The 72,089-nt window shown below is 38.7% G+C and overlaps 3 protein-coding genes across 7 annotated transcripts; 1 reads left to right on the forward strand and 2 right to left on the reverse strand.

Annotated features, from left to right (window-relative positions):
- Window positions 1–3,438: 3,438 nt before the first annotated feature.
- LOC131950062 (uncharacterized) lies at window positions 3,439–34,794 on the forward strand. The gene is made up of 5 exons (XM_059312099.1): window positions 3,439–11,930; window positions 27,655–27,774; window positions 28,483–28,616; window positions 29,087–29,240; window positions 30,969–34,794. The coding sequence occupies exons 1-5, from the start codon at window positions 3,506–3,508 to the stop codon at window positions 31,178–31,180; spliced, it is 9,045 nt and encodes a 3,014-aa protein (XP_059168082.1). The 5' UTR covers window positions 3,439–3,505; the 3' UTR covers window positions 31,181–34,794.
- Window positions 21,562–24,416, reverse strand: LOC131950063 (serine/threonine-protein phosphatase 2A catalytic subunit beta isoform-like). Its single transcript, XM_059312100.1, has 2 exons — window positions 23,253–24,416; window positions 21,562–22,204 (listed from the first exon to the last, which is right to left on the reverse strand). The coding sequence occupies exons 1-2, from the start codon at window positions 23,559–23,561 to the stop codon at window positions 21,587–21,589; spliced, it is 927 nt and encodes a 308-aa protein (XP_059168083.1). The 5' UTR covers window positions 23,562–24,416; the 3' UTR covers window positions 21,562–21,586.
- Window positions 34,795–36,530: 1,736 nt separating the features above from the next.
- LOC131950061 (motile sperm domain-containing protein 2) lies at window positions 36,531–52,385 on the reverse strand. 5 transcript variants are annotated; one of them, XM_059312093.1, is made up of 18 exons: window positions 52,331–52,385; window positions 52,179–52,230; window positions 51,448–51,606; window positions 50,977–51,063; window positions 50,692–50,852; window positions 50,268–50,328; window positions 50,073–50,111; window positions 49,756–49,880; window positions 49,524–49,607; window positions 48,020–48,163; window positions 47,277–47,350; window positions 46,331–46,427; window positions 45,854–45,950; window positions 45,353–45,470; window positions 43,691–43,781; window positions 41,578–41,733; window positions 40,860–41,076; window positions 36,531–40,310 (listed from the first exon to the last, which is right to left on the reverse strand). In XM_059312093.1, the coding sequence occupies exons 1-17, from the start codon at window positions 52,340–52,342 to the stop codon at window positions 40,885–40,887; spliced, it is 1,749 nt and encodes a 582-aa protein (XP_059168076.1). In that variant the 5' UTR covers window positions 52,343–52,385; the 3' UTR covers window positions 36,531–40,310; window positions 40,860–40,884. The 5 variants fall into 5 exon arrangements, with proteins under 5 accessions (XP_059168076.1, XP_059168078.1, XP_059168080.1 ...); XM_059312095.1 differs by lacking the exon at window positions 47,277–47,350 and adding an exon at window positions 47,719–47,765; XM_059312094.1 differs by lacking the exon at window positions 36,531–40,310 and adding an exon at window positions 40,557–40,601.
- Window positions 52,386–72,089: the final 19,704 nt, after the last annotated feature.

Raw genomic sequence — 72,089 nt, forward strand, 5'->3', positions numbered from 1 at the left:
TGAGTTTTGTGGACGACAGTTGAAAAAACGTGTGGGCGTTTGAAATATTTTTAATATGCTTTAAGAAATACGAGATGGCGCTTTTGTTATTATAATAATGATATAACTTGAATAGGGCATAGTTAACAACGTTTTCAAATGTAAACGTGCCTTGAATGTTTCGTTAAACTTGGCTGAATGGTGTGCTTGTGTTGTTCTGCTGTTGCCTAGGACTAGAGTTTTTATTGGTTGTCGCCCTTTACTTAATAGGCCGGTCTACATCAGAGATGATATAGAAAATAAATTATTTGACGTAAACAAAATAAAACAATATTTAAATTATGGAAAGTTAACGTATAAACTAAAATTAGAAAAAAATTTATTTGTATTGTAGAGTCCAACTGAATTTAGTTGAAAGCCCCTTGTTTATGTAATGCGACAGAAACTAAGCGTGTTATTCAATATCAGTTATAAGAAAAAAAATTTAGGCGTTGAACGGTCAAGAACGACAACCGTGCTATACTTTAGACCAGGGGTTCCCAACCCCGTGCCCGCGTGCGCCATGGCGCCCGCCGAACGATTCGTATGTACCCGTCTCCCACTATTCGACAGAGACAGAATTTTTTTCATAAACATTATTGAAAGGTTGAAGGGGATGGAAATCGATAGTTTGAGGGGGGGGGGATGCAAATCGAAAATTTGAGGGGGGGGGGGGGTAGTGCAAAATTTTGTGACAAAATTTAGTGCAAATTTGAGGGGGGTGCAAATCGAAAGTTTGAGAGGGGGTGCAAATCGAAAGTTTTGTCCCCGGGTGACGGGAAGGGTCGCTACGCCTCTGGAAGGAGTTTGTCGATTTAAAATAGGTGGTGCCCGCCACCCTACCGATATTTTAGAATGTGCTCTAGAGTAAAAAAAAGGTTGGGAACCCCTGCTTTAGACATTGCGTTCAAACTTCTGATAACTGATTGTTATTGTTGATAACAGCTGTACAGCATGCATTGTGAACTACAACAATTCCTTCACCACGGCTGGTTTAGTTTTCTGATCCCTGACACACCTGACGTCAACCTGTTGAACCAGACAAAGTTCATCTCATGCATGGTTACTGCCACAACATCATTTGTCACATCAACATCATTTGTCACATCAACATCATTTGGCACATCAACATCATCTATCACATCAACATCATTTGTCACATCAACATCGTTTGTCGCATCAACATCATCTGTCACATCAACAACATTATCTGTTACAACAACAACATTATCTGTTACAACAACATCATGTGAAAAATTAACATTTTCTGTCCCGACAACAACATCATCAACAACAACTGTTACAACAACATCAGTTGCTAGATCAACAAATACTCTGTCAAATCACAATCACCCAGTATTTAATAATAACAGCGTTTTTAGTCATATTAAAAATAGAATTGCTTTGCTACAACATCGATAATCACACCACCACTTGGCACAATATACTTAAAACAAAACTTGTCTTAACATCTTTATTCATAACAGTATTCGCAAAGTCATAAATCACAACAGTATGTGCGACAACTTTAATCACAAATTCATTTGGCACAACATTATCAACCACACATCACTGGCCACAACACCATTAGCCACACCACATCTCCCACCACAGGCACCAAACTCTGTTACCCCCCCCCTTTTTTTTTCACTTCACCCCTCCCCCGCCTCCTCACCAGGCTATTTCAATACGCCGTGTGCTGAAACATTTGTCCTCTGTCAAAAGCAAACTGACACCTATCTAAAATGTCAGGCCGACCTGACAGAGAGAAGTACCACAGTTGCCTATTTGTCTTTACCCCCTGCACAGAATAATAATTAAAAGGGAAGAAACCTTAGAGGGAGGGGGCGAGAAATGTGGGGGTGTAGGGAGATGTAGGTCTGTGTTTACCAATTCATTGAAGCAGAAGATGAGAAAAAAAATGAATTCAGAGATAGGAAATAAACAAGTTATTTTTTAAGGATATTAATTTATGTTTTCTTTTGAAAGATTTACAAAGGATTTCTTTTTTTTGTTTCGCTAATTTTAAATATTTAAAAATACTTTTTAAAAAATTTCTACAGGTGTAAAGAAAGGGATAATTGCCGAGAATGGATTGTATCAAGGTACACAAGGAGGATCAGAGAAAGACAAATTTAGAATGATTTAACTATGGGCTAACGTGAAAAAAAAAATTGGGACTGGTTAACCCGGTTTTAGTGAAAGACTTTGGGCACGTCAAGATTGTTAGTGACGTCATTGTGAGCTAAGATGTTGGATTGGAAAACATGGATTGGATTTATATTTCTTGATCAGAAGAATTAAAGTGGTCATTAAAAAAAATATGCAGTGAAGTTTATGAATATTGAATGAACTTTAATAAAAGTAGCCAGAAAAGTTTACGGGATTAAAAAATTGAAAAAAACAAAACAAACAAAACAACAACAAGCAAACAACAAGACAAATTAATTTGATAAATTGAACCCTTACAAGAAGTTAAGGTTTTTATTTTACCGTAGGATTTGATCAAAGAACGGTAACCATGCAGACCCAGACAGACGCTAGGGACGTGGTTCTCATCGAACTCAGGAAAAGACATTTCAAAACCATGGCAACCAGCGACATCCACGGCTTCGATCAGGGGCGGCGACCCAAGATGATCTACGCCTCGGGGGCGGAGGTCAAGCGCAACAGCAGCGGCAGCGCCCGGCCCGCCAGCGTGTACGACCACCGCATCAGTCTCGGCAACGACTCTCATCACGAGGTCCTCAACGGCAACCTCAGGAACAATTCCTCGCTCAGGCGGAAGAGCAGCGGCGGATCCACGTACAGCTTCTCCCTCCCCGAGCACCCCATGACCCCCAGGTCGTCCTCCTCCCACCTCCCCAGCCCGAACTTATCGACATCGTCGTTCCGGCTAGACAGGGAGAAACGTCTATCATTATCGTCGTCACTGTCGTCGTCTACATCATCGTTGAATCGCTTGAAATCCCCAGAATCCCCCGCCGCCCCGCCTCTCATACCTCCGCCTAAATCTTTCCTTGAGCGACAGAGCTCCCTATCCTCTTCTACCTCCTCCCTCGCGCCAGTTAAACGAGTCCCCTCCATCACTCGTCACGTGACTCCCGCCGCCAACAACCAGAACGCATCCTCTTCTTTTTCATCCTCCTCCTCGTCAGACTCACAGAACTCCTCAATAATCCACGCCACAATCCAAAAAGAGTTTCATTTTCCCCCTCCCCCATCTTCCCCACCCCCTCCTCCAACACCCCCTCCTTTATTCTCGCTCCCACCTCCTCCTCCTTTCTCTTTACCCCCATCACCCCCTTCCTCCTCACCACCATCTCCCCCACCTACCCCACCCCCAACACCTCCCTCAGACTCTATCTATGTAAACATCCCCCACTTCTCCCCTCCTCCGCCCCCTACACAAACCTCCCCTACCCTCCACTCCTCACCCCCCTCAAATCTCCTGTCCCCAGCCAACGCCCCCAGCAGAAACAACTCCATGTCCCCGAGTGAAGTCTTGGGCCTGTTCGACGCCGCCCTCGCCGACCAGACCCTCTCCATCAGCACGTACACCGAGTCTCACAGCGAGCTGCCTTCTCCGGCATTCAGGTTCTCCAGCATGACGGATGACGCTCTTCCTGAACCTTTCGAGAGCGTGTCGGAGCCGCCTATGGAGAAACACGCAGAAGCTGTGAGCGAGGCTAGCCACGACCCACTGAGGCAGCTCAACTCTTCTTCTTCATCGTCCTCGTCGTCCGAATCGAGCATCTTTGAGGAAAAACAACAAGAAGATAATTTGCCTCCTATAGAGAAAATAGACAATCATCATGACCTACATACGGATAACCTTGACCTTCAACTATCGAGGCACACCTCAGCACCGGAACTATCAGCGCACGTAGAGCAACCCAAGACACCGGACCGAAATTTTTATCGCGACGAAAACGAAAACCTGGACGTCCAGCTCCTCGAGAGGTCATTGACCTCCAGGAGTGGCCGGAAGAAGAGACTCAACCCCGCGGCTCTCAACGTCACCAAACTCCGGGCAGACGTGAAAACGGTCCGGCAGCAGATCAAGCCTGGGCTGGTCGAGGACCTGGCCACGCTGTTCACCAACATGAAGACCCAGTACCTGACCTCTCCCACCAAAGAGAGAGAAGAGGTCAGCTTCAACCTGCAGGAGAAGGTCAAAGATCTGGAAGAGAAAGCGGCGTCTTCCTCGCCCCTGTCCAGCCCACGTGACCAAAAAGTTGAAACCAGCGTCGTGAATGTTGAAAGCACACCTACAAGAAGTCGATCATCATCCGAAAGTTCTGATGGGAAATCTCCAACTCTAAAAGATCAAAAAATTGAAACCACTTCTACAAGAAGCCGATCATCATCCGAAAGTTCTGATGGGAAATCTCCAATTCTTAAAGATCAAACAATTGAAACAACTTTTACAAGAAGCCGATCATCCTCCGAAAGTTCTGATGGGAAATCTCCAACTCTAAAAGATCAAAAAGTTGAAAGCAGTGTCGTGGAGGTTGAAAAAACTTCAACTAAAAGTCGATCTTCATCTGAGAGTAGTGAAAGAAAACTTTCATTGCAATCAGTACATGACGCAGAAGACTCGTCTGAAAGTAGCTCCGATGAGAATGAAGACAAAAACTTACCCAAAACCGAACTACATTCAGAAGCCTACAACAGTCACGAGACGGAAGCAACACATTTAGATTTTCTACAAGAAATTTCGGAGCAGTTTGATAAATCCGTGTCTGTTCCGCCAGTGTCAATCCAGCCCCAGTCCACGCCCAGAAGCAGATCTTCTTCTGATCATTCACACCGCAGATCTTCTGTACCAGCTGTGGAATCAGCCTCCTCTCAGAGCAGCTCAGACAGTTCTGATGATGAAAACCACCAACCAAAATCTGAACAAGTTTTAGCGCATGCTCTTGCTGTCACAGAAGTAGAGAAGTTAAATTTAGAATTTCACCCCAGCGCTGATAATGTGGAATCTAAATCTCACATTACAATCTCCGATGAAACGAATGTTACGAATATTCACCAAGAAGCCACGAGAAGCAGATCATCTTCAGAAAGTTCTGGAAAATCACTAGAACCAAAAGCAGAAGCTTCTTCTGACAGTAGTTCAGAGAGCTCTGATGAGAATGATGAAGATCGAGATCTGAAAACTGAAGCTCATGTGTCCACACAACACGCTACAGCAGAGCAGGAAGACGAAGCAATGCAGCTGATAATCAAAGAACGCGAGATCAGAGATAATTTCTCGTCCCCGACTTTAGAGCACGCCAATGGTCAAGACGAAATAGAAATCCACAAACCGTCGACGTTAAGTAGATCTTCATCTCAAAGTAGCAAGAGCTCTGATGGGAAATCTCCCATAGTCAAAGAATCAGACAGTAGTTCGGACGAAGAACAAGATATTTCTTCTGAGAAACAAGTTACAACAACAGTTGAACATCCAGAGACCTCTGAGCTTAATTTAGATCTACATGTATTTTCACATATTATTTTAGACCAGGCTGGGGCTAATGTAGATAAAAATGACACGGAGATTAAAGATCGGAAAATGTCATCTTCGTCGTCTGAAAGTAGTCTAAGCGTCAGTCGGAAATCGTCAGTAGCAGAAGCCAAATCGTCCGACAGTAGCGCGGATGAGAAGGAACAGACCGAGACAGAAAACTCTGAACACGTCTTTACATCGGCAGTAGCCCAGCCCACCAAGGAAATGGACGAATTTAGTTTAGATCTGCAGCAGAAGCTTGTAGCCCTAGAGATGGGATCCGCAGAAATCGCAACCCATCCCAAACCGCTTGATCGGGTTGTGGGTCCGGATATCAACATCCGGAAACCTTCAACCAGAAGTAGGTCATCGTCAGACAGCAGCAAGCATTCCGATCGGAAATCCCCGGTACCAAAAGTAGCAGACAGTTCCTCAGACAGCGATTCGGACAACTCCCATAAGCTGAAAACACAAAGAGCCCTACGTTCTGAGCAGAGCCCCAGCCTCGTTTCGGTAATTCCCGATCCCAAATTAAGCCCAAGCTTTGATTTCCTGACGGCCAGCCGGGCAATCATTCAACAAATCAACAGCCGAAACGTCAGCCGGACCAACTCGCTGAGAAAACAAACAAACATAGACCATGACATTATTGTCAAGTCGGAGTCCGCGCCTCACCCCAGGGTAACAGAACCCCCCGCCCCGCCTCCCGCCCCGGCTCACCAGCCTCTGAAGCAAACCTCATCCTCGAGTTCCAGTGAGTCAGACCAAGCAGACGAAGAGCATCTTCCCGCGTCTTCAGTCGCCGCAGACGAGCAATATTTACACACATATGTCAACACAGCACAGAACAAACACGCTGAGGATTACACAGGTACGTCGCGCGCTGGGCTAACTGCGCAGGTAGACGACACACACGTTTCTTTACCTACCTTCACCCCCAGTGTAAATATCCCTCCGCCAGAAAACGAGGAAAAAGAGTTACACATTGAGTTTTTGAAAATGTTACACGAAAATAAAACTGCTAACGAGTATGCAAACATTACCACCGGGGGCGGTTCGCTGACCCCCGCCCCACCCCTTGCAGAAACCAGTGAAGCCGAACGATCTATCATTGCCAGCGGGCAGATTACGACCCGCCATACTTACACGCATATTCATAACGGCTACAACGTTATTGATGACGAAAGCGGTCACGAGAACGGCGGGCGGCGACAGCCAGACGATCAAAGCCAAGTGTTCGAGCTGGATCAAGCCCGATCCGATATCCACCACACGATCGAACACAAATCAGATTTAATCCCCGCTTACAAATCAAGTGACACCGCCCACTCTACCAGACGATCGAGCAGTTCCAGCGATTCTTCCGGACATGAGCCAGCAGACGCGAGAAAAATGGATTCAGACAGCGAAGGCGAAACGGAACTTAAAAAGTCATCGGAATTTATTTTGACATCCAGCGAAACAAACATTACCACGGCAGATGACAGCTTGCTGGATATTCACGAAATAACGACAAATCTTGTGCAGAAATCCAAAAGTAGTAAATCATCATCGAGTTCAAGCAGTCGAAGTAGTTCAGACAATGAAGATGAGTCGGTTAAAGATTTTACTCAAGTACAAAACAATGTGACAACTCATCTTACGGAATATCATATTCATGAGCATACAGTACAGGAGAAGAGAACCCACTATGAGGAAAAAATACCTCACACGGAAGAAAAAGAAGAAAAGGTACATGACTCTGTTCAAAAACAAGAACAGACAACCACAGACGACTACGTAGAAAAAAGGGCTCGACCGGAGTTATTTGCTCACGTCGCTACAAGCCCACACGGAGGAAGGGGAGAGAACGGAGGCGGTAGTTTCGAGGCTAGGTTCGACCACGGTATCGAAGAGACCTCGACTTCCTTCAGTCGTCTGTCATCGTTAGATGGGAGTTATGTCCCTTCTGTGTTGCCGCAGGAGAATAAATCTCCAGAAGTCGATTCTGATTTCTTATCGATTCTGAACGATATCAAAGTCGATACTGAAGACACTTCGAATTTCACTGGAGGAATTTCATCACACAAGTTGGACAGTGAGAGCGACCACAGTGATTCGAGTAGTGATTCTGAAATTCCAATCGGCGATAAAAGAAGATCGAGTAGTGATTCGTCGAATAGTGACAATTCAAACGTGATTAACCAATCAGGGAGCTTGTTACAGAAAGAGAATAACCACGAAACAGTTCATGCGGATTTAAGTTTATCAAAACAAAATTCTCAAACCGGGATTTTGGTCGAAGAGAAATTTTCATCTTCGGAGGCGGTTCACGTGAGCACCAAACCCAGTGAGATACCTCACCAGCACTCCTCCATCGATGAGGTCATACGTCAGCAGCACAAGATCCTCTCCCCCAAGGCCAGCTCCTACATCGAGTTCGAGAAAGATCTGAGTTTCGGCAGCGACCTCAAGAGCACGCGTGCGAGCGTGAGTAGTTCTCACAGCGAACACCAACTCACCCCAAAAGAAACGGCTTTCGACAGTTTGTTTTTCGGCGTCACGGAACATAAGACGGTTCCAGAAGATTCCAGTTCCTCGTCTTCATCTGAGCGCGGGGTACCGGAACATCCCGGTCCGGTCACGTGGTCATCGTACGATGACGTTACGGCTATAAAAAACAGTTCGGTTGCATCTTCCAAATCTTCTAAGAAATCCAAGTCCAGTTCTTCCAAATCTTCGTCTTCTGAATCTAACCAAGACAAGCCAGAAACTGATCTAGAAAAACCTTTTAAAGAGCTTTTAAATTTTGAACACGAAATAAAAGAAAAACAGCCTGAAACTGGAAATAAATTCAATTTTGAGCATAGCACTCTAGGGAAGCAATTATCGCATACCAGTGATTCATCATTACCGAAATCAATCGACGAAAGTGAACTACTTACTCCGGCCAAGTTCAAAGAATTAAAAAAAGTATTTGAACAGGCCGGACCAGACGAGGTGGTTGTGAAGAGAACGAGTTTTAAGGCTGTCAAGAGTAATTTGAAATCGCCGGTGTGGTCGCAGTACGAGACACGCCCCCAGCAAGGCGGGAGCAGTTTAACCGGACCGGTGAGTGTCGAACCACCGCGCAGTGATCTTCTGACGCATCAGGTGCACACTCCGCGAGTCCTCGACACGATCAGCACGGCGGAACGCAAACATTCGTCTGGTTCTTCGTCGTCAGACGACAGCGATGATACGAACGTCAAAGAAAACAAGACCTCGTACAACTTAGTGTTGAACCAACTCAATTTGAATTTCGGCAGGAGAACGCCGAATTTCCTGCACACGCAGTCTCCGACCCAAGATCCGTCGGTGTCAGCACACCATGGGTTTCATCACGACACCGTAACACACCATGACAAAGACACCAGCAGTTCGGACAGCGAGGGCAGCATGGTCAGGCTGACTCGGAAATCGAACAGCGTGAAATCCGAGGGCAGTTCGAGCAGCGAGGACAGCGACAAGATGGCGGCGGTCGTGGGTCAAGTTTCGTCTTTCGGAATTCACAAACAGACCACGCACGAGGAGAGCTTTCACGCGGCGTCGGAGAACTCTACTTCACATACGCCGGCGGTGAACCTAGACACGAGCGGATGTTCGGATATATTTCTTCTCCAAGATTCAAAAGGCGATGTTTACGCTTTGCAAGAAGTCGGGGATAGTGACGTCAAAGCGGTGGAACAAAACGTGACGACACACCTACTTCCGACGTCACACAACGAACACGCGACCGTAAACTTTAACGGCTTGAGCTATGGGCGGCATCAAGGCGAGGAGATAAAATCCGAACTTCATGTCAGCAGTTCCGCTGTCGACGAGGATAAAGCGAGTGAAATTATTACAGCATTCCTCGAGTCGCAGGAGGCTAGTAAACATCGGAAAGCGCGCCCCGACACGGAGTCAGCCGAGCGAAACACAACAACCGAACAGCGAGGGTGGGGCACGGGGCGAACGTCTCCGCCGAATTCATCCGTACGGGACACAGGTACATATTCCCAGCTCGCTACCACTGAAACAACCCAGTCAAGCGGCTCTACCGGCGTGTACAACAATGTTTATGATTCCTACCTACCTACCTACGAGCTTAGCTCAAGAACTGAACACAGCCAGACTTGGACTAGTGTGAAAAACGACAACAACCATTCGCACGCATCCGATTCTTTTGTTGTAAACGATCACCAAATCTATAGAGAACGATCGGATTCGAGTTCGGATTCAAGCTCTGATGATATAAAAAGGTACGTTGTTCGAAACCAAATTAACCCTTTATATGGCGTTGACCTTAACCAAAGCCAAGATCGGTCGGTAGTTCACCAACAGCAGACGGTAGTTCACGGGCAGCAGGCGATAGCTCACCAGCAGCAGGCGCAACACGTGCCCTACCAGACGACACCGATAACGGTGACGACGACAACCCAGGCGGTCGTAGGTGAGCAGGTGGATATGAAAATCGACTTCTCCCCACCCGTGAGATCACCTGACGTGTTCACCATGCGCTCCCCCCACACCGACACCTCATCCTCTGATGACGAAACGCACCGTTACGTCATTAACGGAAAACCGAAAAAAAGCTCGATGAAACACACGTCGAAATACGACAACGAATTCAACACGAGTTCAGATGGGTATCGTTCTAACACCGAAACTTTCACATACGACCAGAGACCAGTTCAAAACACGGTTTATAAAACGTACACTAGCCTGCCACCCACCTCGACGGACGAGTCCATGTACAGGGTGTATTCCCGCAACAGGAGTCACTCCCCTCCCTTGTACTCCCCTCCCGAGTCCCGAAGTTATGCCTCCCATGACACGTCCACGAGAGCCTCACATTCATCACGTCAACAAGACAGCAACAATTTATACCGGCTGCGTAACTTATCCTCCAGCGTGCCGGAGAGCTTACACGTTGCCGGATTACAACGGACTCGACCCCACAGCAAAACTGGCGACACGCCCTACAGGATAGTTCGTGGGGGCTCCAAACAGCACCATAGCCCGGAAAGATTTTTCAAAAACCCAACATTATCCCTTAGCAAAAACTACAGCAGAGAGAGCTCATCTGATGAAGACCGCGATGCGAAACAATACCGTACGGTGACGAAAGTTTACCTGAATGGAGACCAGCCGACACAGCCGGAGAAACAAACCCTCTACAAGGTCTCGTCACTTCAGAGTCAACAAAGTTTTGACAGGAAGAGAGACTCGGGTCGCTCAGAAGACAGGAGCTACTACAAGATTAGAAACTCGAGCGCGGACGAGGACTTTGCCGAGAGCAACAAGAGATACAGGGTCGTCTCATCTTCAGATAATGAAACTCGTAACCGTGTGCTGTCTGCATACTCGGTGCCAGACCTACGCCAAACTAAATCCCTACAGGAGGCGACGATAACCCGGACTGAAAAAGTGATACCGTCTCGAGTTCAAAACCAGCCCTCGTCTTCCAAAACTCACAGAACAGTCATCCAACTCGAGGTGGAAGGGAATAAAATCAAAGAGAAGCAAAAATCGGAAGAGGATTTTGTTGATCCAAGGTACATGGTCAAACAAGCGAAATCTGTCGACGATTTAAGCACCAGCACCCGAGTGGTGGTGAATAACTCAGCGCCCAGCGACCCCAAAATGTGGAGGACTGGGAAAGCTAAGAGCATGGACTCGTACAGGATCGGATCCGACTCCGACGACGATAACAACCGCCGGCGGAGTTCCAGAAAACCCGTCAACCCGATTAAACAGACGGACGGGAAGAAAATGTACGTCATCAACAGCTCGGTCAGTAACCCGAGCTCCTACCCGGGGAATTTCGTCTCGACCATAGACATCAACGAGAACCGCGAACCTCGCTTCTCCCACGCGCAGAATCTCAACAGATCTGACTCACAGTTATACAAAACTGAAAAAACTGTTTATTTCGTTCGAGAAAAATCCAACCCAACCTTCAACAGCATGCCTCAGCGAACCTACTCCTCGGAATTCGTCTCGCCGGATTCCGGTCAAGGTACGGAAATCGCCAGCTCCGATGGCGAAAACGAGTCTCGGCATAAATACGAACGGGTTGAGAGAATCTACGAGATCAGCCGAGAACCTCAGGTTCCAGAACATTTCCTGTCGTCTGAAGACCTCAGCAACGACCTGCGCGTGCTGAGGGGGAAGATTTTGATCCAGAACCGTCTAGACGGGTCTCACGATGAGGACGATTTCGATGAAAACGCCAACCTGTTCGACACGAGCTTCCACCTGGGCAAGGACAACCCGCTGTACTCGAGCGACCCCGACATCATGGCCAGCCTACAGAGGGAGGAGCAGGAGGAGTTGGCGAGGCGCGTGCATCAGGATATAACCTTCGAAACGGTGGATAAAATAGCGCACAAGTTCAAAGGTCAAGGAGGTCAAGGTAAGCTTTTTAAATTAACTTTTTATCTATGTATTTACCGTATATCAAACATGTTTCATATTGATGCAGATTTCTAACGTTTCTAACACTATTACACGACAATGTTTTTAGACTTAAGATATTCGGCTAAAACCAAACTATTTGACTGAAAACGGTTAGCGTGTAGCCCTATTTATGTACACTATCCCTTCATATGCTCAAGGTTTCTGAATCAACGAACTCTACTTCCTCTGCCCCATTTGTTTTGGGCACGAACGGGAAAAGAAAATGATTTATATGTACTTTTATCGAGACATATTATTAATGGCCAGAAATTATTATATTTTCAAGTACAGCCAAAACAATATGTTATGATCACGGTCTATTTGTAGCAAATTCTGGTGAAACCCATTCATTAGACCGTAACTATAAAACACAAGCAAGCCAAGCATAACCTCCCCCATCTCCACCATCCCATAACTACGTTGTGAACTAGCTTGTTATATCTATTTTTGGATGTTCTTTTCATAAAAAAGAAAACGGTGGTATAAATACATATATCTCCGCCATCTTGGATCTGATGTTGAAAACACGTGACAGGAATAACTGCAGTGCTTAAAAATCTACTTAATGGCGTCATAGTTTTTTTTTTAAACATAATGTTTGATATAATCTCTAACCCTCATACATTGTCTACCTAATGCGCCTCTTGTCTTGTTTTACAACTAAACAGATATTCACAGATTTGTTTACATTTTTTGTGACAGTCGCTTTGTTGTTGTTGTGCATTATATTTGAGAAGTGTTCACTTGTTTCAGCTTCAGTGAGTGGTTACTTAGCTCCACAGAATTAACACGTGGCGACCTCTCCCTAATTAGCACGTGACCTTATATCTATAAAGCAAGTTTTCTTCTTCTTCGTTCTTAAATCTAGTGTTTGAGAAGGATTCCTTCCAACACAATTAAGTATTACGTGTCAATTTGTTATGTGCAATATAGGCCATTCACTCCGATTTCAGCCTGCTTTTCTTTTTGGAATTCCTTCCTTCCATAGGCTTTGTCCAACCAAGAACAAACTACAAGGCAACAGTTGTTTGATTTTGAAGTTTTCTCTGCTAGATTGGTTGCTATCCCCAACTAACGAACCTCACCTGTCCGGGTTTCGAACTCTAGTACGTGAACGAAATGGTAGAAAGTAATGGCGACTCTACTCAACTATCACTCTGATAAACTAGCTTGTCATAGTTCAACAATTATACCAGGAGATCGAAGCATAAACTGTTGTGTTTCTTCTATCACAAAAATACTCCAAATCTCTATTTTCGACACATTTTTGTAGTAATATCATCTTCAGAAAACAGTGTTACTTTGAGGAAAACACACTAGTGTGAGTAAATTGAAAACCCGTATTGACTTATCTGAATAATGTTTAGGACAACTAGTTTGTGAGCTACGTTGAGGGTCATCAGTCCAATTAAAGTTTAGGTTCCCTATCGACTAAACTTTAGGTTCCTTATTTCCTAAAGCCTATGTTCCCTAACGTCTAAAGTTTAGGTTCCCTATCGACTAAACTTTAGGTTCCCTATTGACTTAAGTTTAGGTTCCCTAACGTCTAAAGTTTATGTTCCCTAACGACTAAAGTTTAGGTTCCCTATCGACTAAATTTTAGGTTCCCTATCGACTAAAGTGAGAAATATATACTGTCTCCTCTCTAACAGCAGCTGGTTTAGCAAAGTAGTTTAGTCTATCGTGTTGATGTCTCCACACTATTTCATGCTTTCATAAATTGTACTTTACATCTAGTCTATTCTATGCGCATTTTTAACACGCCCCCCCCCCCCACGGTAATCCAAGGTTTAAAAAAACATCTCGAGTTGATTCAAGGAATGTCGTTTGTCTACCTGGTTTAAGTAAGACCCTGTAGGTTGGCTGGGGAGGGTGGGGTGGGGTGGGGGACAGGTAGAGGGGTGGGGCATTTAGGGCTTGAAGTAAAATGGTTTTTAAAAAAAAATGCAACAAAAAAAAATCGTTCTTAAATATAAAATCACCGAAGCTTATAAAAATCTTATCTACTGCCTTTGTTGAATGCTTGTCGATTTACGGGCGAAAATAAATGACGGGGGGGGGGGGGGGGGTATCGTGAATGACTGTACTTACAAAGAGTGGGTTGTGGGTGGGGGGAAAGTAGAGGGGTGGGGCAGGTGGGGTGAGCTCTTAAAACTAAAAAAAGTAGCTATTTATAGCTATAAAGGATTCAACTCCAGTATAATCAAACGCATCGTTTTACAGGGACCACTTGAAGATATACACCCCTGCCCTCTCCACCCCTCCTGCTACAGCTGGGCTCTTTAGTATTATATCAGTTCACGTTTGCTTAAAAGATTAATACGATTTTTTGGGGGCTGTATTACGTATTGTATGGGTTGAATTGTAAGAGATAGTGTTACGGGCACACAAAAAAACGGCGCCTACATAAATATGTACAAGTCAAGCATGAAGCTTTAGAAAAAAAAATATATATCTTACTTCCTTTGCGCTTTTCATATGTATATGAATATGAAATCTTGGTTTATTTTTAACATAGCCATGTGGTGCTGAATACCATCAATTTGATTTTGTTTACAACTACGTTTTAATTTATTTTTTTATAATAAAAGTGTTTATTTTTTTGTCGTGGTGTTTGGGAAAGTTTCGAAATGTTTTGATCCTGAGATGGGACACTTCGGGTTAAGAACTGCAACACAGCTGCGGTAGGCTACATACTGCGCTTGGCTGTACACATTTTTAATTTAAACACTGCCATCTTGTGCTGTCAATAGCGCGGATATTTTGACATGACAGCGTGACTTAATCACAGGAGTTTAAAAACACGCCTGAAAAAAAAAGGGGTAATTTATATTTCAAAAATGGTGTGAAAATAAGGCCAAAATCGTTGAAGGAAAGTTACTTCCCTTTTTAAAAAAAACCCACCTGTTCGTTTACCTTCTGTAAAAGTTTTGTTTTTATTTTGTTTTAAATACATAAGTTACTTAAAACACTGAATATTTAAATTCAATATTTAAAAAATAGAGTTGAGTTTGCTTTAAAATTAGAACATGACCTTGACATTTATATTTTTTTATAAACATTGTTTTCCCCCAATCAGTACGTCTATCGCGATCTAACACAATTACGTTAATCGTAAACTGCGTTTTAGAAAGTAATTAACAATTGTTGTACGTTAACCCTATCTAAAAATAGAGGGTTAAATTTTAAAATGTATCTCCGAGTTGTCAGAATGGTCCATTCCTTTAATGTAGGGTGGGGGTGTTAGCTTGAACCACTCCATTCCTTCAAGTAGGGGGTAATAGGCTAACTAAATATATAGAGCAAATAAGGGCGCAGTTCTCGATAAGTTAGCTGGCGACTGTCTAAGGCTCCAAAATACTGCCTGATGTATGAGTTAGGCGGCAGGACCGTCGATATCAAATTTAAATAACTGTCAAGTTACAAGGACAAGTTGTATGCGAATGATGAAAACAACGATATAAGGAAATATAGCACTAGACCCCCGTAGATTGTCAAAAACATGTACAAATATTATTATACGCGACAAGTCATAGTTGTATGAAAATGTGTCAAGAACGGAGTGTAGAATATGTGCGTGTGTTTGTATGTGTTTGTATATGTATGAATAAATGCATGTATGTTTATGTACGGTTATGTTTTTATGTGCGTAATAGCCGCAACAGAAAGGTTAAAGTTCATACGGTCAAAGGTTGCCAGTGTACGACGTTTAGCCTCTATTCACCCAGTCAAGTGTTTGGGCTGGTTAAGTCACCTAAATAACAAGTGTCCTCTGGTCAGCGTTATCTGTACTGCTGGCTTCATAGACCCTTATCTACGACATCTATAAAGTAGATATACACATAGGATTTGTTGGACTTAAACCCGCCCCCCCCCCCCACATTGGATATTACGACACCTAAAAGGAAAGACACACACACATATATATATATATATATATATATATATATATATATATATATATATATATATATATATATATATATATATATATATATATATATATATATATATATATATATATGTATATATGATACATGTATGATATATGCATTGATAAATGTCGTATATACATTGATATATATATATATATATATATATATATATATATATATATATATATATATATATATATATATATATATATATAGTTGTGATTCCATATGTAACGAATGTAAATTAAACGTGAAAAAAATATGCAAATGAATGAGAAATATAATATTATCTTAAAGCTTGAACGATAAAAGGATGTGGACATCTTCTATAGAGAAGACAGAAAGTCCCACTTGTGAATGGGGGGAATCCCTTGAGTTGATGGCAAACAGAAAAAATACGAGCAGGCTTCAGTTGCCTACACGGATGGCTCGACTTCGTGATTTAAAAAAAAATGCAAATGACTGCGGCTCCTTTCAAATTCGTACAGCTTTAAAAAAAATTCATTACTTTGTGTGACTGTAAACTCAGGGAGTGTAAAGAGATAGGGTTAGTGGTGGTGGTTTCTGGGTATAGTTGTCTATATCGTGGGGGATGATCTAAGGTCAGATTTATACATAAATCCTACACGTATTCGTCGTGGTACACTGCCGTACTTTTGCTGTATAAAAGACATGTGACACCTTGGCGTGCTAGCAAATAATTCTTCAAAACTAGCTACACGTGTCAGAATTTTATGCGTAGGCCAATGTAATTGACGTCACGAAATACATTTTTAAAAAATATTCGTCTTAAAATATCTTTTGAAGGTGTAGGTATTTCGTCTTTTTATAGAATTAAAAAAAATTGCGCAATATTTTTGACACTGCTGTCACTACTCTCTCAGAGTAAACACGAAACAAAGTCTGTTTCTTGTAGTAAAGGTGTTTCGCCTCCTTGTGTTTACCTGTAGGGGCATGGTACCTTGTACGTCTTATTTTTCAGCATGTCGCCAGTGGGCAAAGACCCAGCTTTTAATTAATTAACTGTTAATTGAAAATAACCTGAAGACATGAGAATATTTGAAGCTTTACCTTAAGTATAATTTTCTGATTGCTTGGTTTTAATTTACATATATTGTAATTTGATTTAGTTCACTATGTTTGGGGCTCCGCAAATCTTAGAAGACTAGTTAAATGCCCCGTCGAGGAAGAAATACAACGGGCGCTAGGTTGATAGTGTTGTCTTTTTGTCTAAACCGAAACCAAAACCCAACACCCACCCTCAAATTTATATGGAAACAAAAAATATAATTGAAAACGTATTTTTAACCTGATCCGGAAATTTAGCCGGATATGCAAATTCAGAAACCGGAGAAATTTAACTGGAAACGAAATTTAATTGAAAATGGAAATACAGAACGGGTATTTTAACAGGATCCGGAAATTTTACCGGAGGGATACGGAAATTTTGGCAGAAACGGAAATTTAACAGGATATCAAATTTAACTGAAAACGGAACTTTATCTGGAATCCGCAAGAGACCGACTCACCAAACCCCATAGGTTCGATCGAACCCAGGTTAAAAGTACCACTGTCTTGGGCTCATTAATCACAGATTTTGGCGACACAACCAAATATAAAGGTTAATTTTTAGGCCTAGCACACTGAACTCGCCGAGTTTGATATATACACACACATATATATATATATATATATATATATATATATATATATATATATATATATATATATATATATATATATATATATATATATATATATGTGTGTGTGTGTGTGTGTGTGTGTGTGTGTATCTGTGTGTGTTTGTCTGCACGTGTGTGTGTGTGTATGTAACAGCTGAGCAAAAATGTCAAGAGGTCACACGACTGCTCTTAGCCTCTATAAGACTTCTAGCTGCACTCTAAAACCCAAGTGTCCCTTGGATCTCATTATTTATGCAACGTGGGGTGGGGTGGGCGGTGGAAGAACAGAGGCGATTGTGTCATATACCACGTGACAAGTTACTTTGAGGATTTGATAGCTGAAATACTAGACCGACATTGCGATACTAGATTTAAAACCGGATCTTCAAGTAAAATGCTGATCTAAGGGATTTGAACCCAACCCGTTAGCTACAACCCGCTGTTCATCTAGATTATAGGTCATAATGCGACATTTCAGCAGTTTGTTTTGTGGCAGTGGGGAAAAAAATATGCGTCTAGATGTAATGGCGGCCATCTTTACACGACACGCGTCTCGTGTAACTAAAAATCCTTTGACAAGTTTACCCCGTGTCTATCTATAGACTGGTGTACCTGTCTATAAGCCGCTGCACCTGTCCTCTCCCCCCCACCCCTTACTCAGACATCTCAGGTGTGTTTCAGGTAAACATTACGCCAAATTAGCCTCGCGATCTCGCAACCAAGGTTTGTTCTGTGCCTTCGGGTTACGTAAGGCCTTGTGTATGATCCTAGTTTTTAAAGTGTTAATGAACTATTACATTACCAGGAATGCGATATCCACCCCCTCATCCCGCCCCCTTAACATTTTTTTTCACAGCGTTGCAAATAAAACATTGATAGAAAGTTACCCCCATCAAATTTCTATAGGCTTGAACTCTCAAGTTCAAATAAATATTTACTGCTTTCTATCTTTCTGTGGTTTTTTTAGAACCTCTGTACCCTTTGATGTGAATAGTCTCGTAATGTTTGCCTTTTATGCTTTATTCGTTTACCTTTCTCTCTCCTTATTCGAAGGTCTTCTTTTGGATATGACATTCAGTAACAAAAAAACAATTCATAGTTTATGTGGTATGAGAGTATATACAACTAATGCAATACCGAAATGCCTTTATTTTCCCTGAATGATGCCAGGTACTCATTAGGGCTGGGTGGGATCAAATACGTTATAGTCTGGTACCCATTAAAGCTGGGCGGAATTACGGACGTCAATATCAGGTACCCATCAGAGCTCTATGAATATGGCGTATCCAGGTACCCGCTAGGTGCATATGTCGTTTTCAGGTAGCCGCTAGATGAATATGTCGTTTCCAGGTACCCATCAGAAATAGGTGGATTAGTACTGTTCGTATAATATTTTGATCCAGGCACCGAACACCCTATCCTTAAGGTGAGCTATTGCTGTCTCTACCACTCGACCACATCTTTCCATCACAGCCTAGGTACACGGCCTCACCCACACCCATGTCGTGATATGCTGAATACATTACAATACCAAGCTCTTTCAAATACAACACCATCTACAATGCTTGCAAATACATTACAATACCCAGCTCTTTCAAGTACATCACCGTCTACAATGCTTTCAAATACTACACCATCTCCAAAGACAAAACAATTAAACCGAGTTTTTCTTTTATTTACATGAGTCGTTGTTTTTTTTTATCAAAAGTAAATTAACGAATTACAAAATATAACTGTTATGCATGACGAAATATATCACGACAACCAAGCCAATAAATAAAAACATAAGAAAAGAAAAAAAACTTTTCCGTTTGCAAGCAACGACTACACCTAAATGTTGTTTTTCGTGTTGATGAAAACAGCCATTGTTCGGCAAATGCAGCTATTATTTCAACTCAGTGATGGATTATCTCTTGGTGTTTTTTTAAATCACCAATATAATCCATAGGACAGAGGCCCTAAGCCTCGAACCTATACCCTTACAAAAAATCATTTGGCTTGCAATTGTTTTGAAAGTTATACAAAGCATGATAACGTCAAATCTAGACGTTATATACAACATAATAAAGCCAAAATTAGACTTTACATACAACATAATTATGAAAACCTAATCTATTCGTCACATACAGCATAAATAAAGTCAAAGTTTAACGTCATATACAACATTATAAAACCAAATCAAAACGTTACACAAAATTAAAAAAAAAGCCAAAACTAAGCCTTCATGTTATATACCACTGAACAAAATCATATTTAGACATTACATTGAAAATAGCAGAGCCAAAATTAGAAGTGCGATCCTCGCGCATGAATGACTACTGCATTCAAGTATACTAACGACACGCCGAATTTCTTAGGGACAAAAAAATCCCATTATGAATTATATGAATGCAGTGTTATTGTACCAGAAAATATTGGTCGTTAATACAAGCTAAGGAAGGAAGGGGGATAACTCATGAAGTGGAATAACATAAGGACAATACACCACTTCCCCAATTAAAGAAACAGGGACTACCTGTTCGGTCAGGGGCTTGGAGTAGATCTATAAACCAGGCTAGCTGCTAGTGTGACTAACTGGCTTAAGATTTGACGTCACAGATACCAAACTAGCTCGCCAAACAATGTCCAACACTTGATCTTAACGGTTTAACGTCCCCGTGTCCTACTAAAGTCCTACAATATATCTCGACGTCGGCATTTCATACTAAAGTCCTACAGTATATCTCGAAGTCCTACAATATATCTCGACGTCTCCGTGTCCTAATAAAGCCCTACAGTATATCTCGACGTCTGCATGTCCTACCAAAGTCCTACAATATATCTCGACGTCTCCGTGTCCTACTAAAGTCCTACAATATATCTCGGCGTCTCCGTGTCCTACTAAAGTCCTACAATATATCTCGACGTCTCCGTGTCCTACTAAAGTCCTACAATATATCTCGACGTCTCCGTGTCCTACTAAAGTCCTACAATATATCTCGACGTCTCCGTGTCCTACTAAAGTCCTACAATATATCTCGACGTCTCCGTGTCCTAATAAAGCCCTACAGTATATCTCGAAGTCCTACAATTGATCTTAACGCCCCCGTGACCTACTAAAGTCCTTCAGTATATCGACATCATTATGTCCTTCTAAATTCCTACAATATAATTCATCAAAGTCCTACACTTCATCTTAACGTTGCCCACCTACACAGCTCAAATAATACAGTTCACCCTGCATAAACTTACTTATAATGTTTTATGGTGTTTTAAAAAGTACAATACAGCTATTGAATTTATTGCTCATTGTATTTTTATTATAAAACATCAATATAATTTTAATGACTGTTCAAACACACAATAAAATTCCGTTAACATTCAACAGACAAGATATTTTTTTCCGTTAGCTGGTCCCCCATCTTACACAATCTTTTTGACCTAACACACAACACACATTCAACACAGGACGATAATGTTAATACTGTAACACATCTGACATTTAGCTTATCATGGATCGATAAATAATTCGGTTATTGATACCTAACATGTGTGTGTGTGTGTGAGAGAGGTGTTAATATTGATGCAGATACACACACATACACAATTGTACATATACATATATGTATTTGCGTGTGTGTTTATAATATATGCATATATATATACACATGTACTACACACACATATAAGTAAATAAAAAATAAATACATAAATAAACAAATATGGCCTATATATATTCAAAATATATTCAAAATTTAGCAACGAACACATCGCTGGCGATCGAGATTATACTACGAACCTTCCGGCTTAGAGATTATTCAGATTATAACCTTAGACTAAGATGAAAATATTAGAGCACAGAGATTTAAAAAACTATTATATATATATATATATATATATATATATATATATATATATATATATATATATATATATATATATATATATATATATATATATATATATATATATATATAAACTTCTAAAAGTGGAAAAAACCAACAGAGCAGTCAGAGTCAAAGAAAATAGTCTGGCAGGACCTTGGACTTCGTGTTCCGGTTCTGGCTCGGCGCATGCTCAAACTGGGTGAGCCGGGTGTTTCCAAGGTCATCGACCTCCATCAGCCCCGCCTGGTTGCCGCACCGGTAGCAGTAGTTGGGGGCGCTGAACACGGTGATCACGTGACCGCCGTGGCACAGGTTGTAGCCCTCCATGACCATCTGGTGGGCCCGGGAGATTAGGGAGAGGCTGTTGCAGTGGTTGAACGCCTCCGACACGTCCTCCCCGAAGTTGAAGCCCGCCCCCCTCGGGGACATGGACCACCCGTTCCGGTCCTCCGGGTCTGACCACAGCAGGTCGCTGATCGGCCCGTCGTGGGGGACTTCCTGGAACCTGTCCAGAACCCGGATGTGGTCAAGCGTGTCGATAGAGGGCGATAACCCGCCGTGCAGGCAGAATATCGTCCCGTTGACTAGAGCTGTTAGAGGGAAGTAATCGAACAGATCGGTGAAGTATTTCCAAACATTGGAGTTGCCGTACTTGAGGAGACACTCGTCGTAAAACCCGTAGACCTGTGTGCTCATTCTGCACTCGTGGTTGCCCCTGAGGATGGTGATTCTGTTTGGGTATCGAACCTGCAACAAAAAGGGGAGGTAGAATTAATCAAAAAGTAAAGTAGGCACACAAAAAATATTAAAATAAAAAAATCGAAAGTTTCTGCCTTATGTCTCCGTCAGAATACAGTTTAAGTTAGTTTATCACTATAGAAGGTTTATTGAACAGTCTCCTTAACGTAAGATCCAGATTGGCACTTGTCTATGGGACCCCAACATTAATCTTAAGGCGATTATTCAGATTAACTGAGCCTTTTAAAAATATGTTTCAAGTAATTAAAACACAAGATATAATTGCCAGAGTTGCTTTCACTTTCGGCATCTCATTAGAGGGTGCCGCCCCCGCCCCCGCCCCTCCCCCCCCCCCCCCCCCCACGAAGACAAAAAGACAGAAACTCTGCAAAAAGTATTACTTTGAAATTTTAACGAACATTTAGTATAAAAAAGTCACGAAATAGCAGACACGGTGTTCTGGAAATAAATTACTGTTTACAACTGGTTACAGCTTAAATATACTATACAGTTTGAGTCGACTCAGCCTTAATGGGTATCTAACATTTGTCAGAAAAATGCTGGAGGGGACGAAGGGACCGAAATGAAAACGTCCATACTGCTAAATCGAAAAATCTCGAGTTCGAATCATCGGACAGATGAAACTCTACAGTTGGGGACAGCAACTCATCTAGGAGAGACAACGCCAAAATCGAACAACTGCTGCCTTGTAGCTAGTTCTCGCTTGGACAAAGACTAAGGAAGCAAATACAAAAAGAAAAGCAGGCTGAAATAACAGCCAATGGCCCTTTATGACGCATAACAAGTTAACGCGTAATACTTGATTGTGTTAAAAGGAATCCCATCCAAACATCCAAATGACCAAACGCGAATTTATAATTTCACTTATGTTAACATAAATTTGACATCAATTGTTAACCGCTGTTTATAAAAAGACGTGAACCTGTTATTGAACTAAAAGTTAACAGTGTTTCTTCCAGATTTTATCTCCCCCCCCCCCCCCCCCCCCGAAGAGATGCCTGGAAGAAACTCTGAACGTTAACATTAATGTACTTACCTTGAGCGCCACTAAAAGTGAGACCGTCTCTACCGAGTGGTACCCCCTGTCCACGTAGTCCCCCATGAACAGGTAATTCGTGTTGGGCAGACGACCGCCGACCTTGAAGAGTTCCAGCAGGTCGTAGAACTGGCCGTGGATGTCCCCGCAGACGGTGACCGGACACGTGACCGCCTGGACATTAGACTCGCGGGTCAAGATCTCCCGGGCTTTGTCGCAAAGGGACTTAACCTGAGCCTCGCTCAGGGGCCTGCACTCGTATAGTTCATTTATCCACTCGTCCACGTCTGTTGATATCTTTACATCCATTTTGTGTGGAAGTGGTTTATTAATTAAAATGTGTGGATAACAATTCACAATCTTAATAAATAGTTTCAAACCGTTTATTAAAAAGTAAATTCTTTTTTAAATAAATGTGAAGTATGAAAACTATGAAAAAATATAGTTCTTTGTTGCTTATTAAAATAATATATAGCGTGTTCTAATAATCAAATTTATTTTTGTTCCAACGTAAATAATGATTCATCAAAACTAATTGAGACAATTAACAAAGCAACGTACAAATAATAGTTTAAATCTTGAAGATAACGTAACTGGTGTCAGTAGGCCGAAGTTTGAATCATATCTCTGGGAGGTGAGATAACGACACGAGCCGTGGATTATCTCATAATTACCGGATTATCTCATCATCGTCACCAAAACATTTCATCAACAAATTGATCTTTTAAATTGTTTCTTGTTAAACGTGTATGCTCCGTCTTTTAAGAAAAGATTTTTTTTTCGTTTTCCTTTTTGAGAGTTAACTCATACACAAAGATATATAGTTCAAGTACTCAAAGCTTTTTGGTAGTACTTTTTTTTTTAGAAACGTCAACAAATACGGAAATTCATAATCCTGGATTCAAATGAGGTGTTATGGAGCTTTTGTGTTGAGTTCTTAGTCAGGCTTATGTCATCACACCGGAAATACAACAGAAACCCCTCTATGCGAGCAGTAAACGACGTATTGAAGATGTAGACTATGTCAAGTCTCCGAGTTTTGTTAGCGTAGTATTGTCATCTAGCAGTGTGTTCAAAACTACGCTGATGAATATCTCTTGTTCTTCTACACTTTGTAATCTGACCATAAAATGCTTCATATGTTTTGGTTTGCACCTTATTATATCTACAATCGTCCGGTCCCTAGCGTGTGATCATTGGTTGGAATATATCACGTGACCCACGTTTCGAATGACGCATATCTCATAGTCATATGTTAGCAGTTAACACATGACTAATGATAACATTTATCAGAATCGGATTTTCCCTGTGATAAATGTTAACGCTCCTTACTTCGATAAAAGATTAAAGTATCGTGTCGTAAATATCGAGCGAAGTATTGTTTAGAAGAAAAAAATGGAGCTATATTTACATGTTATAAATTATGAGACTGTCGTGACGAACTTTGGTGATAGAAGAACTGGATGATTGAGATATGGCGGTGTAGACACAAAGGTGTGATGCAATATTTTTTTGTTTAGTTTAACATGAAGAACAGGACAATATTAATTTTTTTAAAATGCCCACACATACAACACACACACACATGATCATGCACACATCTCCGCACATGTACGCACATACAGAACATACGCACACACAATTGCATTGACAGATACAAGCAAATACATGTACGTGCGTGCTTACAGAAAACATAAACACGTAGTTATATTTACAGACACACAACCGCATGTACGTGCACACACATGCATGCAAGTGCACACACACACTAAAACACACACACACACACACACACACATATATATATATATATATATATATATATATATATATATATATATATATATATATATATATATATATATATATATATACATATATATATATATATATATATATATATATATATATATATATATACATATATATATATATATATATATATATATATATATATATATATATATATATATATATATATATATTACACACAAACATATGCATACCTTATATACACACATCCAATGAAATACAGACATAAAACGATTCTACAGAAACTAGGCTTCACGATGTGGAATTCAGACCCTGACGAATTACTAATTTAAAAAAATAAAATAATAAAATAATTGCCGTTAGTGTTATTTACATACTCGTGAAAACGTGAAGTAGAGCATATGATTGCTAACTCGCTAAAGTCCCGAGTTCGAACCCCTTGGCAGATAAGGATCGCCAGTTGGGAGACAGAAACCCATCTAGGAGAGAAAACGTATACACCAAACAACAACTGCATTTCAGATTTAAAAATAAAATAAAAGCAGAATGATATGCGGAGTCAAGAGGTTTTGTGGTGCATAAATTGTTAACACGTACTATCTAATTGTATTGGAAGAAATAACTTTACAATTAAGAACAAAGAAGATGAATTTTGATTTCTTGTCTGTGTCAAAATTGGATAACATAAGGGTTCTAAAAAAATTGATACACTGAAATCAGAGAAATCCTGAAAATCCTGAAAAATCATTATGTGTGCATGGATTTTTGTGTGTTTCGAACTTGAGAACTTAGGGTTAGCGAACCTGCGGTTTGCCGCTAGACCACACCTTCCCCTATTGCAATAACTGTAGGAATAAACTTAACAAGAGAACACTTTCAACTTGATTCTCCTCCTGTACTCTTGTTGATTAAATCACCTTGGTTTGACCACTGACCAGCACGTTAGATAGTGTCTCCTGTACACTTGTTGATTAAATCACCTTGACCACTGACCAGCACGTTAGACAGTGTCTCCTGTTCTCTTGTTGATTAAATCACCTTGGTTTGACCACTGACCAGCACGTTAGACAGTGTCTCCTGTACTCTTGTTGATTAAATCACGTTAGTTTGACCACTGACCAGCACGTTAAACAGTGTCTCCTGTACTCTTGTTGATTAAATCACGTTAGTTTGACCACTGACCAGCACGGTAGACAGTGTCTCCTGTACATACGGGAGACTCCTTCACCTGCTGGACATGAACGTCTTGGTCATTTTGGTTGTCGATGTCCACTCGTCGACAGCCGGAACCTCCAAGAGACAGCTACTAACTTGTAAACAACTAACGCTGTATTCTGGTACTAAAGTCTGATGTGACTAACGTATTCTGGTACTAAAGTCTGATGTGACTAACGTTGTAGTCTGGTACTAAAGTCTTATGTGACCAGAGGCGTAGCGAGGGGGGGGGGGGCGGGGGGACATATGTCCCCGGGCGCCGACCTTAGGGGGGGGGCGCCAAATTGAAAGTTTGAGGGGGGGGGGGTGCAAATGAAAAGTTCGAGGGGGGGGTGCAAATCGAAAGTTTGAGGGGGGGTGCAAATGAAAAGTTCGAGGGGGGTGCAAATCAATCGAAAGTTTTAGGGGGGGGGGGTGCAAATGAAAAGTTCGAGGGGGGGGGTACAAATCGAAAATTTGCTCCCGAGGGGGGCGCCAAATTGAAAGTATGTCCCCGGGCGCCGGGAAGGGTCGCTACGCCTCTGTATGTGACTAACGTATTCTGGTACTAAAGTCTTATGTGACTAACGTATTCTGGTACTAAAGTCTTATGTGACTAACGTTGTATTCTGGTACCAAAGTCTACTGTGACTAAAATATTCTGGTACTAAAGTCTTATGTGATTAACGTATTCTGGTACTAAAGTCTTATGTGATTAACGTATTCTGATACTAAAGTCTTATGTGACTAACATATTATGGTACTAAAGCCTTATGTTACTAACGTATTCTGGTACTAAAGCCTTATGTGACTTACGCATTCTAGTACTGAAGTCTTATGTGACTAACGTTGTATTTTTGTACTAATCCGTTCTGTGGTTTTAGTCGTTGATTACTTTCAAATAGATTATCATCCAAATCATTCATTCAAATGATTTCTTTCAAGTCGCAACTGCAGGTTTAGGGGAACGGCGTGGACGAATAGTAGAGCTTACGATTGCTAACCCGAAAGCCTCGAGTTCGAATCTAGGTCAATGAAAGAGATTAACTCTACTTCATATGCCCCATGTTTTTTGAGTATGAACTGATGATGTTTCTTCCAGGCATCTCTCCCGGGCAGTGCGCCCTCTAACTCCCCCCCCCCATTGAGTATGACCACCGCCCGTACCATATAGAAACAATATATACATTTAAGTAGAAAATATATAGGCCGTTCTTTTAAAGCCCCGGTTGTTTCAAATGCCCCCACCCCCAAAGTAAAATATCTGAAAGAAACCGACGACCTAATGAAGAAGTAGGCTACTAGCCAGAAGCCCTTTTATTATTGTGATCTTTCATTTTGGCTTCACATAGCAAACAATTGACCCACATAACAAGCCATCTAAAGCTGTTAAACCTCATGAAATTTTATTATTATTTTTGGTCTCAATCGACAGTTGAACTCAGTCCAAAACCCAGGAAGAAACAGAATCTCAGCGCTCTTCTGCTTTCAAAGTTGGCCAATGTTGACAGCAAGGACATCCGGCAGACGATAGATGTTGAGCATCACAACGAAGGTGAGTTGTCTTTCCCTTCTGGTTGTTTAGAGGTTTAAGTCTTTACATAAATATTATGGGCTAAGTGATCACAAATAAATACGCCTATATTGAACGAGACAGGCCCAACTAGATCAGCATGGTTTTACCCTCTCTGATAAGAATTTATTTTATTTTTAAAATCCATTAGTCTTGAGTACTATAAACTTATAAAGAGTAGACTAGTAATAGTAAAGATAAAAGAAGCAAATCCTGTCGTGCATAAAAAAAAACAACAAACAATATGTTTAAATTTGAAAGATTATTATTGATTAACCTTCCCCGTAAGGCATTTTAAATGAGAGTTAATTGTAAGCTCGGCGTAACTCTTCATGGCTTGTTCTGTTTTCGGTGTTTCTTTGGTTGTTCCCCTTGGCTTTAAATATAAATACTACTATCTCAGCACATCTACAATAGACATAATAAAAAGTAAAGAATGTTCCACTCTAGCTTTCATGTTTTTCTTGATGATACTTCTTTCAACATACAAGATCTTTATTCTATACACTATATAGATGGGGTCTAGACTAAGTGGTAGTAAAAAAAAAGTGTAAGTTTAAAATTAAATTGATAAATTGTGCTTAAAGTCTTTGACCTTTTTGTTGTTTCAATGTAACAGTTCACTTCTACTGTTTATTACAAATCCAATCTAGTTTTAATAAAAATGAGTTTTGCAACCCTGTCCAACAGAAATTATTGGCGATATTGATTTCATCCATGCTGATGGCCAGAGAACCGGATCTAGACACACATCCAACTTTGACAGTGTCAATGAGAAAGTGGAATTAACATTGACTCAAGGGAAAGCATATGTCATCATTAAGGTTAGTCAAATTATGGAACTTGTCAAGGCAGATATTGGACTGAAATGTTTTAACTTCTGTCTTTTACTTTAATGTCTGGGTCTAATTATTGACATTACAAATGAGAGGCTGTTTTTGCTTTTGGTTAATATTTTAAATACATTTTGAAATGGGATAGATTGGTGGGATGGTAAAGCACATGAATGCTTACGTTAAAGTCTTGAGTTCAAATCCTGGATTGGAGGGCTAAACATCCATGAGCCCTTACAATTATGCTGGGTACTAATTGAAGCTCACCCCACTCTAAACTTAAAGTGGCTTGGCACAGAATTCACCACACTATCCTATCATATGCCAAAGTTGCAGAAACAGGTGAACTCTACTTCATCTGCCATCTTGACCTTCACAAAGTTGTCACTGGTAAATTTAATGAACTCTCAAACTGTAAACAGCTTAAGGTGTTTACCTGATCCCCACCTGATATTTCCCAGGTGATTGCAGAAAGGATAGTTCCTGTAGACTACGAGTTCAACGTGTGGCGCAAGTCCCAGGCCATAGTGACCAGACAGATTGAGATCGACCTGCTGGCCAATGACCAGAGGAGGAGGCTGTACAAGCATGTCATGGAGAGTGCCAGTCATGCAGGTAGGGGAATTGTTGGGGGGGTGGTAAACTGCAGGTGTGTAGAGGGGGGGTGTTATTATTGAGCTGGGAATCTTACAGGTGGGTTATTGGATGGCAGGTGTGAGGAGGGGTGGCAATTATACAAGTGGGATATTAGGGTGTGGTGGGGGGGGGGAAGGATAGATATACAGAGGGGTGTGTGTTATTATTCAGGTGGAAATTGTATAGGTGGGTTATACGTGTGTGTATCTAAGTGGGGGCGATGACAGCGTAGGTGTATGGAGGAGGAGGGTGTTATAATTCAGGTAAGAATCTACCGGTGGGTGTTATTATTCAGATGGAAGCTGTATGCAGGTGGGGTCAGGCAGGTAGTAGGCACATGAGACAAATACCAGTAGCCTAAAAAAGCAAACATTTTAAACTTCTTTGAAGCCTAAATCTAGTTTTAAAGCAAGATTCAATTCATATTACACACATTAAATTATAAAATGCATAATAATTTGTAGCATCATGAATTGATCAGTTCAGTTTAATTTAATCCTCTTTGCATTGGCCAATAACCAAAGTTACAGTATTATAATTTAGAATAATGTAAAGTTGCATATTAAACCATCGACTGCTGCTTCAAAACCTTTTCATCCAACATATAATTATTGTTATTTAAACAATTAAATGTTTCTTTTTCTTATTAGATTTAAAATTTTTGTGGTGCATTCAAATAAAAATATCAATTTTCGAGTTATAAGCCTAGAGTTGTACATCTATTATCAATAAATGCATGGTTAAGGATGAGTATTATGTTATAAGAATTTGGGCAACAAATGATCACTATGAAATCTGATATTATTCCATTTGTGCCTGTTCACTTGCCAGTATTCACTGACATAATTTACCCCGAGTTCATAGTGACAAAAATGCTGTCCTGTGGTGTCTTCATCCCCCATAACATTAGTCATTAAGGTCACCTTTAACTGTCTAACCAGCAGAGCATAATGCAATGAAGGAAGAATAACTCTAGTTTTTAATAGAACTTAAAATATATTTAAATATTCATGTAGGCGTATTATATACAGATTTTAAAATTCCATGAGAAAGATATTATAATATATATATATAAATATATATAATTTTTTCGTGTTGCCAATGTATTCAAGAGTAGTTTGGTGATTCATAGTATCAAGCCAGTTAGAGCTAATGTTTTCATTAGGTTTATAACTGATATCCACAATGCTACCCTTATGTAATTTAATGTAACAAAGTATAGGCTTTAATAATTGAATAATAAAAGAAACATTTTAAATTCACTCCTCTGAAGTTCTAAATTATAATTGTATCGACCCATGTTGTTAATTAAATCAGGTGGATCCATGTTTCTCAATTCTAAATAAAGAGACCAATGGTTCTCACTTATAATTAGTTAGACCCATATAAGAGTTCAGTTTCTGTTTCTAGTAAATTCTATTCCCAGTGCATTTTACATTACCTTGCTTCTGCCTTTTGATCTGGTCAATTTATATTACAATAACAAGGTAATATCACTTTGAACATGATTGTATGTAGTAGGCCTATAGACAAGGTTTTGTGACCTCTGTATATCCAGAAATACTGTTTCCAGCCAGATAAATTTTCCTGACTATTAACCATACCATTCTAATTCTTAAAATGAGTGGGCAGTTATCAGTAAGATCTTATACTGCTTGAACCATATTATTCCACATAGATTAAAAAATTCTTTATCATTATTTCTAGGCTACCTGGATGATGCAGGGTCAAAGGGCAGAGGTCAGGATGCAGATAGATTTTCATCCAAAGAGAGACAACTCACCAGCATGGAGACCTTGAAACTTTTCTCCCAGATTTTAGATGTGGCTGAAGGTCAAGGTGAGAGGGAGCACACTGACATCAAGACCAAGCAGGAAATGGGTCAGCTCCCAGGGACTGCCGCTGACCTACTTTATTAAATCAGTCAATCCCAGCATTCATTTTGCTATCACAAACCGGTAATTATAATGCAAATAAAGGAGAACTACTATTCACTTTCTTAAGTATGTCATGGTATATACATATATACACATAAATACTTTGTTTGAGCTTTTTCTACCTTTGTACAACAATTCTGCAATTATAATTCTTAATATGATAACTATTATTAAATTAACACTGAGCAACTGGCCACATGTACCCTACTAGATCAAGCTTGGTGATAGTAAATCATCCAGTTGAGGTTTGAAAATCAAGTCTTACACTGAAAATGATGAGGTGAAAGAGGTTTAAATAATAATGTTGTATAACATGACTTAATTTTGTGAACATTTTGCTGACAATATTTATTAAATTCATCAACTATGTTCATAAATTTGAATTCATTAAACTATGTTCATAAATTTTAATTCATTAAACTATGTTCATATATTTGAATTTGTTAAACTATGTTAATAAATTTGAATTGCCTGTAAAAAGTAAACAAGAATGATACTTTATACTATGTCTATCATATGATACAATATATAACAATACCAAAACAATACACGTTTTCATTCACACTAGGAGCTGTTGAGTCATTTCATTAAACAGTGCAGATAGTTTTCATAAGAAATCTTCACTTTTTTATTTTTCTAAATTATCATTAGTTTTGTTTTGGCTTTTTAAAACAATTACAGAAGTAAATTATTGGCTGTTTTTTTAATAAAAAATAACAAATATATACCCTATGTCTATGTATTTTGTATATAAACTGAAAATAATTTTATAACCTAAAATTATGCTACTAGATGGATATGTAATAAATTATGTTGGATTTTATGTTATTTTTATAATGTCTAATTGTTTCCTAGATTACTCTGTAATGCTTGTTTTACAATTAACCATAAAGAAACAGCCTGAGTAAATAATATAAGGTACCCTATTCAAGAAAGTTAAAAATATTTTTCTTTTAATAAACCTAACAGAAGATATAAAATGTTAACTACATTTTTTCAGAATACAAGAAATGTGTAATTTTTAAAAAAAACAACTTTAAAGCTATGTTAAACATTTTAAATTAAAAACAAAAATGTAAACAAAATTCAGTTTCCATTGTTCTTTTGTTTGTTGGCCTGAGCTATGGTAACACATCTCAGCATTAAAGGTGAAATTTTGTAGCCATTAGTGGTGTACTTCCCTCTATGGGACTACTGTTGCCCTCTACAAGACTGATACTGTCCTCTATAGGACTACTACTGCCCTCTATAGGACTACTACAGCCCTCTATAGGACTACTACTGCCCTCTATAGGACTACTACTGCCCTCTGTAGGACTACTACTGCCCTCTACAGGACTAATACTGCCCATTTGTGGGATTATTCACCTACTTCATTTCACTGCTGTTCATTATTTGAATCATAACTAACTACTTCCATTATTTAAATCATAACTACCTACTTTACTATCCTATAATTGATTTATAAATGTTTAAATGCCTGACACACGTCTCAATGTGAATTATTCCATTTGTTGTTGTACCATAAACCACCATGTTTTTTTATATTCCAATATTTTTATACAGATTTTTACCAATGTAAAACTGATTGTAATATTTTAATATTTGTTTATGAAATGTATGAATGTTCCTTACCCAGAAATGTATACATGGAATCTTAACATTACAAAAATTTTAAACACTTAAGTTTTATCTATTCCATTATATCAATATTGTTTACAAAATAATAAAAGCTGTATGATATGCTGTATAACATCATATATTCATCATAAATGATAAGTTTTTTTTAAACATATCTAAATAGATACACACACCACAATATTTCTACCCAATAAATAGTTTTGTAGAATTAGTAGGTAACATATATGAATGCGCATGTGAATTGTGCAAATACGTATATGTCCGTATGTTTGTATTGGAGATATGTCTTACTGTATGTGTTCAAAAAACTACAATCTTGTTCTTATCTTTTTAGGTGCTATTTTATACTAGCTAGGAATATAATATTTTCAAATTTTTCTGCATGTGAATGTAATATTAAATGAAATGATAGTAGGTGATTTTGTTTTTATTTATCAATGTTCTCTAAACAATTGAATTAACGTATACTTTGAATTAAAAAAACGTTTACAATACTGTGCAGGATGAGTAAACTAAGATGCTCGAAAAGTTCCGAATAGTTAACAACTATTACTTAGCTGTCACTTTTATCTAAATCTACATGTGTGAATAAATTGTCTTCTTTGCATCCATTGTTTAGAGTTGATAAGTTGAAGGAACCAAAATATGAGCTTTTAACTGCCCCATTGACTGAAGGGTATTTTAATCTTTTGTTATTTTTATACTTTAAAATTTTTTTTCAATAATATTGTTTCAAAATATTTATTTAAAAAAGAAATGACAATTGTCTTATTTTTGTATATTATTTATTTAAAATAACAGGATAATATATTTTTTTTAATAATTCATTTCTATATCCGCATCATTTTCTTGTAATTGCAGAAGAGCTATATAATTCATTACGCAATGAAAATTATGCTAGTTAACGTTCAAATAAAAATTGCTAATTTTTTTTTAAAGATAAGTTTAAATATCCTAATTGAAAACTCAGAAATAAAAAATTAAAGGCACACTAAATGATTAAAAAGAATTCTTTTCAACAAACTATGCTGATGAGAATTAAATTAATCCAATATAAAATTAAACTCTTGAAATATATTTCAATTAAAAAAAAACATGTATAACATTGTTTATTAAAAAATGTAATTATGCAATTCAGATGTGATAAAAGCTATTCATAATTGAGTTAAGAGTATCTAGGATTTGCCTATTTGAATAAAAGTTCAAACATGGAAGTAACACACAGATCTGTTAAAATAATCAAATGAGCAATTTAAGAAAGAATATTTTCTTTTTTTTAAACATCTTTCTTAGATTACATCTGTCTTTCAAATGTTGTCCAGTTGGTCATCACATTCTTTTAAACAAAATTTTCATTAGAACTTTTGCTGATAGTTCGCCAAATGTTTTAATACATATTTTAAATAAGCTCTATTTTCTTTATAAAAATCAACATTGTTAAACTATATTTTCATTCGGCATTTTTATTTAATAAAGTTGCACAATGCTTTTATTTTAATTTGAAAATTGTCTTATTAAGAATAGAGATAAGTATTTTTTCTTCTTTCCCCCTATCAATATGTTAAAATGACTTCCAGAAACAGATACGCAAACACAATATATTGGTCGTCTAAAACTAGCTAGTGAGCCACACACTGATATTATATTCACTAACTTTGAGCATTGCTTGACATGTTATCAATTGTAAATCTATTTATTTGTAAATCTATAATCTTCCTAATATGCAGACTACCCTGTGTTGTATTTAGACATTTCTGCTTGTGATACATGCAAAATTGAACCTCGCCAAAAGTTTTATTAATTCAAAAATTTGTTTGCTTGCACGTTGAAATTTGTTTCTATTTTTTTTTTTTAAATTATTATTCTTGGACACATTAGTATAAAACTATTTATTATTGAAAGGAATTAGATGATTTATATACAATGTTAACCACTGTAGAACATGTATTGCTGGAGTTGAAATAAAATAATTCTACAAAACTAAAAAAACATGTATTAAGTTTTTGTCTACAAATCTAATATCTAAGACACATAATTATTGATCGTTGTTTAACAAGTTAACAATCAAGAGCTCCTACCTTTAGAAATGGCTTAGTGCTGAAGTTATATTTGTCATCCTAATATATATAATATTTTGTTTCCATATGTAAACTTGTAATCTATTAGTCTGGCTTTCACAATCTGAATTATATGTTAACCAAAGTATTTAGCTATTCTATAAACATAAGATGCTTAGTGTGGGAAATGAGAATGATAATTATTCAGTGTTGAAAGCTCTAGTGGAAATGTATCCTCTTTATATATATATATATATATATATATATATATATATATATATATATATATATATATATATATATATATATATATATATAATATATATATATAATATATAGATATATACATATAGATATACACATATATATATAATGTATATATATATATATATATATATATATATATATATATATATATATATATATATATATATATATATATATATATATATATATATATATATATATATATATACATTATATATATATATGTATATATCTATATGTATATATATATATGTATATAAATAAATATATATGTATACATATATATTTATGTATATATTTATTTATTTATACACACACACATATATATATACATATAAGTAAAGAATCCATTGGGCAGATGAAGTAGAGTTCATGTTTCTTGACCTTGGCATATAATGGGATAATGTGGTCAGCACTTTGCCCAGCCACCTTTACCTTCCATAACACGTTAGATGGGACAGATTTTAAAACAAGTATGTATAGCCAGATAAAGTAGAGTTAATTTTTTCTCATAATGTAACACTATGATTAAAAAAAAAAATTCCAAATGCTTGGTGGTCTCAGGTAAAATAGACCTGATCTGGGAATCAAACTGGAAACTTACAGATAAAATTGACGAGCCCAGATAATTTCTAGCCAGCCGTAGACTATGTAGAACACCTGGTCAGGTGAGGAGCCCACTTAAAAAACCTGCTAATTAACTTTTAGGAGAAAGTTATCCTTAGTCTTTGTAAATACAGTAGATATTGTTGTTATAGGATGGCATGGTCAAATGGTAGAGCACACCTGAAAGTTTCAAGTTCTTCTTCTTCGTTCTTAATTTTTAGTGTTGGGAGGGATTGAGCCTTATCTGCCAGAGGGTTTGAACTCGAGACTTTTTTCAAATTTATCAACCATGAGCTTTGCCAACTCGACCATGCTTCCATCACAATTAAGGATTAACTGTCAACTGGTTATGCGCCATTGAGTCCAATTTCAGCCTGCTTTTCTTTTTGGATTTGCTTCCATAGCCTTTGTCCAACCAAAAACAAACTACAAGGCAGCAGGTGTTTGATTTTAGAGTTGTCTCTCCTAGAAGAGTGGCTGTCCCCAGCTAACGAGCCTCATCTGCCCGAGGGTTCGAACTCGAGACTTTTCGGTTTAGCAACCATGAGCTTTACCGACTCCATCACGCCGACCCCGTTTCAAGTTCAAATCTGGGTTCCAGTCTGCACAATGTCCCTGAGTCTACTCAGCTCTGATGGGTACCTGACTTACATGACAGAAAGTAAAGGTGGCTGGGCATATAGTGCTCACCACACTATCCCTTCATAACAAGAAATAAATCCTACTTTCCCACACAAAAAATAATACAGAGGCTAGAAATCTAAGGTGTATTTCAACAAATTTTATTGATAATTTTTTAAGTTCTCCTGTAAATAAAAAAAAAAATTTGTCCATAACCTGTTGAAGAATTCTTCTGAAAATATGAATCTGACAGAAAAACATTGTATTCAACCACTAGCAGGATACATCACATGACATATAGACAACAAAGAACATGTCAAACCAAAGTTGTAAATATACAGTATAAAAACAGATTTTGAGGGCACAAAACAAAATTAGCAAAAATAAAAGGTTACAAAAAAAAAAAAAAAAAAAACAGCCAATAAACTAGTTAATTCATAATATTAAATAGTTACCAAATTAATTTTGAGTGCTCATTTTTGTTATTTATTTTAATCTCTTCATTGTGTTTACTGTCCAGTGTTAAAAAGAATGATTTTGATGTGACAATACTTAATGATGCAAATGCAAAATACATTATTAATACTGAGTTGATGTTTGATTAATAGTTTTTACACTTTTTATTGACTTTGAATTCTTCAAGAGTGTTTATAAGTTTGCTTTAGCACCAAACTCACAGTCATACTATGAAGTATGTAGATTTAATAAAAGGTAAATTTTTAAATAAAAAAATCAGTTATTTATTTAAGACCAGTTACAAGATGCATTTATTCAAAGTTTCAATGATTAAAAAAAAAAGAAAATGTTTTATTTTGATGGTAATTAAATGTATTAAAATACTGAAACATTAACTTTATAGTAACTGTTAGGTTTATATCTTTCTTAGAATCAACATTGTGGATGAAAAAGAAAATAGATAATTTATTTAACTTATTCTTTATTGCTTTTTTTTAAAAAGCAAAACTGGTGTGCTAATAACATATACCTACAGCTGTATCTATCAATTCATTAAAAGCTGAAAGCGAATTAAAAAAAAAAAGAATTTTTAAACAAAAACCCATAAAAAACTTTAAACTTTTTGTTATAGTATGTGTGCAATATTTCCTAGTTTGACCAATTATAATAAAAGAAAGTAGTATATATTAATCACTGCAAGAGGAGTATATATGTACAATACTAAAAAAAATCATTATGTAAGTGATAATTAACTGAGGGGTTTGTAAAAAATGGAGACAACTTAAAACTAGCTGAGCTTCAAACAAGATCCTGACAAATCAGTACAGGAAAGTAAGCTTAATGTTAACTACAAAACATATCAATTCAATATTTATGTATGAAATATGTATCTATTTGTATAGATAATAATTGCACTTGTCATCAATATTATAAGTTGATGTAGTCTCAAACATTTCATCTGAATACAATCACATTGCTCAACACATTGAACACAATCACATTGCTCAACACATTGAATACAATCACAATGCTCAACACATTGAACACAATCACATTGCTCAACACATTGAACACAATCACAATGCTCAACACATAAACACTTCATCACCAAGCAACAGAAAATAGCCAACAGACAACTTTTAGTATTGAATTTCCTAAATAAAAATATCTTCTATGTAAAAAAAAGTACATTTTAGCAAGACAAACCTTTCATCTTTTTAAATAGTTTATCAGCATAAAAAAAATTAAATATTTTCATTTTGAAAATTGAAAGACTTGAAGCAAGAATTTAAGGTGAACATTTAATATGTACAACAAACAACTAGAATTTATTTTCACTTATTGTCAACAGTTAATTTTAACTTAATTATAGCACTCTATACGTGTATAAGCCATACAGAATGTGGAATGTCAATTACAACAGACACTTGAGTACAGAAAGAGTTGTCGTTATCTAAATTGTAGACACTCCACTGTAAATACAAATATATAAAACAACCTACATCACTATCCCATGTAGCAAAAGGAGCTGTGAAAAGAACAAAAAGTTTGACTAACTTTTCATGGAACAAATCTTAATTTATTTCTATTGTTTTCCCCCAAAACAGAAGATGCTTAAAAATGGAGATCACTAAAAAATTCATATGAAATAATGCACAACTGAAAACTGCACACAAAAAAGTATGCAAGGGCACTTTTTGTTTCCTTAATTAAATCAAGCATTTATAGACATTAACATGATAAAACATATTTCCATGAAATATGACAAATTTTAAACGTATTAGTATAATTGGTTTGTATTTACGCATTTTTCTGTTTGCGCCGTTTTCTGGGAACCATATTTTTTTCTAGCAACAATTCAACCTAAATACAGTAAAACAATACTTTTAGTGACTGAAACAACGGACAAATGATTTTCATTGTAAAAGCATATACAATTAACCTTCAACTTAAACAGAATTTTGTTTTTCCTTTAAAAACTATGAGAACCTGAGTTAAATAATTTCAACAACTGGTCCTGGTTCAAGAAATAAGCTATGGAAATATTTGAACTTACAAATATAAAACACATGCTTACAATTTAAATATGTGAAAATTAAAAATATTGCTTCAATAACATCATCATTGTTCAAATTTTCAAAAAATAAATAAAATTGTTTTAAAAGAAAGTGAAATAAAAACAAAATCACAGTCAATTAAACATCTGTCATAGAAATGAATAAAATAAATAAAAATTCAACAGCAAACTGAAGTTTATTAAGCAAAACAAAGAAAGAAAAAACTCTTAGTTATTTAGAAATACTGTATTCAATGTATAAATTATATTTCAAATCTCATTTTAAATATTAAATATCTCTACTGAATATAAAAACACATTTTGCATTATTGTAAAATTGGTAGTTTTTGAACAGACATTCAAAGTTTCAACAAAGTGATGTTTCTTAACTGGCAAGTTTGTTTGATGGATAAAAATTTTGCTGCTTAATGTCAACTTTTGATAGAAATAAAGAATTAAGTCAAACATAATAGTATGAGAAAGTACAGATAAAACAATTACAACATAGGGTCTAGATAAACTTTAATAGTTGTGAAATTGATATTTTTGTGCTTGAAGTTAAATATGTGAATAAATTCTATAATATAATAAACAAAATACCAAAACCAATTTTTTTTAAATCTGGAAAAACAAAAAAACAAACCCCTAATGGATGGTTGCTATTCTCATTTAAAGTTTTGGAATAGAGCAATAGATGACAGGACTTTAGTTCATTTTATTAAAAAAATAAAAATAAATATACCTAAAAAAATTAGATGTTAAAATAGTGACATTTATATGTTTTTTTATTACTAGACTATTCTTTTATATAAAAGTTTAGGTATATAAAAATAAAAAGTCAATATGACCAATAATTAAAAAGAAGGCAAGAATGTAGCAGCCACAAGGGTTCTTGTATGTACTCAACTAAAAGCTAAGCTCAGCTAATCTGGCATGTTCACTTAAAACATCAGGATTTAAAAAAAAAAAATGTTTATAATAGATATGTTCAACAAATGGACCATAAAAAAATGTCATAATATGCAAGAACACTCTGATGCTAGTACATGGCTCAAAAAACAACAAGGTGCATTAATCAACATTTGTTTGGACAGGGAGCAGCATTTGAGAAAAGTTAACGCATGACTGGGTGGATGCATTACAAGGAGTGACATGGATGGGCATTAAACTAATGAAGGGTGGGGGACACAAGACAGTTATATTAAGACTATGTTGAGTTGTACTAAGACTACAACAAGTCATGCCACGACTGAAGATTGGCAACAAAAATGTGGAATGAACTGGGTGGTTTCATCCTCGCTGAACTGGTCTCATCTATCTGTCAGGTCCCTGTCAATGACAGCCACGCACTGAGCAACATCAGGTCAAATGTTGGACCACCAAAATTATTTCAACAGCAGAAATTTTCCTGGAAAATAATTGTTTGACTCAATTTAAATTGTCATCTAATTAATATATAGTCAAATGTTGGACCACCAAAATTATTTCAACAGCAGAAATTTTCCTGGAAAATAATTGTTTGACTCAATTTAAATTGTCATCTAATTAATATATAGTCAAATGTTGGACCACCAAAATTATTTCAACAGCAGAAATTTTTCTGAAAAAAAAAATGTATTTGACTCAATTAAAATTGTCATCTAATTAATATATAGTCAAATGGTGGACCACCAAAATTATTTCAACAGCAGAAATTTTCCTGGAAAAAAATTATTTGACTCAATTTAAATTGTCATCTAATTAATATATAGTCAAGCTACCTCGCTAAAATTGTATTCATGTTCATCTTTTGTACAATATTCATAAAATAGCAAAAAAGTTACAGAATGTATATTATTAAACTCATCGATAATATTGTCAATATAAAAAGTTTGTTACAAAAAGTTCCAAATAATCTTTAAATATTCAGCTTTACACTTACACAGCTATATAAAAAAGTATAAACAAAAATAGTTACCATAAAAAAGTTTAGCAGCTCAGGGTCAACACTTGCGTCCATAAGGATCATTGCAAAAATCAAACGGGAGGGCCAGAAACTGGGTGAAGAGATCCTCTCCGAAGCAAGAGTAGGCCAGCATGACAACAATCAGGACAATGCCTGTGAAAGCTTGTATGCAGATTAGAAAGTTCACCTGTTTCTGCAAGTACCGTGTTTGGTTCTCCAGCTGTTCTACCTGACAACAACAAAAGAAATCTGGCCATATTATTTATGTGGCATGTGGACATTTTAAATGCATAGACCCTTATTTTTATTGACAGCATTATTTTGAAACTTTGATAGAAATTTTGAGTCTGAGAAATTTAGCAAATAATTAGATGTATTTTCAATCATTTGAATAAAAAGTTAAATGACAAGTTGTAGTAATGAAGGTAAGATTTATAGTGTTATAATTTGAGATGGGATAAATTAGTTTTAGCATAAGTAGAAATGTTAAAAAAAACTACATTAATTGAGAGGATGTATTAAAAATAATTTGGTGTTAAAAAAAAAAGCAGAAGATATGCAAAATATTTATCTTTAATCTTAGGTTTTATTTAAATCCAAACTACTTCAAAGATTTAAAAAAATTCATTTTAATACAAAAGTAATACAATTGAAAAAAAACAACAAGTGAATAGTTTGAACAAAGAATCCAGCGCAACATTTCAGCAGAATCAACCTGTCAACTCTATACCTGTTTGTCCATCTCTTCAGCATCACCTTTGCCAGACCTTTTAGCCTGAAGGTTACCTTCATTAAATCCCCCATCCACAGAGGATGCCATGGCTGGCTCGTTAATAAATCTCTGGCTGGTAGAGGTTTGCCCTAAAGGAGCTGGTTTTTTCTTATCCTGGGGTGTATGTGAATGGGACGTTAATAAATCTCTGGCTGGCAGAGGTTTGTCCTAAAGGAGCTGGTTTTTTCTTATCCTGGGGTGTATGGGAATGGGACGTTAATAAATCTCTGGCTGGCAGAGGTTTGTCCTAAAGGAGCTGGTTTTTTCTTATCCTGGGGTGTATGGGAATGGGACGTTAATAAATCTCTGGCTGGCAGAGGTTTGCCCTAAAGGAGCTGGTTTTTTCTTATCCTGGGGTGTATGGGAATGGGAGGAAAACTTAAACAAAATGGAACATTTGATCTGCACCTTTGTGAGTTTGTAGTTCCTGACTGGCTTATTGCTGTATTGTATTAGGCTGGCAGCTTTGTCCAATAAGACTAGTTTTTATGTGTGTGTGGTGTTTGTAAGTGAGGGGATATCTAAAGAAAACTGAAAGATTCTAAATACTTGTGTACGGAAACACCTTCATGTAAATATGAAATGGGTGACAGGACAAAATTTATCAGGCTTAACAACTCCAAGCACAATTTCTTACATACTGAAAAAACAACTAGTTATTCACAACTTCTTTTTCATGTTCTAATATATTTAATTTGGAATACTTTTCTTCTTCTTTGTTCTTAATTTTTAGTGTTGGAAGGGATCGAGCTTTTGCAGACTCAACCACGCCTCCATCACAATTAGGATACGTGTCAACTGGTTATGCTCCGTTGAGGCCATTGACTCCAATTTCAGCCTGCTTTTCTTTTTGGATTTGCTTCCATAGCCTTTGTCCAACAAAGAACATACTACAAGGCAGCAGTTGTTTTAATTTTAGAGTTGTCTCTCCTAGAAGAGTGGTTGTCCCCAGCTAACGAGCCTCATCTGCCCGGGGGTTCGAACTCGAGACTTTTTGGTTCAGCAACCATGAGCTTTACCGACTCGACCACGCCGACCCCTGTATTACTTTTAAATATGCAGTAATTTGCCCAATATAGGGAGAGATATGCTAGATCTCAGCTGTTTAAACCATGTTAGTAAATGATGCAGAGTTAGCTAAGATAAACAATCCATTTATGGATCATAATTAAAAATAATTTTAAATATAGATAATAAATTTGAAAAAAAAAAGATGATTAGCTGATTAAAGTGATTTTTAAAAAAAGAATGCCAAGAGAATCTACCTAAATGGTTGATACTGAATGGTTATAATTAATAGTGTAATACCTTTCTTTGTAAAGAGCTCACCACATGGAATAAACTTACCTCACAAAGTTTGGGACCTAAACATAATATATGTAGAACCCTAAAACTTAAACCCTTATCTTGACTGTCTAACTTAAAATAGCTCAGCATAGTACATAAAATTAAAGTCTTTCACCTCAATCAAGATGTAGAACAATAAAACGTAAACCCTTATCTTGACTGTCTAACTTAAAATAGCTCAGCACAGTAAATAAACTAAAGTCTTTCACCTCACTCAAGATGTAGAACAATAAAACGTAAACCCTTATCTTGACTGTCTAACTTAAAATAGCTCAGCACAGTACATAAAACTAAAGTCTTGAAACTAAGCAAAAATTATGTAAATTGTTTTTAGCAGGACAGCCAAAAGTCTAAGTAAGTTTGCACAATTTATACAACAGGCCTACATGCCTATTGTAGAATAAACTAAACACTATGGTCCATGTGTGAGAGAATCAATTGGTGCTAAGTACAACAACATAAACACCTTGATTATTTTTTTTATATCAACATATTGGTACGGCAACAGTTTGAAAAGTCACATCTTAAAGCCTAACATAAGCATACTTGTCTTTCTGATCAGAAATGAAGTTTCATTTCAAAAGAATAGCTCATTATACCACAACCTAAGCAAACAAAATCTAGTCTCAGGCAGCTATGCAGAGAGCAACATAAATACAATTTAAAGTTAAATCTCCCAGTGCAATGCTATCCCAAATTATAAGTTACATAAGAGTTATCTCACCTTGCCTGCCAGAGTGCTGGGTGTTTCTTGTAGGTAGCTGATTCCCTTTTTGCTTTCTGTAGCTCTGACTACCTCAGGGGCACATTTTAACCTGGGGTCAAAGAGAAATACAAGCTTAGGTGGCAGGTTTTAACACCAGGGGCACATTTTAACCTGGGGTCAAAGAGAAATACAAGCTTAGGTGGCAGGTTTTAACAACAGGGGCTCATTTTAACCTGTGATCAAAGAGAAATACAAGCTTAGGTGGCAGGTTTTAACACCAGGGGCACATTTTAACCTGGGGTCAAAGAGAAATACAAGCTTAGGTGGCAGGTTTTAACAACAGGGGCTCATTTTAACCTGTGATCAAAGAGAAATACAAGCTTAGGTGGCAGGTTTTAACACCAGGGGCACATTTTAACCTGGGGTCAAAGAGAAATACAAGCTTAGGTGGCAGGTTTTAACACCAGGGGCACATTTTAACCTGGGGTCAAAGAGAAATACAAGCTTAGGTGGCAGGTTTTAACACCAGGGGCACATTTTAACCTGGGGTCAAAGAGAAATACAAGCTTAGGTGGCAGGTTTTAACACCAGGGGCACACTTTAACCTGTGATCAAAGAGAAATACAAGCTTAGGTGGCAGGTTTTAACACCAGGGGCACATTTTAACCTGGGGTCAAAGAGAAATACAAGCTTAGGTGGCAGGTTTTAACAACAGGGGCTCATTTTAACCTGTGATCAAAGAGAAATACAAGCTTAGGTGGCAGGTTTTAACACCAGGGGCACACTTTAACCTGTGATCAAAGAGAAATACAAGCTTAGGTGGCAGGTTTTAACACCAGGGGCACATTTTAACCTGGGGTCAAAGAGAAATACAAGCGTAGGTCGCAGGTTTTAACACCAGGGGCACATTTTAACCTGGGGTCAAAGAGAAATACTATCACACATATCACATTTCTAAGGGGTAGCCCATACACTATGTCATACTCCAACGAAAGGTTGGGCTATTGTTCCTAGCAGGAAAAGAGATTCTGAAAATCTGGTGTATTCTATATTTTGTATTGTTTGAAGGGAATAGTGATGAAACGCTTTTGTTAAATGGCTGGGGAGATAGAAAAGATTGGACCATTGACATCATCTTTCTCTAGGAGGAGGAGGGGAGAGATAGACCTTTTGTAACTTATAAAAAATTTGGGGGATGGGGGAAGTGTAAACATAGTAAATATGACTTCCAAAGCAGAAGATCATCTACTCAAAATAAAAATAGGATATTTTTCTAACAGAAATTGAACATGCTAAGAAAACTTGGTTTCATTTATGCATTAATTATTTAGCCTCAACAAATTAAAAATAATTTCAATGGAAAAACAAATTAAGAATCTGACCAAGAATCTAAAGCTTTGACATTTTAATTTAAAGTCATAAAAATGCAATTTGAAATGAGGTTTTACTTATTAAAATTACCATTTTATTAAAAAAAATGTTAAATAACTTAGGCTTTTCAAAAATTAATCCACCATTTATGATAGCATTCATAAAAATAATTTAAAAAATCCCAAAATCAACATACTACACCCACTTTTCAAATACTTTTAATCTATATCTCAAATAGCCAGAGTTGAAAACACTGACTGGCTTTTGCCATGAAAACAGGTACATTCCCAACGTCTTAGTATAGCTTACTTGTGTTGCATGATTTTATCCCTGGAGGCATCCTTGAACAGCGTGGCTGGGTCTGTCCCTGTAGTGGTTTCCATAGCCATGACCAAAAACTTGTCTTTACCGATGTCTGCTCGAACATCTGAAGTTTTTAAAAAAAAAGCTATGTTTGTATCCAACAGTTAGAACATCTTACAAAAAAAAGTTATTAAAAGGTAAATTGAATAAACATGAATAAAAATCTTTAAAATCTGTTAAGTTATTTTTTAATATATAAAAACGTCAGTTACAAATTCTGATTTTTTTTTTTTGATAAATGCATTAGCTGAAAATTTTCTACAGAATATAGAAACATAACGTGTCTTTGGTTTTTACTCAAAAAAGAGTGAACATTTAAAAAAAAAAATTACAACATAAATATTTACTAATAAATAAAAACTTAAAAAGTGTGTTTGTTTCTTTTAGTTGGTAAATGAGCTAATTCAAGAAATTTAAAATGTTAATTATTTTAGAGCTAATTAGTACCTGGAACAAGGTAGACATAGATCTCTTCTGTTTTGTCTGGTCGGATGATTCCAGAACTGGGCCGCACTCTGAATTTTTCAGGAGCTGTTGTTTTTACCTGCAAGTTTAAATGGGAAGTAATTTTAAAATATATATTTAATATATCACTTCTAAATAAAGCACATTTCTAAACACAAAACAGAGTTTCACATGCACCAATGATTTAGAAATAACTAATGCACTAGAGACAGTAAAAGTATAAATTTGATTAACAATTAATTGTGAAATATGAAGCTTTGTTAAGTGAAAGAATAATAAGCAGATATTAAGTATACATAATCCAAGTAAAAAGTTTAGCTACTCTTTTGAGCCTGACAGTCAATAGGATAAATGAAGTAGAGTTCACCTGCATCTGTGACCATGGCATATAAAGGAATAGTGTGATTAGCACTATGCCAAAACAAACAAAAGACAACAAAAGTTTTGTGACTGACTTACTTTGAAAGCAACTTGGGTTGGTAAGGTATTAGTTAAAGTGATGATATCGAAGGATTCTCCATTGTCAGCCACTTGAAAAGCAAGCTCGTCAGCTGGACTGAAATATAAAGGGTATAACTCTTATACAAATTTCTTGTTCAACATCATAAGCCTACACACATTTTTATCATTGTTGGTTGAGCAAGTTGTTCACAGCTAACAAAAAAAATATGGATGATTTTAGATACTGTCCGATAAAAGACTCTTCCAAAAATAGGTGGGTTAGGTTGTTAGTATTAGTAGTATTGTAATATCAACTAGTTTTATGGTTCAAAATTAGGGTTAGGTGTATTGTGGGAGTACAGCTGGGGCTAGGGATAGGGTTAGCATTGACATTAGCAAGCCATGTGAGTATTTTAGTTAACTTAACCAGTAAGCTTACACACACTTTTTAAAGAAGATTCTATTATCGGACACTGGTATTAAAATTCCCCAAATAATACATGATTTAATTTCTGAAGCTTTGAATTAAAATCTTTTAAATTATTATTTTTTTGACAGAGTACTATTTGATCTTAGAGACAATCTTTGCACAACATGTAAAAAGCTTTTTTTTGTCAGTTAAGGAACAGATGAGTATATTGTGAGCATAAAGTAGTTTTTAAAATTGCATCAGGTCAATTATACAAGGTCAGGACATAGTGGTATCACCCGGTGCGCTCGCCTCTGGCAAAACATTTTCAACACCATACATATTTTAAGGAAATGTAAAAAAAAAATGTATGTCAAAAAAAAAAACAACCAAAATTACGCCAGATCTTTACTTACACTATGCCCAATCTAATTTTATCAAAATTGGTTTTATCAAAAGTGAAAAAAAAACTTTAAACATTTTTACAGTTAAATTTCATAAGTGTTTTAGAGAGTAAAGCACCATAAAAATAAAGATTTGTAAATAAAAACAAACCTGATAGTCAAGAAACGACCAACAAAGGAACTAGAGGTTGTAAAAGACTGAGATCTCCCCAGAATTAATGAACGCTGTTAAAACATAACAATCAAAACAAAATTGAACATTTTTGTGAATAAATCAAAATGCAAAGTGGTTCTATTTGCAAAACTAATAACAGTGTTTTTTTTTAAAAATTGCAGTTAAAATTCTTGTCTCCATATTTATAAAAAAATAATTTTTAAATTTCTTGTTTCAATAAAAGGTGAGTTATGCATTTTTTCTCACTCATGTCATTGTCAAATACTAACACTAGAATCATTTTGCATTTCTAATTCAAATATCAAAATAAAAATTTAAAAGATCAAACAAGAATGATGCTAAAGACACACACTGACAACAGAAGTGAAATCAAGTCAGCGTGTGTGAAACAGCACCGTAACAAAACCTGCTGGTTAACCTTATAATCAATGCAGATCCTTCACTTTCAATAAGATTACACTGAGACTGCAAAAAGAATTATAATGAAGCTGGGCTAGTATCACCCTTAAGGGTAATGTATATTTACAAATAAAAAATTTCAGTGTTAGTAGCCATATCAGAATACCTACAGTTTATTTTTTATATCTTTAACTTACTTGAATTTAAGGTCATATTAAATAAAACAAAATTTGCATCTTAAATTTAGAGCTCATGAAATTAAAACACTGCTGTTTTCTGATGCACATAAATCAAAATAAATTATTTGAAAGCCAACATACCCTTTTCTCGTTTGAACTGTTGTTCTGATTGTTGTTGTTTCTGTTGTGTAAGGCAGGTGCTGTGTTGGAGTTGAAGTCCAAAGACGATTCCAAATCTGATTGTGACGGAGACACAAAACCCTCCTGCACCTCTAGGAAATGGACCTAACAGAGCACATTTTTGTAAACATAACGTACAGTTGACTGCTATATTGTAGTGCAAATACAATCAGAATAGTAAGGTAATGGACCTAACAGGAAATCCAGAGCACATTTTTTAAAATAAAGTACAGTTTACTGCTATATTGTAGTGCAAATAAAATCAGAATAGTGAAAAAAACAAAACTCTACTCATTATTTAATAAATATTTATTCTAATAGTATGGTATACCAATACTTTAACTCTTTAAGACCGTAACGACGCTCCCAGTGGTTGGTCTGCCGGCCTGCCATACCGTAACGACGCTCCCAGCGTCCGATAAAATTTTCTCTATTTAATTCGTTGTTTTTCGGAATCCAAGTGTTTAATCGTAAATCTAGGTCATGATAACGCTAGAGCGGCCATTTTTCGAAATTTATAGAATTTTTTTGTAAACCAACTCGAAAAACGGCATTTTTTAACACTGCGGAATGCCGTTCAGCGGCCGCGTCTAAACGTTTACGTCGCCGCATTATAAAATTAACGAAAATTAAAGTATTTATACTAAGACTAATCCGATCCATGATTTTTGTAGATAAATGGACGTACTTTCGTTTTCTATAAATAAGAACTCATGAAAAGTTATTCTTATTATTAATTTTCCCGACAGAAGCGTAATTTTTGCACAAAAAAAAAACAACTCTTTATTTTTTCTTCTTTAAAACTAAGTAATTATCTTTCTTCAATAAATAAATAACTCCTTAAAATGTATATCAGTGTGTAGGGTATTCAATTACGATTAATTTTTATAAATAATGTTTGGGGTTTAAATTAATGGGTAAAAAGATATGGGTCATTTAGCCGCAGGGGTACTGAAAAAAAATGAGGGAAAAAAAATAATTCCGGTAAAACGTGAAAATAATTACGGGCTTAAAGAGTTAATACAATAATTACATTTTTCAATAGAAAATTTGTTATTCATTAATATGTTACAGTTAAAACAAAACTGAGTTCGTTAACTGGTTGCATTGGTAACAATAATCTACTTCAGTGGTTCTTAACCAGAGTTTGATCAATCCCCATGGGTTCCGTAAGTCAATCTCAAGGGTTTAGCGAAGTTAAGACACAAAGCCAACTTATATGCTTCACGATTGGATTTCGTCGGTGCGGACAGTAAATGCACATATGAAACTGGCGGGTTTCAGTACCTCCAAAAAGGTTAAGAACCACTGCTCTACTTATTAAATTGCTGTAAGGAAAACTAAACCTTTAATAAAATTGTAGAAAACATCCACAAACCCAACTAGGCCTTATTTGAATGTCTGAGAGCAAAAAACAAAAAGTTTCTACAGACAAAAAGAAGCAAATGGTACAAGCAAGACTTACCTTCTTCTCAACTTTTTTGTCAACATCTTCTGGATACAGTGGCTCATCCCCCATCCCTGGCTTAAAACTAAACTCAAAACTATCCTAAAAACAAAACAAAACTTGATTATTTCACTCATAACAGTTTCTAATCATTACTGATTACTACAAACAATAAATTATAAAATTAGATCACAAGCTCATGGAATAATAAACCGCATTAGGAGAAATAGAATTTAAGAGAAATACATACTGTCCCTCCCATGTACGGGGGTAAATCCTCTGCCTTAATGTATGTTTGGACATCCCCTTTAGTGACGAACTTTATTTTAGCCACAGCCTCGGGGCTGAGCCAAGCTTTAATCAGTTTCCAGGCAGCTAAAACACACAAGCAATAAAATGAAATAGTTTAACATAGTTTTACCTGTTACACATTTCACTAAATTAGATCAAATTTTTAACTTTGTATTTCTACGTTTAAACTTTGCCCATTTCCTTTTAATAAGTAAAATACATAGTATGTTTACAATAAAGTTGTCAATACATTATCATAGGTAGAGTTCAGCTCACCATTGAATATCCACGGCATGTCGTAGATGAGCATGTAGGCTAAAAAAGTAAATTAACATGGTTATGACCTTGACTTATAATCTAAGCTAATACTACTATAAAAACAAAAGAATAATACGAGAAACAATATTTTAAAAAACCTTTACTCAACAAATTTTAACAAATTAAATTTTAGTAAATGAAAAGAAAACATACCTAAAAATGTTGGGTAGTAATATTTAAAAATTGTAATTATGTATTTGACAAAGTCCACATCCTGCAGAAAAAAGGTCAAGTGTAAAAATCTTGCAATTTTAATCACAATCAGTGATACAACTAGCTAGTGGCTTGATATGGAGACATAAAAATCACAACTTAAAAAGGGATGGACTCAAAGAGGTGAGGCAAAGTGTTTGAAGGTCTCTGAGCCATCTTGGGATATATAACAAGAAGTGGTGAACATGTGGGCCAGTGTTAGCAACACACCATTAAAAATCATGCCGGTGGACTCTACATCATATGCATGATGAAGATGTTGAAACAGTTCATTCCCTTTAACTTTACTGCTTTATATGGACACATAAAAGAAAAAAGAAAAATTCACAGATATTTCACAAAGAAATCTCTTTCTAAAGCTTACCAAATTACTCAGTCCACATGCTGACATATCTAACAGAACAACAATCTTTGAAAGTGGGTTCTCTTTGAAAGCTTTCTCAATTGCATATATCATCCCCTGCTTTTCTATGGCAATTCTTTCTGGCGGGGCATCTTTTCTATGCAGCTTTACTCTTAGCCACACTAGAGGGACATAAAAAGAAAGTTTACATTTTTTAGCTACAATTATTTCTTTTCATCAAACACTTTACTTGATAATAAGATTACAAAGTTCAGGTAAAAAATTAAATTTTTGAAAATGTCTTACAAATTCTGTTTCCTTGGATATCTTTCTTGTGAAAGTACAAAGCACCAAGGTCAAACAACTCACGATCAAAAGACGCTTCACACAAATCTAAGCAAAAGTGTATTGCATTAATAAAAGGTCATAGCACAAGAAACAGCGAGTCGTTGATAAATATATAATATGCAACATTTCTTCACATTGTTTAACAGATAGACTAAATATTTTTAAGCTGGCGTTCTAGCATATTGATATATAAAGCCAAATACTTCCTTATAAAAACACTAAAAAAAATTTAAGTATTATTTTTTTTTAACTTAAATTAGCACACAATAAATAATGTCCAGTGACACTACTAGCTATCTGTCATAGAGGTAAGGCCAATAGAAATTTTACAGCTTTTACAAACAAACACTGGCAGGATGGTGTGAAGCACTGAGCTGAAAGGAGAAAAAGAGCAGCATCTTATAGGTTCACTCGGCAAAAAAATCTCACCATTTGCCTTGATTTCTTTCCGAAATTTAAGGGATGAATGAACAAGATCAACTCCCTCGTCTAGTCTATCTTTCCCTCTGATGTAGGTCTGAACAAACACTGGATCTGCCTGTAACTTCTCAAGATCACGGGCATCATACATGCCACTAGCAATATTGTCTGGAAATTTAAAAAACAATTACAATTGCTTTAATGATGACACATTTAAATAACATTTAAAAATGCAGTTAAACTAACTGTTTCTTTTACTAAACACCCATTACAGCTCATATCTAGTATTAATTATAGTTGGATCTGATATCGTATATAGATCTAGATCTAGGCCATCAGTTAGTAAGTTAAAGACATAACAAAAACACCAGCATTTTTAAGTAGGCCTACACATACAATATTATAGAACAGTAGACTAGCAATGGTAGTGGGATTGGTGCAGGCTCGCTGCATTTGGCAAGTCCACCATCTCAATTTTAGATCTAGTCCTAGCTAATCATTCAATCATGAATAGAATTAATACAGAATTATTTTAATTAGTAGGCCTGGTAGAATTTGTAATAATTTTAGCTTGTATCCAGATGGTCTATATCTTTTAAAAGGGGTGAGACTGGGGATTTCTGTTCGTCAGGGCCGTCCTGCAACAGTTTGAGAGTTTGTGAAGTTAACAGTTGTCAGTTAAGTTAACTGAGTGTTAAGCCACACAAACAACTTTTCACCAAGCTGCAACTCAAACTTACCTGCATATTTTCTTTCAAAATTTTCCTTAACGTACTGAATATTTTCGTTCACCTGAAATAAATAGGTAAATGATAGTTTGAATAACATCTATTAGTCATAAGTATATTAATATTCACTACCGAATGGATTTAATTATTTTTTGCAGTCTTACCCCCATGATCATGATTTGTTGTTGAAACGGCTGAATCTACTTCCGGGGCACCTCTCCTGAATGGAATGGGACGTCACTCTAAAAATTATTTAAAAGTTCGCAAGTCAAATCCAGGCTCATTCGCCCTTACCATTGGCAAGGCATAGGCCTACAAGATTTACTAGCCTACATACTACATTATACATTATACATGGATTTTTAACACCGCAGTTAACGGGATTATAATCTTCATCACAAAACCTTTCCTACAAATATGTAAGAAAAAGTAATACATTTTAAAATTAATTTTGTTGAATCTCTAGAGTTAAGAAATTATTATACTTAATAATAATATCAGTGGCGTAGCGAGGTCGGGTGTCACCCGGTGCGGCCAGAGTTTCTTCCAGGCAACTCTTCGGGGGGGGGGGGGAGGTGGGCCTCTGTCCCCCCCCCCCCCTCCGAAGAAAGACTACCGCCACCCCCCCCCCCCCCCCCCGACCGAGATGGAATTTATATATTAAAATATACTTTTACTAGTGTCCGCCCCCCCCCCGGAAAATATTGACCGCCCCCCCCCCCCTCCCAGAAAATATCAAGTGCACCCCGGAGAGAAAAGTCTGGAAGAAACACTGGTTTTGTCAGTTTAATAAAATTGCTTATGTAAAAATTGTTAACGAGTTTAAAACGCAATAATTGTAAAAGGGCTGCTTGACTTATCCCCCCTCTCCCCACCCTACCCCCTGTGTTTAGCCTCTAGTCTTAGATCAGTTTTTATTTCTTTACGTCGCTCTCTCTGAGTGACCGGTAATGGTCACGTGACCGACGACTAGATAAAAATATATCTATCGAGTGTTTGACGGTTTGTCTTATTAGCAGTTTAGAATAATTGTGTAACAATCGAAGACGCGAGATAAAACTATGGACGTCATAATTTATCTAGACAAAGTGAGATGTGTATGCGTATGTAGGCCCATTTGTATGTGTTAACCTATATATTTAAGCGTATGCATGCGTACGTATTTACGTGTTTGTCATTATATATTGTGTGTTGCGTGAGGATGTTTTTGTATGAATGTGTATGTCCATACTTTTGTATTTGTTCGTGTGTGTTGATTTGAATTTTTGTCATCGTCAATCTATGTTACTGTTGGCGTGTGTTGAGGCCTGTGTGAGTGTGCATATATACGCCAGTGCATTTGTGTGGGTACATTAGCATATGTGTGTTTTTATGTGTATGTTTACATTTGTGTATATATACGAGTACGTTTGCATATGTATTTTTGTGTATACTTTTGCATGTATTGTGCGTGTGTACGTTTGAATGCGTGTATTTGTGCGCGCGTACGTTTGCATGTAAGTACTGTGCGTGCGTACGTTTGCATGTGAGTATTGTGCGTGTGTACGTTTGCGTTTTTATATTGTGCGTACGTACGTTTGAATGCGTGACTACGTTTTCAGCGTGTAACTGTATTTCCAATTTCGTATGTGTCGTTTGTTATCATCTTACCCAAGGTCATCACTCTTGACCTTGACCGTCGGCGACCTGTAGCACATGTTTTATCCAGCAACAGACGCCTCGATATGAATGTAGATCTATGCAGTACACACGCCGTTGAATCACGTGACCCTTGTTTTAACATCTTCTGATACAGGAGTTAAGAACAAGATGTCCGTGTGTCTGTCCTTGCCGTGGCGCCTCAGCCAAATCATTCATATTGGGTCGTCTCTCAAAGGGAGGTAACAGGACTATCAGATCCCATCAAGGGGAGGTGATACCGGACTATCAGATCCCATCAAGGGGAGGTGACACCGGACTATCAGATCCCATCAAGGGGAGGTGACACCGGACTATCAGATCCCATCAAGGGGAGGTGACACCGGACTATCAGATCCCATCAAGGGGAGGTGACACCGGACTATCAGATCCCATCAAGGGGAGGTGACACCGGACTATCAGATCCCATCAAGGGGAGGTGACACCGGACTATCAGATCCCATCAAGGGGAGGTGACACCGGACTATCAGATCCCATCAAGGGGAGGTGACACCGGACTATCAGATCCCATCAAGGGGAGGTGACACCGGACTATCAGATCCCATCAAGGGGAGGTGACACCGGACTATCAGATCCCATCAAGGGGAGGTGACACCGGACTATCAGATCCCATCAAGGGGAGGTGACACCGGACTATCAGATCCCATCAAGGGGAGGTGACACCGGACTATCAGATCCCATCAAGGGGAGGTGACACCGGACTATCAGATCCCATCAAGGGGAGGTGACACCGGACTATCAGATCCCATCAAGGGGAGGTGACACCGGACTATCAGATCCCATCAAGGGGAGGTGACACCGGACTATCAGATCCCATCAAGGGGAGGTGACACCGGACTATCAGATCCCATCAAGGGGAGGTGACACCGGACTATCAGATCCCATCAAGGGGAGGTGACACCGGACTATCAGATCCCATCAAGGGGAGGTGACAGGACTATCAGATCCCAGTGAGGTTTATTTTTTCGTCTGACTGAAGTACTTCAGTATATATTAACGTAGAGTTTAATACCAATTATATTAACTTGCAGACAAGAATTTTTAATGCGCTTTATTCTGTAAAAATGTAAGTCGGTCCGAAAATATTTAATGGCAAGAGTTTGATTAACAAAATAATCGGCGATATATCCATTAAGTGGCAGTTTTTCAAAATATTGTTTCTATCAAAGTCAAACACACACACACACGCACTCACACAAACACGAAAATAAACAAACAAAAAATTCAGACCGAAACACCCTCTGTTAAAAACAAAGCCTGGGAATCCAATAAAAAGTATTATTCTTTGTACTTGTAAACGGGGCCGGCGCCACCTATAAGGCGAACTAGGCGGTCGTCTAGGGCGCCCTCCCTAGGGGGGCGCAAAAAGGTTTAATCGCTATTATCAAAAAAGTACCTAATAATTAAAAACTTTGATTATCTTTTATAAACTATGGATGGTAATATACAAACGAGTAGCGATCTATTTCGGCGCCCAGGACGAACTATCAATTTTGCGCCCTACCCTCAAATTAGGCCTATATAGGGCTATATTTATTCGCGATATTGAGAATACAACCACACCTTCCTTTTTACTTTCTCGTATATAAGAAGTATAGAGAAAGTCTTGTAATCGTGCAAAAAAAAAAAATCGAGATTTTTACAAATCTCGACGTTTTACATCTCACTGATACGGAAGAACATAATTTTGCAATCTTTTCCGTATGTCTGTGTGTCTGTGTGTGAGTGTGTGTGTGTGTGTAAACACGATAACTTGAGTACCGTTACAGCTAGGTTGATGCAATTTCATATATAAGTATTATATCAAAATCGTAGATCCTGATCAACTTTTGAGCGGTATCCGATAACCGGAAGTGGTACTTTTCCTACTTTGAAATTTCCAAAAGCTTATAACTTGAGTACTTTTTTCAGACAGATAAACGAACTTTCACATGTAAGTAAAAGATCTAATTCTCTACCTTCTGTTAAATTTTGAGTCATTTCCGTTGACCGGAAGTAGTAATTTACGCTACTTCCGATTTCTCAAAAAAACTAATGTAAATTTTTAAAGTACTAATAATATTGCGCACTATTATGCACTTTTTTATTTAGCGTTCACTTGGTGTGCAATTCTTTTGTCTACGAGATTTTATTCTATTTTTAAAACTTTATTTAAAATGGATTAAAAATCATGTCTATAGCCCGAGTTTCCATCCCCTGTTATTTTATATAAAAATATTCGAGAAAGTTTAGGGGAGATCACTCCCGGTTTATTACCACTCACTTTGCCTTGTTTATTTTGGTGTCACATAATTGATGTAGAGACTAGATCTTGACTAGATCTAAATCTACGCAAAAACTAGTCGTAGACGCCAGTGGCGTAGCGAGGTCGGGTGTCAGCCGGTGCGGCACTTAATGGTGTCACCCCCCCCCCCCCAGAGGCGTAGCGACCCTTCCCGGGGACAAACTTTAAAGTTTTCGATTTGCACCCCCCCCCCTAAAACTTTCGATTTGCACCCCCCCCCCCCTAAACTTTTTCTCCATATATTTTGTATTTTTTGCCTTGGTGTCACCCCCCTAAATGGTGTCACCCGGTGCGGTCCACACCCCCGCCCCCCCCCCCCCTCGCTACGCCCCTGGTAGACGCTAAGTCGCTAAGATCTAGATTTAGACTCTATCTACTCTAGAATCTATTCCAAAAATAAATTTCTATATTAAACTATTTTAGGCCTTAATTATTTAATAGAAATCTTTGTTTGTTTAGCTTTGAAACTGGCTAATGTGGGATAAAAAAATAATTTGAAAGAATAGGCATATTCGCGTAAGTTAATTTTTAAATACGTCTTTCATTCTTCATGATTATAAGGTTCCTAAATAGCTGAGATGATAGTGAACGTGATACCACACTGGTGGTGTGGGACGGAGACACATCAAGACAAACATATTTTTTTTATATGTGAATCTTCCGATTTTAGACTATAAAGAAAGGAACTACTTCATTCAAATTTGATTTAGATCTAGATCTATAGATCTACTCATCAAGACGTACACCATGAAATATATACAATTTTATCGGTCAAACTAATACAAATTACTTAAAAACAACATAATGACCATTGAATTGCCAGATTTTTAACAGAATCATTTAAGTCACTTAATCAGTGTGTGCCTGTTTTATGTTAAATGTGTCGGATTTTTAGCTAATTAGTTATTTCTTTGCTTTGTCACTATTATCGTTCAGCGTGTAGTAAAGCACATTGCGTTTTGACCAATAACTATTTCATAAATTATTTTTCTCAAACAAGTACAACATTTTAAAATATATAGGCCTATAATTCACGTGAAACGGGTACCGATGGCTAGTTAAACAATAATTATGGCAATGTCTTAAACCAGGGGTCGGCAACCTGCGGCTCGCGAGCCGCATGCGGCTCTTTTGATACCAAGATGCGGCTCTCCAGCTCTCTGAACAAATACTAATAATCTTAATAAAAAAATAAAATATTTAAAATAAAAAAAATGTTAGTGGCTCTTTAAAACCAGGGAAGTTTTGAAAATTGTAACTTTTGGCTCTTCCGCTTCAAAAGGTTGCCGACCCCTGTCTTAAACAGTTCTCGTATTTGATTCTTTAGGTTCCAAAATATGGTATAACGGCAATTATGATCGTCTCAAAATGGTATTAAATGGATGCTATCGCAATTGAGTTGAAGTATGTTATAATAAAGCTACCGTGTTTAGACTTTCAAACAAAAATTACAGTTAAGTAGTCAATTTGTAAATATATATTACGTTGACAAAATTACATAGGTAATATAAAAGATTTGTTATAATTATTACGTAATGAAATTTAAAGCGTTTTATTGTGTGTTTTCAAGTATGTCTTAGTTACACTTGGTTAATTTAGTTATACTTGTGAAAGTTATTTCCCTTGAGTAAAATTGTGGTATTTGTATTTCAAAATTGGAGATATTTCGTTGCTTTAGTTTACATTAATTTCAAATTCTTGCACCTTAGGTTGACCGCTTACTTATAAATACAACTTTAAGTTATATTTTGCTATTGTAAAAATTATATAGTGCAGAAGTTCTAAACAAAAAAGTTTGGTAGGTTTTCTTGCTTTATCAAGTTGAAAAACAAAAACATCAGCAGCCGTTGTTAGTAGACATACAAATAATGCGTCTAAAATCGTCTTAGTCGCATAATAAATATCTAAATAATAAAGTGTTCAGCTCACATTTTTCACCCTCTCCTAAAGGATTCACATTTAACAATTGTAGGCTGGAATCTATAACGTTTGTAAACTTTTATTTTTCAAAAACAAAAAATCATTACATAATCACACAATATAGACATTTTACAATTATAACTAAAGACAGTCAAGCTAGGGAGGTCTGTAGAGAGCCATACACCACAAAAAATGTAGGTTTTTTAAACGTTTTTTTTCCAGACTTATTTCTCCCGGGAGGGGGGGGGGAGCACTTGAAATTTTAAATTTTCTAAGGTGAGGGGGGGGGGGTGGCTATGTCGTAAAATACAAAGTAGACTCGTGGACTTAGGAACAATTTCAATAGAATGCGATTATGCTTGCAAACTGGAATTGAAAGAATTAGTACAAAGTTTTGCGACGAAGGAGGCAAGTAAAATTTGATTTTGATGTCTACTTATAACGTGTATGCAATCGATGATAAATTAATTATTAGTATGTCACTTTTAATTAATTGTTTTCTTATACGTATGTTTTAGTAATTAATTTGTGTGGAAGGGGGCGTTTTAATAAGTTTTGCCTAGGGCGCTAAATAGCCTGGCGCCGGCACTGCTTGTGAACAGCGTATACTGTCGAAATGGATCAAAGCTTCGACACATTATCCGTCGATAAAATGACCCCCAGCAGTTTAGCCATTTTGGCTTTTCTTGTTATCGCCGCTTACAATATTTCATCTATCTGTCTTGATTGAACTAAATTAAAATTCTGCTAAAAATTAAACTATCGTTTGTTTTTTGCAGGTCATGTATGTCGAGAGGTAGTTAAGTGAAACTACCACGTCACTACCTACTAGCTTTGTTCTGTCACTACCAACTAGATGTGTCAACAACCCTGACGCCCGGCCCAGGTGCAACAGTGGGCCTCAACAAGTGACCCAGGTGTAACAGTGGGCCTCAACAAGTGACCCAGGTGTAACAGTGGGCCTCAACAAGTGACCCAGGCGTAACAGTGAGCCTCAACAAGTGACCCAGGCGTAACAGTGGGCCTCAACAAGTGACCCAGGCGTAACAGTGGGCCTCAACAAGTGACCCAGGTGTCACAGTGAGCCTCAACAAGTGACCCAGGTGTGAGCCTCAACAAGTGACCCATATGTCACAGTGAGCCTCAACAAGCCCGACCCATATGTCACAGTGAGCCTCAACAAGCCCGACCCATATGTCACAGTGAGCCTCAACAAGCCCGACCCATATGTCACAGTGAGCCTCAACAAGCCCGACCCAGGTGTCACAGTGAGCCTCAACAAGCCCGACCCAGGTGTGAGCCTCAACAAGCCTGACCCAGGTGTGAGCCTCAACAAGCCCGACCCAGGTGTGAGCCTCAACAAGCCCGACCCATATGTCACAGTGAGCCTCAACAAGCCCGACCCATATGTCACAGTGAGCCTCAACAAGTGACCCATATGTCACAGTGAGCCTCAACAAGCCCGACCCATATGTCACAGTGAGCCTCAACAAGCCCGACCCATATGTCACAGTGAGCCTCAACAAGCCCGACCCAGGTGTCACAGTGAGCCTCAACAAGCCCGACCCAGGTGTGAGCCTCAACAAGCCCGACCCAGGTGTGAGCCTCAACAAGCCTGACCCAGGTGTGAGCCTCAACAAGCCCGACCCAGGTGTGAGCCTCAACAAGCCCGACCCAGGTGTCATAGTGAGCCTCAACAAGCCCGACCCAGGTGTCACAGTGAGCCTCAACAAGCCCGACCCATATGTCACAGTGAGCCTCAACAAGCCCGACCCAGGTGTCACAGTGAGCCTCAACAAGCCCGACCCAGGCGTGACAGTGAGCCTCAACAAGCCCGACCCAGGTGTCACAGTGAGCCTCAACAAGCCCGACCCATATGTCACAGTGAGCCTCAACAAGCCCGACCCATATGTCACAGTGAGTCTCCACAAGCCCGACCCAGGTTTCACAGTGAGCCTCAACAAGCCTGATCCAGGTGTGAGCCTCAACAACCCCGACCCAGGTGTCACAGTGAGCCTCAACAAGCCCAACCCAGGTGTCACAGTGAACCTCAACAAGCCTGACCCAGGTGTCACAGTGAGCCTCAACAAGCCCGACCCAGGTGTCACAGTGAGCCTCAACAAGCCCGACCCATATGTCACAGTGAGCCTCAACAAACCCGACCCAGGTGTCACAGTGAGCCTCAACAAGCCCGACCCATATGTCACAGTGAGCCTCAACAAGCCCGACCCATATGTCACAGTGAGTCTCCACAAGCCCGACCCAGGTTTCACAGTGAGCCTCAACAAGCCTGATCCAGGTGTGAGCCTCAACAACCCCGACCCAGGTGTCACAGTGAGCCTCAACAAGCCCAACCCAGGTGTCACAGTGAACCTCAACAAGCCTGACCCAGGTGTCACAGTGAGCCTCAACAAGCCTGACCCAGGTGTCACAGTGAGCCTCAACAAACCCGACCCAGGTGTGAGCCTCAACAACCCCGACCCAGGTGTCACAGTGAGCCTCAACAAGCCTGACCCAGGTGTCACAGTGAGCCTCAACAAACCCGACCCAGGTGTGAGCCTCAACAACCCCGACCCAGGTGTCACAGTGAGCCTCAACAAGCCCGACCCAGGTGTCACAGTGAGCCTCAACAAGCCCGACCCAGGTGTCACAGTGAGCCTCAACAAGCCCGACCCAGGTGTCACAGTGAGCCTCAACAAGCCCGACCCAGGTGTCACAGTGAGCCTAAACAAGCCAGACCCAGGTGTCACAGTGAGCCTCAACAAGCCCGACCCAGGTGTGAGCCTCAACAAGCCCGACCCAGGTGTCACAGTGAGCCTAAACAAGCCCGAGCCAGGTGTGAGCCTCAACAAGCCCGACCCATATGTCACAGTGAGCCTCAACAAGCCCGACCCAGGTGTCACAGTGAGCCTCAACAAGCCCGACCCAGGTGTGAGCCTCAACAAGCCCGACCCAGGTGTCACAGTGAGCCTCAACAAGCCCGACCCAGGTGTCACAGTGAGTCTCAACAAGCCCGACCCAGGTGTCACAGTGAGCCTCAACAAGCCCGACCCAGGCGTGACAGTGAGCCTCAACAACCATGAACTCAAGTTTTCTGCACGCCCTGTTGTTTGTCGTCTTATTATCCCAACTAGCGGCGTCGAAATCAAGTCGTGATGCGGATGTTGTATCAGGTGCAGATGTTGTATCAGGTGCAGATGTTCTACCAGGTGCGGATGTTGTATCAGGCGTGGGTGGTGGGTCTGGCGTGGACAATCTTACAGACAGGGACAACTATCCCTGCACCTTAAAAGACAATGAAGACACCATCATGGTCTACTGCAACATCACCACCAACCTCACAGATTTCCGGTGCAAATTCTGTCTGTTCATCAACGACACGCTACAGCAACACAACTGGAGTATCACCTACGAAAAAAAGAGTCGAAAATCATGCGAGGCTAAACTACACCCGACACAGATCGGAGTTTATTTCGTGAAAGTCGACATCTTTCCCGTTATCCTTGGTATTCGGACCAACAGTCTAAACATCAGTCGGATTCCACAGGTGTTTCTTTCCATCCACCTGGGTACCGCGGATACCTGCAATGAATGCCTCTTCATCTCGTGCCGTCGTAATCAAGTATCTAACCGGAAACCGGGTTTACGGCTGTTGCTTAACGGAAGTGACATCACCGGAAATACGTCATATACGGATAATTCCCTATCTTATATTCTCAACGAAACTTGTTTTGTTAGGCCTATTCTCGTGCGATGTGAAATGGAATCAAATTTACCAGACTCCGATTTGAATGACACCGACTCGAAATTCAATAAAACCAATGCCTTATTAAAAGATCGGAATATTAGCCGCGTGTACTTTGATGAAGAGATGGTTGATATCAATGTGTTAAGTGGCCTACAATTCACTGACCATAAGGGTGCAAAACTTCCAAGCGAAGTTTCCCTGTCTCCCAATCAAACGATCATGGCTCGGTGTTCGTTAACTCATTGCCCGCCGTATATTTCAAACATTTCCGTGACATGCATAAACGGAAACAACTCTGTTTTCTTTCAAAACGAGAGCTCTTCAGTTGTGAAGTTTAACATTTCGGGTTCCGAACATCATTTCCACGGGTCGAAATGCTGCTGCAGTACCGCCCACCACGGGCAAAACTCAAGCGTAGACATGTTTATATTAATCAAAGACCTTGACCTTACCCTTAGCTGGAGGCGAGCTCAGCTGTTTCAAAGAGCAAACGGGACGCCTGTAGCCCGGATCTTGGAGGTCGCTAAAGACTCACTCGAAATTATTAAGTGCGGTGACGTAATCCCGGATGCTTTGTTTATCAACGTCACGTGTCTGAACAAACAAGACAACGTCATCGTTCAAAACATCAGCAATACGACGGTCTCTTTTTCAATATTTGGAGATACTACATATAACAATTTTAGATGTTCTTGTTTCCTTGGAGTTGATACAGTAATTTTCAGTTCATTTTTTAGCGTAATCGTCACACCTATTGAAAATGCATCCAGTACCGTAAAACTCCTTCAAGAGGCGTCAAGCAACACCAGCTCGGAAAAACCAACCGACCATAGCGACATCTCCGCCTACTACATCTTAGCTGGCGTCATCGCTTGCGTGTTCTTTCCTTGCATCATCGCCGCCTTCGTCTACCTCTACCTCTACTGGAAAAAAGTTCACGCGTATTACACAGCCCGGGGCGGGTCCTCCAGGACAGGGACCGACCCTTACGATTCCATCCACAGCAGCGACAAGAGCTCGCAGGAGACACCGCCCCTGCCACCCCCACGGAGTACAGATCCGCTCCTGGGTCCGTCGACGGGTTCCAGCGACAACTACCCCAACAGCAGCGCCGAGCAACACGTCTACAGCAACACCAGCAGCGAGGAGAACGGCTCGTCCTCGTCCTCAGACCGGATACCGGTGTTTTAAAATGTTGGACCGGATACCGGTGCTTTAAAATGTTGGACCGGATACCGGTGCTTTAAAATGTTGGACCGGATACCGGTGTTTAAAAATGTTGGACCGGATACCGGTGTTTTAAAATGTTGGACCGGATACCGGTGTTTTAAAATGTTGGACCGGATACCGGTGTTTTAAAATGTTGGACCGGACAACGGTGCTTTAAAATGTTGGACCGGATACCGGTATTTTAAAATGTTGGACCGGATACCGGTGTTTTAAAATGTTGGACCGGATACCGGTGTTTTAAAATGTTGGACCGGATACCGGTGCTTTACAATGTTGGACCGGATACCGGTGTTTTAAAATGTTGGACCGGATACCGGTATTTTAAAATGTTGGACCGGATACCGGTGTTTTAAAATGTTGAATCGGATACCGGTGTTTTAAAATGTTGGACCGGATACCGGTGTTTTAAAATGTTGGACCGGACAACGGTGCTTTAAAATGTTGGACCGGATACCGGTGTTTTAAAATGTTGGACCGGATACCGGTGTTTTAAAATGTTGGACCGGATACCGGTATTTTAAAATGTTGGACCGGATACCGGTGTTTTAAAATGTTGAACCGGACAATGGTGCTTTAAAATGTTGGACCGGATACCGGTGTTTTAAAATGTTGGACCGGATACCGGTGCTTTAAAATGTTGGACCGGATACCGGTGTTTTAAAATGTTGGACCGGATACAGGTTTTTTAAAATGTTGGACCGGATACCGGTGTTTTAAAATGTTGGACCGGACAACGGTGTTTTAAAATGTTGGACCGGACAACGGTGTTTTAAAATGTTGGACCGGATACCGGTGTTTGAAAATGTTGGACCGGATACCGGTGTTTTAAAATGTTGGACCGGATACCGGTGTTTTACAATGTTGGACCGGATACCGGTGTTTTAAAATGTTGGACCGGATACCGGTGTTTTAAAATGTTGGATTGGACACCGATGCTTTAAAATTTCGGACTGGACAACATAATTTTATACGCCAAACCGGACTACATAACTTAAAATGGACAACATAACTCTATACCTCAGACCAGACAACATAACTTTATACCTCAGCCCAGACAACATAACTTTATAGACTAGACAACATAACTCTATACCTCAGACCAGACAACATAACTTTATACCTAAGACCGGATACCCGAGATTAAAAACATTGGACCATTGGTGTCTAAACTAATGACGACTAACATTGATTCAAGCCACTGCCTTTTGTTTACTTCTGTTGTTGTCTGACGTTTAGTGTATTGGGGTCGAGTCCAAAGACGTCTATTCTCAGAAACAAACTTCTAGAATATTCCAAAAAGGCAGCGCACACACAAAAGTGGACACAGCACAAAGCTGATGGTCAAGGCTGACTGGCACAGGCCGATGACCACCAAAAAACGTCAAGCTATTTAAATGGTGTAGATAAAACTGCATGGTTTTATGATCACCTGTATGCTTACATTTCTGTGTTATTGATATCACATTGTGGTAATAAAATAATTGAAAATAGTTTTGAATGGTTATGTAATCAATATCCCATTGTATGATTGAAACCTTGCTTTTTTGTGATACTCAATTATGCATTTTTAAATGAAGTTAAACTAACCATAATCAATAGTCTTTTTAATTGTTTAAGGGAGGTAACTTGATATTACTCTGTAGAATTGTTTTTTACTTGATAATGTCTCTTGTTTAGGTGCCCTATTTTTGTTTAAAAATTCACTATAATATAAGATGGAATGAAATGGTTAGAGTTTAGTTCCGAGATACAGGTAAAAAGTATCCATAATTTTACTCTGACGTGCCTAGGTTTAGTGATAGCCCGACTGACGACTAGACAGTCTCGAGTTTGGTTTTCGGTCCCCGAGTCTATAGGACGTCCTAAGGTCCACATAGCTCTGAGGTGTAGCTGACTTAAGTTAGGGAAAGTAAAGGACATAGTTCTGACCGGGTGCAGGTCAAAAGGCCGATATCCAAAAGGCCGACAAGACAAAAGGCCGACAACCGAATCAATCTGCCCATGTCGCTGCCTTGTCAGACCGCTGCTCATGTCGCCGTCTGACCACTGACTATGTCGCCTTGTCTGACTACTGCCTTGTCTGACCGCTGCCCATGTCGCTGCCTCATCTGACCACTCTAAACACAGAGCCACCGCCTATACGCAGTACAAACTACAAAAACAATTTACAAAGACTCACATAATTAACTCCATGGCGATCAGAGAGTATGTCAGAGTAAAATATACATTCAGTGTTTCTTCCAGACTTTATTCTTCGGGGTGGGGGGGGGGGGGGGGGGGGGGAAGGAGTGGGCACTTGATATTTTCGGGGGTAGGGGGGCGGACACTATATAAATTCCATCTCGTTGGGGGGGGGGGGGTAAACTTTCTTCGGAAGGGGGGGGGGGGGCAGACGAAGAGAAGCCTGGAAGAAACTTTGCATGCATTTAATACCGTCACAGTCCATTATATGTTTTGGATTGGTTCCGTTGTTATCCGTTTTAGAAAATTTAAACACATTCTAATATATATTGTATACACAGACGAGAGCAGGCTTGACAGGGAAAAACAAAAATTATATAATTAATGACATATATGTCAAAAATTATATAATTAATGACATTTATATATATATATATATATATATATATGTGTAACTAGGGTAGTTACCATACTATGGTTAACAACGTATTACAGTCTGATGCAACTGATAACGATCATAAAGCCACGGCGTATTTTGGGAAGGATACGACAAGCCGCTGTCAACTTTGACACGACTTGGCTGACGAAACAGTGCAGGTGTTCTATTAATCGGACTGATGAGACAACTGCGTAGTAATCGGAAGGCGAGATATTCGGATTGAACATAACTATGATAGAACCGAATACGATTACGAATACGAGAGATAAGATAGGAAGGCGACAGTTGAGAAGGGAAAGCCGAACTGTAGAGACGTGTTGAGTAGGAGTAGCAGTATCAAGTTGGTTACTGAACGGTGTAGACGTATTGTGTTAATAGGGACGATAGACATGTGCATTCGGTTATGTGAAGACTAGTGAGGACAGTGGGGTCAGTTGATTCATTATATTATTGTGAAGCATGTCTTTTTGATTCATGTAATAAAAGGATCAATGGTAAACCTGCATCTTCGAGTATCTATATTGTGGTCGATGTTGTGTAGAATGAGTAAATACACTCGTTAACATTTGGCACTACAAGCAGATAGACTCGGTTACATTTGGCGTTGTCGAGCAGAAGATGCAAATAGACTCGGTAACATTTGGCGTTGTCGAGCAGAAGATTCAAATAGACTCGGTTACATTTGGCGTTGTCGAGCAGAAGATTCAAATAGACTCGGTTACATTTGGCGTCGTCGGACAGAGGAATTCAACTAGACCAGCCGCTAGGGCACCCATAGTCAACCTAGTTCATAACTGTGTTTCGTGTGTGTGTGAATTCGGATATTCAGGAACAGTGAAAATTGAGGAACGAGGAAAATTATTCATACACACACGGTAAGAAAGGTCTTTTTTATTTGAAGGAAATAAATAAAAGGGAAAACTGAAATCAGAATCGAGGAAATTGAAAAGAACAGAGATGAGACACCTTTCATTATCATTCTGGCTTGGTGTCACATGCTCTTTTGCTGCTGCAAGCATGTGGCTCAGTATACCCCTAGTTGTAGCACCAGCCACCCTGGGGACAGCTAAGGGGCTGACCACCAGCATCCAGATAATTGGCATTGGTATCTCCAACTGGGTTGTTGGACAAATACTGGGCAAAGATGGCAACCAAGATATGGATGTAACTCTTAGACACTGGAAATGTGTCATGATCTCCCTGTTGGGCAACACTATCTGCTGCATAGCTGCAACATTTTTCCTTAATGTGAGTGGCAGACGCGGGAGTGGTATTTTAGATATCGGAAAGGGACAGAAACTCCTGCTGGCCCAACAATCTGAGCCAGATAAAGATAGCCCAGAGATAGGCAACGGTGAGGATGACCCTTTGCCTCCAGAGGGACCAGGACAAAATTTGGACAAAAAGCCGATCCATATTGTGGTCCTGCCCAGTGAGTCCCACATCAACAAATTTTACGGGGACGGTGATCCAACTTTAACCAACAGGTTCAGTGAAGAGGTCAAAGCGGCCTGGGCCTCGAGATACATGTCACCAGAGGAAAGATTAAGACTGCTGATGGGCAGTATAGGGGAGACGGTTAGGGCAGAGGTCAAATGCCACGATAAAACCATCCAATCAGATCCAGATAAGGTGCTAGATCTAATTATGGAGACCTTTGGGGAGAGACGGTCGGGATCGCAACTGCTATCGGTGTTCGTAGGTATAAAGCAGAGAATGGCGGAGAGTGTGATGGAATATTCACACCGAATGAACAGGGCCTATGAAGCTGTAAAAGGCAAAATACCCGACATGGATGCGCGCCTGCTGAGGGACCATTTCATCGAGGGGCTGGCGACCCCTATGTCAAGAAGATACTTGAAAGAAGAGGTCTACAAAGACCCACAGTTGACCTTCCTTCAGGTCAGGAACTTAGCGATCCGCAGGTCCGAGGATGAGGACCAATCGAACTGTTCGGTAGACAAAGTCTCTGTGCCGGAACAGAAACAATCCCCACCCACAGGGACCGGCACGATGGAAACCATGATGGCTCAACTGTTGGCCCACCTGGATAAGGTTGACCAACGATTGGAGAGGTTAGAAAGCAGGTCAACAGCAGAGAATCAGGGCAAAAACGGGACAAAACATAGACAGGTTGGACAGCCGCGACCTGCTGGTCCATCACTCCAGTGGACAGCTGACGGTCGACCAATATGCCTGTCCTGCTCACAACCCGGACATATGGCACGGTACTGTCCGGTGAAACGATCGCCCTCTGTAAGGCAGGTCAAGGCTACAGAGCGGCGAGGTTATGGCGTAAGAAACAAAATGGGACAAACAATGAAAGAGTCTCAAACAAGACTCGAAGAGAAATTATCAGATATTGAAAAAATGAACTGTGAAATGAACTTGAATGTTGAAAAGTTTCAAGTGAACAATTTGTTGGCAGAGAAAAATGATGATAAGAAAGAAATTGGTAAACTTAAGAATGAGATCTCAAGGTTAACCATGAAACTGGATAGGGAAAGTTCATGCAAATTAAAAGCACAGGAGAAATGTTCATCTTTAAAGTGTCTGTTAGCTGAAGAAGAAAATAAAAACATGAGACAACAGAACAGTGTTGGCAAACTAGAAGAAATGATAGAAAAAGAAAGGCTATTGAATCAACAGTTAGAAAAGCAAGTATTAGAACTAATGAAAAAGGTTGAAAATAATACACTTCTTATAGCAGATGAAGAAAAAGAAGTAGAAGTTTTGCACATTTCTATTGAAGAAGTAGAGGTGATGCAAAACGGGCAGACCGTGGTGGAGCACATATCCACGGAGCCCCGTCATATGGACATTAGTGATTTTAATTGCCTTAATCACAAAGAGATAAGAGATGCCCATAGAACGGATAGTGGCTTACAGCCGCTATTGAAATACGTCCAGGAACAAAAATTCCCAGGAAAAAGGGAAAGAGAACAGTTTGGTCGGGAAACAAAGAAACTACTGAGTCAGTGGGACCGTCTCAGTATAAAGGATGGTGTTCTCATGCGGAGAATTCATGACCAAATAGACGGGACAATACACCAGGTGGTGGTGCCTGGACAGTTACGAGAAGAAGTGCTAAAGTTGGCACATGACAGGGCGGGACACCAGGGTCAGGACAGGACGCACAAAATATTACGACGGAGGTGCTACTGGCCCAATATGGAGATGGAGGTCAAACGCCATTGTGAGGCTTGTGTGAGGTGTCAGCATGCGAAAATGCCAGTTGTCAAAATGAGACAACCATCAGGACACTTACTGGCGACAAAACCACTAGAGATTGTGGCTATGGACTTTACGTCGTTGGAGCAATCATCGGATGGGACGGAACATGTGTTGGTAATGACTGATGTATTCACCAAATGGACTGTTGCGGTGCCCACACGAGATCAGACGGCCAAAACAGTGGCAAAGGTCTTAATAGAACATTGGTTCATCAAATATGGCATACCAAGACAATTACACTCTGACCAAGGAAGGGCCTTCGAGTCAGAAGTAATTAACCAACTGTGCAGCCACTACGGGATCAACAAATCTAGAACAACCACATTTAATCCGAAAGGAAACGGACAGTGCGAGCGGTTCAACCGCAGCATGCATGATTTGCTGCGTACTCTAGAACCTGAACAGAAAAAACGTTGGCCTGATTTTCTCCCAGAGTTGGTATATCTATACAACTGCACCCCCCATGCCACAACCGGCTTTTCGCCACACATGTTACTGTTCGGACGGGAGGCTCGACTCCCTCTTGACTTGTTCCTAGGAAAAAAGGAGAGTATGACTGGCTCATACACCGCACTAGAATATGTGAATGAACATATGAGACGAATTAGAGAAATGTACAGGGTGGTACAGGAAAGACTAGAACATGAAGCACGGCGAAGGGAACCGCCGGTACAGACAAAGGACCCGCCACTCAAACTGCACGACAGGGTATTACTGCGTAGCCACCCGTTAGGCAGAAACAAAATCCACGACCTCTGGGGACAGGAGATATGGCAAGTCGTGGAGATGCCTAAAGTAGCAGGTGGCCCCTTTAAGATAAGACCCATCAATCACACCAAACCGGATCGGTGGGCGAATATTGCTCAATTAAAGAAATATTGTCATAGTCAAGAAGAGCAGTTACACACAAGGAAACCTAAGACAATTAGGGAACCGGAAACCACAACGGAAATTCTCATACCCATCTCGGAACCATGTCACCATCAACAGCACAACAGCGATACACATGTGGAGGATAACGGCAACAAAGAGGATCCCGTTCCTCCCAGAAGCAGAGAGACAGTAGACCATCAGATAAGTGGTCCGCGGAGAAGTGTGAGAAACAGAAAGAATACAAAATTTTTCGTCAGCAACCATCAATTCTTTCATGGTCGCGCTGGTATGAGAACAGACTGTTCAAAAAGTTATAAAAGTGAACTGGTGAAGGCACCAAACGATAAAAGGTGGATGTGAATTCTAGAACTGCTTTGTGTCTGAGGAATATGATGAAGACACATTTGACATGTGAAATAGTGATAACTGTCAATCTTTTACGAATGTGACGACATTGACAGTGAGTGGAACAATAATTTTTTTTTTACGGCGGTGCTTTTGACATTGAAGGAGTGCACCTGCCAAGCGTTGTTTGTGGTTGAAAACACACAAAAAAAGGCGGGGGTGGATGTAACTAGGGTAGTTACCATACTATGGTTAACAACGTATTACAGTCTGATGCAACTGATAACGATCATAAAGCCACGGCGTATTTTGGGAAGGATACGACAAGCCGCTGTCAACTTTGACACGACTTGGCTGACGAAACAGTGCAGGTGTTCTATTAATCGGACTGATGAGACAACTGCGTAGTAATCGGAAGGCGAGATATTCGGATTGAACATAACTATGATAGAACCGAATACGATTACGAATACGAGAGATAAGATAGGAAGGCGACAGTTGAGAAGGGAAAGCCGAACTGTAGAGACGTGTTGAGTAGGAGTAGCAGTATCAAGTTGGTTACTGAACGGTGTAGACGTATTGTGTTAATAGGGACGATAGACATGTGCATTCGGTTATGTGAAGACTAGTGAGGACAGTGGGGTCAGTTGATTCATTATATTATTGTGAAGCATGTCTTTTTGATTCATGTAATAAAAGGATCAATGGTAAACCTGCATCTTCGAGTATCTATATTGTGGTCGATGTTGTGTAGAATGAGTAAATACACTCGTTAACATTTGGCACTACAAGCAGATAGACTCGGTTACATTTGGCGTTGTCGAGCAGAAGATGCAAATAGACTCGGTAACATTTGGCGTTGTCGAGCAGAAGATTCAAATAGACTCGGTTACATTTGGCGTTGTCGAGCAGAAGATTCAAATAGACTCGGTTACATATATATATATATATATATATATATATATATATATATATATATATATATATATATATATATATATATATATATATATATATATATATATACATATGTACATATATATATGTATACACAATTTTATAGATGTATGGATCTTTGTATAGTTAAAATTATATTATATACAATAGGTCACATTGTAATCAGTTTTAGACAGAGTTTCTTCCAGGCATCTCTTGGGGGAAAAAATTCTACCGCCCCCCCCCCCCCCCGGACGAAATAAAATTTATATAATTTATATAGAAAATATATATTTTTACCAGTGTCCGCACCCCTCGGAGAAAGTCTACCGCCCCCCCCCCCCTGAAAATGTCAAGTGCCCCCCCCCCCCCCCCCCCGGAAAAAAAAGTCTGGAAGGAACACTGGTTTTAGATTTGCGAAAGGCATACTATCTTAGCCCTCATCCAATGACCACTGGGTTCGGCATCACTGTTCTAGATCAATCCTGATCTGTGCAACAGCAGTTGACCGTTCGTTCTATTTGAACTTGACCAGCTAGACAGAACCCACGGCTGGGGGGTCAGGCTCGGGACCCCCCCCCCCCCCCCCACATGTCCTCTCTACGGGACCTCAGACCTAATTTGTTTTTCTTTCAATCGATTTACTCTACTGGACCTGGAAGCGTTGACCTCAAACCCCTCCCTCCCCCTAACCAATACCCCCCTCCTAATACTACACCCTTCCCAGACTTCCCCTAAATCTACTCATATATCTTTGATATCGTGCGACCTCGATAAACCTCATCGATCAATAAAGGTAGCTGATTAACCCAAATGTGAATAATTTTTTGGTATTCAGGGCGTCGCTCGACTCTGGGCAGGGGCGAGCACCTATTGCGGGGATGATGTGAATTTGATGAACGTGTGTGATGAACGAGCATTTAACTAGTGGGTGGCGGCCCTTGAGCTTAGAGAGGAGCGTAGGAGTGATCGAACGTGATTTTCAAGTGTTTGGTAACACTGTTCGTCGCAGGTTCTGTTTTTGTATGTATTAGG

This window comes from Physella acuta, unplaced genomic scaffold (assembly GCF_028476545.2).
Source record: "Physella acuta isolate Inbredline_101_S28 unplaced genomic scaffold, ASM2847654v3 ptg000731l, whole genome shotgun sequence".
Taxonomy (NCBI): Eukaryota; Metazoa; Mollusca; class Gastropoda; family Physidae; genus Physella; species Physella acuta.

What these genes read in the sequence shown, in the direction of transcription:
- LOC131950062 (XM_059312099.1), top strand. Translation starts at nt 3,506, where the DNA reads ATGTCCCCGAGTGAAGTCTTGGGCCTGTTCGACGCCGCCCTCGCCGAC. An exon ending in CAAAGGTCAAGGAGGTCAAG is followed by an intron (nt 11,931 to 27,654) that starts GTAAGCTTTTTA and finishes CTCAATCGACAG; the next exon opens with TTGAACTCAGTCCAAAACCC. An exon ending in TGTTGAGCATCACAACGAAG is followed by an intron (nt 27,775 to 28,482) that starts GTGAGTTGTCTT and finishes CCTGTCCAACAG; the next exon opens with AAATTATTGGCGATATTGAT.
- LOC131950063 (XM_059312100.1), bottom strand. Translation starts at nt 23,561, where the DNA reads ATGGATGTAAAGATATCAACAGACGTGGACGAGTGGATAAATGAACTA. An exon ending in CACTTTTAGTGGCGCTCAAG is followed by an intron (nt 22,205 to 23,252) that starts GTAAGTACATTA and finishes TTTTTGTTGCAG; the next exon opens with GTTCGATACCCAAACAGAAT.
- LOC131950061 (XM_059312093.1), bottom strand. An exon ending in GAAAGAAATCAAGGCAAATG is followed by an intron (nt 51,064 to 51,447) that starts GTGAGATTTTTT and finishes ACTTTTGCTTAG; the next exon opens with ATTTGTGTGAAGCGTCTTTT. An exon ending in CTGAAGAGATGGACAAACAG is followed by an intron (nt 41,077 to 41,577) that starts GTATAGAGTTGA and finishes TGTTGTTGTCAG; the next exon opens with GTAGAACAGCTGGAGAACCA.